This window comes from Siphateles boraxobius, unplaced genomic scaffold, assembly GCF_051911475.1.
Source record: "Siphateles boraxobius isolate OS27281-9 unplaced genomic scaffold, OSU_SipBor_1 31, whole genome shotgun sequence".
Classification (NCBI taxonomy): Eukaryota; Metazoa; Chordata; class Actinopteri; order Cypriniformes; family Leuciscidae; genus Siphateles; species Siphateles boraxobius.
Window position 1 is genome coordinate 1,980,314 of NW_027508931.1, and position 60,948 is coordinate 2,041,261.

A 60,948-nucleotide genomic window follows, 5' to 3' on the forward strand; every position below is an offset into this window, starting at 1 on the left:
ACTACAAACAGCAGAACGCCCCGAGGGGCTGCCATAGTTTCATCGCACGGCTGTTTTTTTTTCTCCCATTGTTTTTCAGTGCGGTAATGAAGATATTTGTTAATGAAGATATGAACAAGCACCAAGACCACCTCCCCCACCCCGTCGACTCTGCAGGTAGATGCCGCAGGGAAGGGAACTGCTGGTTGTAATATCGCCCCCATTGGGTCTGCTGCGGTACTGCAGTGAGCCAGGCCTGCAGGGAAGATTAAAGATGATCATATAACAACAGATCAAAAACAGGAAAATGTTACACCTTTGGGAGGAGGGGGTTTGTTAAAAAGCTCGCTGCACTACTCAAACCTGTTGGCGCTTCTGTTCTGGATGTGATAACGTCCATCAAAAAACACCCCGGGTTCTAAGCGCAAACAAATTTACCCGCACAAACACATGCACACACACACACACACACACACACACACACACACACACACACACACACACACACACACACACACACACACACACACACACACACACACACACACAGAATCAGAATCCATAGGGACATTTCCTAGGGGTGAGAGACAGACTGGAAATAATGGACAGGGAGGAAGTAAAGAAAGATGAGATTGCAGTTGAGCTTTAATAATTAGGGATGACATTGCTAATAACTACACAATGAACCCTGTGCTGATGTGCTGGTGATCTGTCTGTGTAACTCTGTTATCTGGGGTGCACACTTACAGAAAAGAGAAAATTACTGAAGAAGATGAGCGCAAAAATTATCTATAAAGCCTGAGAGTAAGTGTCATTTCTGCTAAGCAGTTTTTCATGTCACATGTGTCTTAATATATGGCATAAAACATTCAACTCACAATTTTTAAAGATTGAAATCATATTAAAAAAATTGCACAATATCTCAATTAACTGAACAAAGAGACAAATAATGGCAACATGGCTGTTTTGAAAACTGGCTGTTTACAAAAGAAGAGAGTTTGTCTGCTTTTTTATTTTGGTCTTGAGTTTTTTCTGGGTCCTCAATATCACTTTCCATCAATCTGGTCTTTTGAAATATCCCATAATAAAGTAACAAATTTTTTTTTTTAAATGACATCTGGATATTATAATTATTTTTTAGCAGCAAAAAAAACAAACATTTTAAACAATTAAAACATTCTATCCTGTTTGATAAAATTACATAATATGCTATGTTAATATCAAAACCTCAAAAGATTAAACGTTGAACCGGACACCCCATGTAAACTAACTCACAATCCTTCACTGAGCAGTGGCTAACATTACCGCTTAATTTCCATCCAGTTAATTTTTTGTCAGTGTGCACAAAATCAAATTATAATTGAAAGTCAAAGTGCATAAGTTTGACCAGAGCATATTTCTGCAAGTCTGATAAAGCATTTCATAGTTAACTGGCCGCACAAACATATGTTTTGAAAGGTCCAAAATGTACTTCATGAAAAGAACAACCTATAAACCATAAACAGATGCTTTCTCTCTCTTCACATGCACTCAGATGGGTAGAATTAGCAGGGAGGAGCACCTGTATTCTGCTTCTTAACAAGACCACATAATGCACAGAAACAATTTGCTTACCCAACTACAATTGGCCTGTCTTCAAATTAAGTTCTTAGGAGGCCAACGTCAAGAGAAGAGCAGAGCCAGAAGTAACCAAGAGACATGCAGCCCAATTACAACCCATATTCCACTTCAAGGACAGCAAGCCATTACTCAGCCTAAAGGGCACTGCGACTAATTCAGTGTAAGGACCCAAATTAGTGAGATCAAGACGCTGATTCATGAAATCAAGTGGTTAAGAGTCTCAACACAGAGGTAAATGAAAGTTCCATAGACTAAACCCTGTCCCAAAACACCACTGTCCAACTAGTCTGTTCTTCTAAGCCTTAGAGAGACATATCAGAGGATATCTTTGTCACAGCTTTATCTAAGTTGAATCATGTGAGCTTTGTGAAATCCACCTATACCGTCGCCTCTGGCAGCATAAATATATGTATCTATATAGACACAGTGTGTGTGCGTGCACCCAAGACTAAGACAGAATTGCACAAACTCCTTCATCGTTTAAACGTTGCGCTGATGCTGGAACAGGGCATGAATTATTCAGCGAGATGTCTCCTTCTTCAAACAGACAAACAGAACAGGATAATGTCTCCACAAAGCAAATGGTAAACATGACAATCAAAACAACAGAATTAATTAGGTAATTAGGGAAACAAAATAAATGTGAAATAATGATAAACTCTTCAGAGACAACAGCTGCAGCTCCGCAACTGTATGCAGATATGCAGATTTGGAAGTTGCTAATGCATAATTAGATCCCACTGTCAAGTTTGGTGGATGGTATCCAGTTTGTTCTTAAACTGCAGGGATTTAAAGAGCTCTCCGGGTCTTTGTGTTGAGATGAGATTCGAGAGATGTATTTACATAGACTTTACGGCAAAGAGGCCTTCCTCTTTCAACTCTTTAAACTGCTTTAAAGCACAAATGAATCAGATATGCGGATGCACAAGCAGTGACAGATTGTCTGCGAACGGCAGATCCAATCAAGTGGGTTATATGAGCGGCAGGTCAATCAGGACTTCTTATCAGACAGTCTCTCAACGTATCGCTAGTGCTGCATTTGCGCTTACAGTTATTCAAAAATGAAAATTAGATTAGGCTCTTCACTGTGATGCGACTGCACTCCACCGGCTTGATTCGAGCACAGCCTCTGAGTAGCTTCTTCAATACAGCTCACTCCAAAAGCTCAGGGTTGAAGTCATAAGCACTGCATCAATTCGGTCAATAACTCAAAAGCGCACACCAAAGAAAAAACAAGGAAGCCGCATTAACCTTGGAGAGAATTGTTTGCTCCATGACTTTGAAAAGGTCAGAGTAAAGCCTTTCAGCTCGGGCAATTAAAAGGATTCGACTCAATGCCATAAGTACAGCGGGCATGGAAAGCGCACGTCTTCCTCCCTCTTTGCGCTTGACAGCCCAGTCTTAGGGCTTAGGTGAATATGAAGTATCCATTTCAAGCAGTATTTAAGTCCCATTTCCAATTTGCAGCCCTTGAGGAGCGGTTCAGTGCAGGCGGGTGAGGCCGAAACCTAATGACGGCTTCTCCAAGGGCTTATTGAGAATGATGAATACTCAGAACGGGGAGGATTGCTCCGTGTGAATTCATGAATTTGAAACAGATTATTTAAACGGGGATCAAATTAAATTCTTGCTCTCGCACCCGATGTGGACACATTAGTTCAAGGGCAAAGACTGCAGACCAAAGCCTTCATAAAGTATCGCTCTGAGAAGAAGAAACAAAACAGAAAATGTATCAAATCACTAATGTTTGAAGGATTTAGGGTCGACGATGCATAAGGATAAATCTCTTAAAAATATAGCTTAAAAGACGTGCATAGATCCTAGAAAACCAATTACATTGGTTTTATATCAAAGATGTTTAAGAAAAGTTTCCATTTTTAAAAGAGAAAAATTAAGGATTTTCACTAAATCTTTAATATAGTATAGACATCCAACTTAATTTGCAAAAAAGTTTACAAATATTATTCATTCATAAATGCACTGTAAAAAAATTGTATGATCAATAAGTTCAATAAGACAACATATGTTTTTACATTGCTTAACTCATCAAAATAAGTTAAGCAATTTTCAACTTTTCTTATATAAGTTTTACAAGATTCAACTTATTTTCTTAAGTCAATTTAATGTAATTTAAGTTGAAATGACTTAAACATCCAAGTTGATTGTACTTAAAAATTCAAGGCAGCAACCTTTTTTTTCAGTGTATCATTTCGGGGAGTCACCAAGAAATTGAATATTGTTATAAACTGGACAATAGGCACCCGAGTTTGCAAAAATAAGAAGTAAAACATGAGAGGTGGGAACAAGCATGTCAGTAAAGGAGAGCGGAGAATAATCTACATAACAAATTGGGCGCTTTGAAGGAGCCTACAGCTTTGAAGAATAAATTAAAGTGCCAATGAAGATCACTTAGAGCCAATCATCAAGGAGCCTTAATTTAGATCCTCGGTGTGAGATACAAGGAAGCAAATCATATCACTAATAAATGAACATGCGATACAAAAAGATTCGAGATAACTGGGACGTTAAAATAATTCCCAGAGAACATGTGAATGTCTTCCTCAAATGGAATAGTCAATGAGGCAGAGCTGTCCTGCAGGAATGCTACTGTTTAGCTCAGCTCTCCATTAGAGCACATGCCAGTTGATTTGAAAATCTCATTAATGTCTTTACAGAGAAATAGAGATACAGAGAAAAAGAGAGAGAGCACAGCAGGGATGAAACGTAACTTTCCCCCCTTCTTTTCAAACCCATCAAAATCCCTCCCCGAATTCTCCACTATCTGAGCTTGTACTGAGCGTCTACTGGGCTCCTACACACTCTCTCATCTGTGCTTCTCTGTAGCTGCGGTAATTGGGCTCGTCTCATTGTTATTCAAAACCCCATAGAACCAATTAGCAATGGACCTCATGACCTGTCAGTTGCTATGTAATGCCACAAGCTAAAAGACTCTAAAGTGAGGAAGCTGGGAGCAAAAGGTCAAGAAATTTCTTTTAGTTTCCTGATTAATAATCCTGTCAGGGATATCAGAGTCATTAAAAGGAAACGCTAGTTCCTGCTACAGCTTTTTACTGCTCCTTCGCTCATTCTGCCCCCTTTCTATTAAACCTTAATGATGGCCGGGGCACCGCAGCCCCACTGTCTTGTTTGATAAATGTACAGTTAACAGGATAATGAGGATTCTTGATCTTCTGGCAATCTGCGACAGAGAGAACCTCTGACCCCCTCCAAAGAACCCAGGAGAGAAATGGACGGATGACGGGAGGGGAGGGGGATTTGTGAGCTGGCCAGATGGGCGGAGAGAGAGAGAGCAAGAGTACCAGAATTGTGTGGAAAAAAAATAGAGTGTGAAGCTGTGCAGTGAGCTTGATTTCTGAGTGACTTAAAGATGAAGTGTGTCATTTCTACACCCCTAGCGTCACTAAATGTAATTGGAAAAAAATGTTTTCCAGAATGCTTCCATCAACTTCCATTGGTTAGATTAAGCGATAGTCTTGCTCTAAACTTGCAGAATTGACTCAACAGCTATGTTTCCATCCAAAATTGGGAATTTAACTTTAGCGCAAAATTGGAATATCACATAAAAACTTTGCAAATAAAGCACTGTTTCCATCCAGTGAGTCGAAGAGACCAAAATTGTAAATTCTTGATAAACTTGAGCCAAATGTGACTAAGAAAAATTGATGTTGCTGCAGGAGGAGAAGCCACTGTGGGTCTTTTTTTTTGTATATAATAAATTACTTGTGCCTCAGAGTGTGCAGAGGAAATGCAATAAACATGGTCATGTTATCTTGCTTTTGGAGGCGGATGCCTGCTGTTTGGGAACACAGTCGTGTAAGACAGTTCTGGGAGGTAATTATACCGAACCACTTTGACAACAGACTTTGGCTAAGGTATTTCAGAATGACCAAAACAACATTTCAGATGCTGTACATCGAGATCGGTCCACTGGTTAGTCCAGTTATGCTGTCCCATCATGCAAAGTCACATGATTTTTTAAATGTGCATCAAGGATTTTATTCAGTAAATGTTTTTCAATCTAGTTTATGCACGTCTTCTTCTCAGATAAACAAAAAAAAAAAACTTCATCCATATATTTTAAAAATACATATATTTGGTTTTTAAAGCACATTTTTAGAATTTATGTGCATCTTGGTATACCCATCCAGAATTGTTTTTAATGCGATATCCCAAAATTCACATAAAATTGGATGGAAACATGGCTAATGTTGCTGCATCCGGCTGGTGTAATTTTTGGTCAATATTGGATATCTAGTGTACAAGCAAATATTGGATATTTGATTGTGCATGTTTTTGCTATTATCTAAAGCTCATTTTAAGCAAATATTAAAAAACAAAACTTACAATTAAATAAAACTGCCAAATCTCAAAATGAATATCCAAATTTCACACTGTATTATAATGTTGTGATGCCTTAATTAACTTTTATTGTTTAACAAAAATAAAGCATTTTCAATACAAGTATGGAATTTTATTAATGTTGACCATAATTTAATTTTTGGCTTTACCATATTGGTGCAAAATTATTATACACTACCATTAAATGCAGTATACATGGAACAGGTCAGACAGAAAGGAAATCACATGACACATGACACTGATTTACTGACTGGCCATTTATGTAATCGTGTGTCAATACAATGGCCTTTCACTGTGAGGCTTATTCAATCAGAATACCTTCACAAAAAATAAAATAAAAGTGGTGTGAATGACATCTCCATGATAGAGTTCATGATGAGCATAGGTTTAATGAAAACAGAGGTAGCACAGGTGGAATATTGCTGCTCGCTCCGGACCCCTCACCAATAAGGACCTTTCCTGGGGTCTTTGCTAACATAGGCCCTGTTTACAGCAGCAGCATGCACATATTAAAATGATAAATCTCTTTCATTATATGATGTCTGCTGGAGATATGTTCCCTTGTAATCTTAAGCCTGATCTTCAGACAGCTCAATAATTCATATTTCCTGATATAAAAGACTAGCCCAAGTCTCTCTTTTATTATACCGCTGTCTGATAACTGACAAAGAAAACAGAAGGCAGCCTGAGTTACATTGCCGGATATTGGAGTGGCAATTGTCTGAAGGGTTAGATTCATCTAAAAATGACTTTCGTTTTCAATAGTCACAGAGTGATAATGGTCAATGTGCACATTTAGGTAGGCCACATGGGGAATAAAGCAACATGGGCCTGAAGCCTGAATTCATAAAATACAAAGTGAGAGTCCTGATATTGCCTCCAGCCATAATGGTCCTGTAGCAGTAAAATAGAGAACAAGGTTTCTGTTTCCTTTTGCTCTATATTTGTACTATATCTTTTAATCAGGGGAGTTTCACATGAGAAACCTTCAGTAGAATCTGCTTTTCCTAAAACGACACAATCTTAAACATCGGCCATAACAGATGCCATTGCAGAAGCAGTAAATCAAGATTAAAGGTACTCTTTGTAACTTCTGGCCCTCTAGAGGTCAAAAAACAAAACTGCCAGCGAGAACGTTGTTTTTATTGTGCTTCGCTCTGCGTGACCGTGCGGATGAATATGGATCTTTCTCATAACAACAACAAAAAACAAGATAGATTATAGTACTGCTCATAAAACATTCACTACTACACTTAAGAGATCCAGTTTAGATGGAAAGGATCTCAAGCTGACTAGCTGAAGACATTACTGTAGCTATACCCATTAATGGAGACAGTACTTATTAAATTAAATTTAAATTCCAGCGCAGTGCTACAGCAACCATATGAAATGACACTTTACAATAGATAATGCTTTACAATGAACTCAGAGAACTACATTTGACAATTTATCTGTTCAATAAAATACCTTACTAACCTGTTCAGTAATAAAAACACCATCTCCACTTCACTTTAACAAAATCCCTCAGTTCTTAAGATCTCCGAAAAGCCAAGCGAATGTTGATTTTTATTTTATTACGTGCTCTATCGCATTCTTTATTTGCCAGCAGACTGTTCAGTTCACGGGTGATTCACCGGAGTTTCGAGATTTAGCACCATACACACAACAAAGTAGCTGGAGCAACTTTTCTCCATTTACAGATTTGATATGACGAGACACGCACAGGCGAGTGATGTATGTACACAATTACCTGCGAAAACCGTCCAAACAGGTCTAAAATATAAACACTTATAATAGGCTTACCATAGTGAATCAGGGTAAGGCAAAAACAGGTTTTGGAGGAAGGATTGATGATTTATTGACTTTATTGAGAAAAAAAAAGTTACATACCTTTAAGAACCGCCCCCACAGAAGTAGGAACATCTGTTTTATTCACTCAATTCCAGTTATTCTTTCTGTGTTTTTTATTTGGCACAATAAACCAATGAACCTGCCCAGACAGACAGTAAATAGTTTAAAGGGAAATTATTTCGACCAAAAATATTTCATTGGCATCAGAGCCAGACTGACTCACTGGAATGAAGCAATGTGGAAATGCTTCACTGAATTCACTGCGCTAAACCTAGTGTATTTGCAGTGGAGAATATATAACATAATTAAATGCAAGTAGAAAGATTTCACTTGAAAAATATAACACAAATCTCCATCAAGGTAATTCACTGAAGATTAAGAGGCGTTGTCGCACTTACACAAATGTGGCAAACCCACACACTGTGTTTCATGGAACCAATTCAAAGAACTGTCTTTTTCTGGCGAAGACATAAACAGAGAACTATGCATGTACGATTAAATATCCGAAATCATCTGATTTAATAAAAAATTGTTTAAAAAAGTAATATTCACAAGTTACCAATATGGTATTGAAATTTTGTTCACCCCTAACTACTTAGTTCTTCTTAAATCCAAGAATGGGCATAGGCCATAATTATCATTTACGCAATTTCTGGTGTTGTCCTAATAAGGGCTGAAACATCTGTGGATCTCTTCTGCGTACCAGAACGCATCGTTCATGCAGCAGGTAAAGAGCCTTTTATAAGCTCACACTTGTTTCGTGAAAAGCTTGGACGTGAGGTTTTGTTAGCATTCTTGGTGTGTAAAGTGTTTGTTTTTGATCGGACCTCTCCTGAGCAATGGCTGATGTTCCTGTGTAGAGTGCGGTTCGACAGTGCATTAAGCCAAAGAAAAAGCCCCCTCTCCAAGTTGTTGGATGGACTCGCGGCCCATCATAAATCCTTTTACAACAAACTCCGTAAACCTCTTTGGTGCCTAAATATTTATGGATGCCTGTGGTTCCCCCTGAGGGCTGTTTCGTGTCAGAAGCTCAACCCAGCTCTAATGCACCTGGATCCGCTCCAGGCCCCTTATCTGAGGCTTGTGGTGAAGACTTCGATCCAGCGAGGTTAGGGTGGTCTGCCGTTAGCCACTAGTATCTTCCTTATGGAGCCAGATAGGGAACACACACGTGGCGATGAGCAATAAATTAAAGGGTTACAGTGTGGGATTCGCCATGCAGCTGTTCCCTTTCTCCGCCACAGCAGTCCTAGCCAATCCTCGGTCCTCTCCGCCACTCAGCTGGGCTCTAGTGACCTGGCAAACACAACCCACGCTGAGCAAACTCTATGGACCAAACAAACAAACAGGCTGTTCCTTGTAAAGGTTCCGCAGTCACTGCCAAGGAAAGCAGAGTAGCCTGGGGGTCAATGTTTTCAGGACTGCACCGGAGGAAACATCACAGCTCTAAAAGGGCTTGGTGAAAGCCAGATGATTTCACGCTTGGACTGAATTCTCCCCAGCCCTGCCGCGATGCGAGCCGTGCAAGGCCGTCACACAAGATACAGAGATCAAATGCAACACTGGAAAGAGATATTTTGTGGCATATAAGATACACAGCATTTGGAAGAATATAAATGAAATTACTATGGCAGTCAAATTTATTCAATTAAACATTACAAATGTTTCATTCTGTTCCGTGTGATTAATAAAACTCATTTGAAATTTCGGGGGAGAAAGTCAAACATGGGGTATTTTTACCTTAAAATTGATGGATTATTTATTTAACTTATTGTAATATATTTATTCTTGTTTTAGTTAAAGATCAAAGCCAGAATGGATATTCAACAACTACAGTCATTTGCACTTTATATGTAGTAAATTAGTCATCATCAAAGCTCAATGAGTACAATAATCTCCTGTAGGGGATTTACGGTACAAATGACAGACTGTCAGCAAGTAGCACATATTACTTAGCTTTAAACAAATGAAAATATATCCATAAAATGTGGGGGAAATGTTGTTTTTTCAATAGTACACTCTAAAAATATCTGTAAAAATTGGGCACAATGTACTGTATTAATATGACGGAATTTTCCTTTTTTTTTCCTCAGGTGTTCGATCTGTATTTTGAATCTTGAACCTCATTGCGTTGTGTTTTAGTGTTAATGGAAATTACTGGATAATGTACAGGTAATAAGCTGCCCATACTTTTTCTGTTATTGTACGGATTTTTTTTTTTTTTTTTTACATTGTAGTTTTACTATGAGAGTAATTCACACAAATGACACTCAAAATCAGATGTGTTAAACACATGATTTCACTAATTAAAATTATGTAGTATTAGGCAGTTATTTCCACATATCCAAAGGCTACAGAGTGATGGAAAACACTGCAATATGTATTGTATTAACCAGTGGTCTTTTCATCTAAGATCAATGACTGGAAACAAAACCTACTCGCTGACACCGAGAACACCTAAAACAACAAGTCGTAAAGCTCGCTGGCCCACAAGTGGATGGAGTTTATGGAACACATTCTTGAGAGCATATGGGGCAAAGCACTGCTCGTTTCTCCAAAAGGGTGTGGGTGTGAACCGAGCAACACTTCCCTTCCTGCACTACACGTTCAGCAGTCCCGTGAATCCTCTTGCCTCCTCCCAGTGCGGTGATTACTGCCGTTTACCCTCTTTAATATGTGTAATTCTCATTTTCTCTGACTGGTGAGTAAGAGGCCTCGAGGGAAAAGCGCACTCTGTGGCAGACTGCCAAAGCCCTCCTTTAGAAAAGACTCCCCGCACACCCCCGTGCGTAGTCAGAACAGGCATGACAGTAAGTGACTGGCTGGATATGTTATTATGATAATTGCACTTTTTTTCTGGGCATCGCTGATAACTTGATTACACGACGGCTATTGTTATGGCTTTCACACATCCCTCAAAATGACATTTACAAAAAGGTTGAGGCCCTGACAGGCTAAATGGCTTTAGTTTGCAACAGGAAGAGAGACCAAAGGTCACAATGGGCATCGCATGCTGAATACTTATGCAATTTACACAGCACGACAGCCCGTCCGGTAGAGCTGCCAAAACATACCGTTGACAGACACTAAGTATAGATGTACACGGCGCATCTGTATTTGATCCATGCAGAGAGGGGCTTCTTACTCTCTTTTCAAAGGGATAGTTGAATAAACCGCTGATTGCTTCTTTCATACAAAGAGTTTTTCCATCTCCCTCTCTAAGCTGTTATGGGAAGCATGTGTTCTGAACAATAATGGTCAAACTGACCAACCACTCAGTGGGAGAATATTCACATAACCACTCTGTGGTAAGAACCAATGAACTGGATTTGCACGCTGGGCTGGCCTGGAAAAGATTGCTTTCAAATGAATTGTGAAATCATCAGCTCAAATGGTTTGGCTAAACATTGAGAGAGCGAGAGAGAGCGCGAGAGAGAGAGAGAGAGAGAGAGAGAGAGAGAGAGAGACACTCTAATAAGGCAACACAACAGTAGCTTGACTCATTCTGAACTACATCCAAAACCACATTGTCACTTTACAGCAATACACCATTGGCACGAGCGTTCCTTTAAAATGGAATCAAATCACAGCGTGGGTTTTTTAAAACAAATACGAGCGAAAGTTGATCGAAATGCCAAAAAGTGGCGGTCCCATCTTTCCTCCTTCTCATGGTCTTTACTTTTCATCCAAGGTTTACATTACTGTATACGCTGCACAGAAAGGCCAGCGTCAACGCACAGCAGATTGATGATAGAACCGCCAAGAATGTTGGCCTTACCGCCATTGGTAATGTTTCACTGGAGTTCCCTTAATAAAGGGGTGAAATAATTTCCACCAAAAGCGGTTGGAGGTGATGACAGTTCAGATTAATGCATTCTGTAACGCCGCCAGAATAACAACTGCTCCCGCATGCATCATGAAAAAGCAGCAAGTTTGGCAGGAGACGAGAGCTGCCAGGTCCACAAACTCATGCATATTAGGGTCTGTGAACATCTGCCAGCACAAATAATTTACTGCTCTCCACACTCCTTCCAATCCCTCCTTCACCCCCCTCCTCTCACTAACGGGTGCTAGAACCCCCTTTGACAAGCCTGTTCCAAGTTGCGAGAAAAAAACGCCTGTCACATGCACTCACAAGGATGCATGCAAATAGCTAAACATATGGGTGCTTGATGTGAAGAAATTTTGAGATGTATGCCGTTATTGATGCTGTACACATAAAGAAACCTAAAATATTTTGTGTGTAAACCTGAGTGAGTTAATGGGTGTAAACAGAACCAAATATCCTGTACACGCAAGAGCGCAAGCACTGACATATGCTCTCACAACAGGGCTGCGTTGATGAAGGATGACTGGAAATACCTAGTTCTCCTTAGCAGCAGGAGAAGAGACGATAACATACACCAGGGCATGATATATATATATATATATATATATATATATATATATATATATATATATATATATATATATTCAAGCTCATAAGTTATAACCATTCACTGGCCAAAATTAACTATACTATAATATATAAAACTATACTATAATATATTTCTATAGTATAGTGTCTTAATAAATTAAAAATAAATAAAATAAATATATATAATTATCTAACACACACACACACACACACACACACACACACACACACACACACACACACACACACACACACACACACACACACACACAATATATATATATATATATATATATATATATATATATATATATATATTATATGTGCAATGACATTCATAGATTTTTAAGTGTAACTCAAATGTCCGAAACTTTCTGTGGCCTAGCAGAACTAATGGCTTTGTGCCCACCGAAGAATCTGCAGAAGCCCAACGAGACCTATCTATCCGGCGAGCTGAGGAGAGACAGATAAAACAAACTTTGCAGGCGACCAGGCAGACTCTGTGTTCCAGTCCAAAGGTATCAGATGATTAAACATCTTGGGGGGACTTATTATTATTCAAAACGTTCTTGGCTAACAGACGCCGAATAAATAATTAATGCCCTCTACCCAAATACCTGCCACTTCATTCAGATCACACATAAGCTCTGTGGTACAGTGGGCAGAAGCGCTCACAGACAAAAGCAGAGACATGCCAGTGATCTTTCATGCCCATCTTATGTCCGACCACAACAGATCGCGTTTTAATAAAGGGCCCTTCCAGAGCTTGTGTTCCCTCTAATCCAGACGGTTCAGGGATGGGTTGAGGCCTAACACTAGTCCGTTCTTGCTCAAGGGCACCTCTGTTTCTCTATTTCTCCAGCATGGCTAAGCTAGCAGCCGTTATTGGAAACATCTGGACACTCCAATCCTGCGCTTAACGGTAGGGGATTTTACAACAATAAATTCAGCAGATGTTGCGGGGCAAGAGTAAATATTTGTAAAGACATCAGTGATTTTCCAACATGCTCCTCTGGTGATCCGCAGGGGAGGGCACATTCCGGATTATGCTCTCTTGCTAACATACCTCCCGTCCAGGGCTAAACTGTTCGATAAATCCTCACCCTACTTCAACTCTCCAGCTACAGCTTTTAAACGCATCCACAATCTGTAAAACTCAAAGGAACATATATATACATACAGTGTTGGGGGTTAGTATCTTTTAATAGTAGGCCTAATGCGTTATTGCATAACTCCCTAAAAAGTAACTAACTGTGTTACTTTTTATGGAAAGTAATGTGTTACGTTACTTTTACGTTATTTTTTTCTGATCTGTGGAGGGCTTGCTTGTTTGTTTGCTCTTATTACAAAACGTTTTTTGGCAAATGTATCGGCCCTTACACAACCAAAGTGAAATGAATAAGCCTCGGGCTGGAGGAAATGCAAATTCACGCCTGTATAGTAGAGGGCGCAGCTCTCAAACCAAACTTTCAGCCTTACTGTCTTTCTGGACTGCAGAAGAATAGGGCGCAGAGTTCTATGGCTGCGTCCGAAATCACAGGCCCAGTCCCAAATCGTAGTATGTTGAAATGTTCCAAAGATACCCAGATGGTCTACTATTTCTAGTCAGAATCCGAAGTGCAGATCGATGCACACTCTGACGGCTAATATTGCCCACAACCCATTGTGCGTTGGACGAGGATTCGGTTAGAACTACAAACACGAGTGAAACACTCTTTTGCTACACACTCAAAGTCTGTACTTTTTCTTCACAAAAAAAGGAAAAACTTTTAGGTCGTAGTGTAAGTAGGCGAATTGGGACTGGGCCACATACTTTCTTGAGTAGGTACTTACCTTGAATTAGTAATTACTTCACGACCGCGAAAAAGGATGTTCTACATACTATAAATGTGTGTTATATGAATGTAATCTGGAAATGCTACATTCGCCATGCTATCATTATCATGTGACCTTCCAGCGTCAATTACATTGCTTCACTGACATTCATAGTTCCTCTCCCGTGTCCATTGGATGCACACTTCAGAATCTCACCAGAAGAAGTAGGTCATCCGGGTACTTTTTGCCTACTCTTTTATGAGTACTGTGAATTCGGACATACTACTTTAGTCACATACTGTTTTTCACCTATACAGTAGGGAGGTATGCGATTCCGGATACAGCCAATAATTTTTGCTTATTAGTATAGTCGAAGTGGATCATCGAAGGTCAGCAGCAAAGACATTGGTTAATAAAGTGAGATTAAACACAAAGTATATTTGTACTTCACATATTAAAATATTGCCGGTTTGCGTAATATTCTGAGTTTGCATTTTACTGTTTTACATTTTGAAGAATATATAAAAATATATATATGTGTGTGTGTGTGTTAAACACATGTTAAAATATTTAATTTAATGGTATATAATGTTTTCGGAGAGAATCCTGCAGATGTTTGCAATTCCTCCAAAACCACATACTTATTAATTTGTTCTTACGCTTAAAAAGTAGATCGCAGCTGTAACCCCCGTGGAAATCTGTGGGAAAGGAACTCTGCTAACTCGCACACTGTTATCCACATTACACTTAGTCAAAGTACTAACCCTACCTCCCCTGAGCGGCCACAGGCTGTGGGTCAATTCCAGGCCACCTCCAGCCAAACCCACAGGGAGTGGAGCCTGTCAATGTGCAAACCGACAGTGCTGAGGTTTGTGGTTTACAGGGGGGTCACAGTACTGACTCTGGCTCCACTCTTCACTGCACCTCAAATATCCACACATGCACTGAAAACTCAACGGTACATGAACAACAACGGTCAGGCTATAAGCACTAATCTATTTTGGGCAACTATACATTCATTTATGTAATATTAAGGTATTGGTAGTGCTATGCATATGTATATATCACGTCTGAAAACATGTCTCAATGTTATGAGGCAAAACTATTTCGTTTTTAAATAAAACTTTTTGTTTAATTGTCTCTCATTTACCATGTATCTAATTGACATAGACACATTCTTTAGAGCACCTACAATTCATTTTCAATTCATTCAATTCAAGGTTTTGAGGCTGCCATCTGCTGGGGTGATAGAAACTGACTCACTGAAAAACACTGATGTCTCACTGCGATACAAGCCTGCTCTCTGCTGTTGAGAAGGAGTACAGCAGATCAAAAAAAATATTATAACACACACACACACACACACGAATAACTGTTCACTAAAAGGGGAGCCAAAAATAGTCATTCTATTGCATCACTGTGGAAACCTCATTTTGTAACCTTTATTTTAAGGATTGTAAATTATTATTATATGTATAAAGTATAAAGACCCATTTACAGTAACCCAGATGAATATATATATATATATATATATATATATATATATATATATATATATATATATATACAGTATGCATTATATGTAATAGTATATATACATAGTGAAGTTACTAATGTTAATGAATTGAAACTTAATGTAAAGTATTAGCTAAATTAAATGGTGGATTTAATCTGTTCTACTCACCTCAATTAATGAAACTGTTTGATATTATAGATATTGTCAACAAGATCAGACAGCAAATCTAACTAAAGAATGTCTCTGTAATGGTCTGTTTAAAATTTCTCTTCTCTTCTCTATGAGTTTATGGAATGAAGCAAATTCATCCTCACATGAACACGCAAACACACACACACACACACACACACACACACACACACACACACACACACACACACACACACACACACACACACACACACACACACACACACACACACACACACACACACACACACACACACACACACACACACACACACACACACACACACTACATGAATTCACAAGCATCCTATTTTTAAGGCAATTCTTCCTTGCATTTTCAGGTGGATAATCATCTTCTCAAGCTAATTTCTTTCCCCCCCTAAAGTCACTCATCAGTGAATCTGCATTTCAATCCACCAAAAAATTTATAGCACAAAGGCTCAATCAAAGTTTCAGGATCACAGGAGGATCAGAATGATGAAAAGTTGTAGAGGATCCGAGATGAAAGGGGCAGACGAGGGCGCTTGTAAAGGTGACATTAGAGGCTGTTTTTAGTTTGTATGCAGTCTAATGAGGAGCAAAAGACAAAGAGAGACACAGAGAGAGAGCACTGTCAAGCATATTTTTTCCTCTTCAAACACTCAGAACCGCCCATACAGAGCTTTTACACACCCCTTTGAATTTCAAAAAGCCCAATTCATTCTTCATTCTCCCAAAGAGGTGAGCTGGTTTATTTATAGTCTCAGTCTTCATTAAAACATCCTGATGATGCTTCATACAGCCTGTTCTTTTATACCATTATCAATGTCATCCTTTCAATATTACACAACAGCATGTGGTAAAAATTATTCGGTTAGGTTTTGCTTTGAAGTGCTATACTACGCAAACTATGAATCTCCAAAGCACAGCTTATAGAGGATAACTGCTCTACAACTCTGACGTCTCATAAAAGAGTCTCAGACGTAGACTAACATGCATTTCGTAATTGCTCCGTGATCTATTGCTACTTGAGTGACAGCCAAATCACATTTTAATCCCTTTAAAGGGGCAGGTTCTAGTCTATCCTCATACTTAGCATTTTAAAACAGTTCTAGTCAATGAATAAAGACAATGATGTTCCGCAAGACCCACAGCAACCCTTTCAATCTCAAAAACAGCGTTTCCAACCTTCCAAACAGAGCATGGCTTCTATTAAACACACAGACGCCTTTCAAAACATGTCTACAACACTTAAGAAAGAGGATGTGATGCAAGATGGGAGTTAGCAAATATATGGGGAATCTTTGGCTGTCCACATCTCAACACTCATCCACTGCAACACTCCCATAGGAAACAAATGGCAGGCTAGACTTTTTCACTCTCTGAAGCGATCGAAAATAATTTTCAGTAAGGATTACCAAATGTGGCAGAAACAAATGAACACAGATGTAGTTTTCCATTTAACAGCCTGTTTATATCTTGCAGATTCCTCCCTCCGGAGAAGAGGGGTTTGATCTTTGGAGTTGTAATAGATGGCGGAGACCACAGCCCCTGTCTGCGGCCAAGCATTTTCCAATACAAATGATCAGTCAAGCACATAAACACACTAATGAACCTCAGACACACACACACACTAATTTATTGTACGTATAAACTGTGGTCTAAAACTGTGACCATGATGCTTGCTTGTTTTCTCATTTTCTTCATTACAAAATTATATCATCGGCATACAATTTGAGTGAACCCAATTGCACAATGACAACAGGATTGTGGTCTCACTTATCCTACAATTTCTAAGGCACTTCTAAGAATTGAACCTGTGCCTGTAGAGCCCTAGTCTTCAACCATTAGGTCACCGCTCACCACCCCATGTCACAGAAAGCTGAGTTACAGCTTCCTGAATAATGCAGGAATCCCCATTCTTGTGTTTTATTAAGTACTTTTTTTGAGCCGACACCAAGATATATCATGTAGAGCTAAATTACCATCATGACTAAAATGAGAGCATCTTATATCCTTTTCTATGATGTCATCATACATGTAATTCTTTTTGAGGAATTCAACTGTAGAGACGTTGATTTTGATTTAGCTGTATTAAGGTCTAAAAGGGGTTTTGTGGTGTAAACGATGTGCTTAATAATACTTTTATGAAATGTCGTGAAACATGAAACAAGACGACAAGACATTTCAAGGACTTTTCCCCTTTTCCCCCAATTTTTTTTATTGTCTCAATTGTGGACCAAATTGTCCACTTGCTAGTCAAAACTAGGCAGTATAGGGGGAAGAGCTTATTCTAGATCTGAATGTGTCCTTAAGTGCAAGACAATGTCATAAAAAATGTTTCCTGGAAGAGAAAGACTGCACATTTTAAATCAACTTTCCCACATTTAGCAGGCATTTTTTTTCCAAAATTATATGTAAAAAAACGATCTCTTGCTCTTGACAGTTTCTAACAAGATCTCTAAGGATTTGACAGATGATTTGCATTATGTGGTGTATATAATGAGAGAGATGTGGGGGAGAGTCAGATAGGGGCTCATACCTGACAACAGCCTGATGGCATGAAAACAGAGTCATCTCTCACAATGAGGACTGGAATACATCATCAACATTTCTGTCAGCAGAGAATATAACCCAGTGATGCTATAAATACATCCCATATGCCCTGTGGTTGCGACGTTCCAGTGTTCCACACACTAATGTGGGGGTAAGGGGTGAAGAGCGCTCTTCTCTTCTCCCATTACAGTAGTGCTGTAACAGATAGGGAATGTCAGCGCCTTGTGAGATGTGTGAATGTGGGATGTCTTCTCCTCCAGGCATGTGTAATTCGTGCTCGGCTGAGACAGAAGCGGAGAGAATGAGAACAGGGCCTTGATCCATTGGTGGTTAACCGTAGCTTAATGAGGGGGAAAAACAGTGACGCAACCTTCAACTCAGATGTCACAAAGCTCTAAGAAGCACTTGAATGGCCACAGCAGGACTAATTTTAACACGGTTTGCATGATCAGAGACAGACGTACTGACACCATGACTGAAGAATCTTAGAGAGAGATTTGATACCACTGTGAAACACTATACGCTCAATACAGACAGTTTAAAGAGGCAAATGGTTTTCCCCGATACTGCTTTCCTGGACATTACTTGATAAGGGTTGTATTAAAACCATCCCTAAATTAAAATGCTGGACTAAGTTCTTAATTGTATATATATATATATTTTTTTTTTTTATTTTTTTTTTTTTTATAAAGCCTCCCATGTGGTGAAAATCCAGCTTTTAATGTTGTTTATGTCTATGTGGTGTTTTTATTATGCTTTAAGACAACACCATTGCCGAGTATTTTCTCCTTAAAACTGCAGTGAACCAAAGTCTCAAAAACAGGTTTGAAAATCGCTGGCGTTTCTGACGTCTCAAACTACCTTGTAACCAATCACGTCAATGTGTGATTGTCATAAATGTGGATCTCTGAGCTGGTGTGAGTGAGTGGAGGCGGGGATAATTTGCATATTCATAGAACCACGTATACTAAATGTGGCAAGGGTGTAGTTACATTCAAGCTATTTTAAGGCATGGCTATTTTTCAAGGAAAAAATATTTAAATATGTAATTTTGGTGATCAAAGGTGTGTTTTAGGGGTTACAATTATTGACTACAGGGGGACTTTAATAATTTATATAATTCCCCCAAATTCCCATTACTGTTTTTTTTTGTGTCATTTCCAATTTTTTTAAATGTTGATTCCCATAAGTAGGCCTACATGGTTTCCATAGCATAGCTTAAATTTCATTTGTCTAAATTAACTTGTGAATTTTAATGACCATCAACTATTACTATGATGTATATACATTTTAAATAATAGAAATAACTTTTTTTGCCTTACAGCAATGAGAATGAGTTTTTAGCAACAGGTGTGGAGCAGGGAAAACACCTGAAGAGCACGGAAAAGGTGAAGCCAGTACCCAACTTGAGCTAAACTGCTTCATATTAGTTCAGTTAGCTACACAAAAACAAAAACGCATGGGTACACTACAGCAAGACCAAGAATGCTATAATGGCCAAAAGATGAACATGATGAAATTGCATCATAAAAAAAAAAGGTTGGTTCTGACCAGTTGGATTCTGAACACTTCTTGTTTTCCAAAAGGATCTGACCAGTGCATTAAAATCAGCATTACTTACAGTGGTCAGAGTCGCTCAGGGGAAGAGGTGTGCCCGTCAGAAGTCAGTATTTGTTAGCAGATTGTTAAAAGCGATCACTACGATGTGATTTCTAAGCACACAGTAATATGAGACAAACCAAGTGGGCATCTGGTTCTGGTTAGTACTTTGGAAATGATTTTTTGGAAAAATTTCCAAGCACATTGAGAAGTATTCACTGTAATTACTGAGAACAGCTTAGGCAGATCAGACCACAAATGACAAAACATGAAACCAATGTTGTGGTTCGCTCCTCTATTAAATATGAGACACAATAATAGCTGGGAAGGGAAGTAGGTCTCAAGAGAACAAATTGAGGTGGATGGAGGGGGGTTTAGTTTTTATGTGGGGCGGGGCAGGGTTCTTTCAAAGTTAATGGGGTATTATGTTCCTTTCCTGTTCAAAATCTTCAGACTTCAGGAGAATAAAACGTTAATGCAGTGCCAAAAAGCTCTTCTCAATGTCATGAGCTTTGATAAACTGAAGCTACAATATGAACAGCCAAGCCAAGAAACTGAATGAAACCACAATGACCACAGTCAGTTCATAGAAGAAGAAGAAGAAAAAAAGCAGGTCTGTGCAAGCGTGAGGCTCAGCCAAACCTCAGTGTAGACAATAAATCGTATTAGCACAAATAAAAGTCTTGATGGATGACTGCGTTGAGGTCAATGTTTAACAACAAGTCTCTCATTTTTTCTGTTGAGTGCTAAAATCAAAACCATATGTTGAGTATTTGTGGAGTCTGTATATTAGGGTTTATTGTAAGGTCTCTTCTTGGAAAAAATGCACAACTGAGAAAATCGTTTTTTTTTCCGCCAAGACCAAGGGATAGATTTCATTAAGTACAAAAATCTTTCCATTTTACAGATGTCCATTCTTTCGCCTGATTAATTCAAAACAGTTAGTAGCACTTAGTAATATGATTTTTCAGGACATAAGAGATTGCTATGGAAGCTTGTTTCCTCCACTGAATAAAAATTTAAAAAGGTAATTGCAACTTTTTAAGAATTGTGAGATATAATCTTGCAGTCGCACTTACAAGTTATAGGCCCGGTTTCACAGACAGGGCTTAGATTAACCCAGGATTAGGGCATTTAAATTGCTTTAAACGTGCCTTAAACATTACTGGTGCACATCTTGAGACAAAACAATGGCAGTGTCATATTTTAAGATATGGCAGTGCAAGTTGCTTTCATGTTAAACTACAGGCTTAAGCCTTGTCAGTGAAACCAGGGGATAAACTGCATGGTATAAACTCACAATTGTGAGTTATAAAGTCTGAATTTTTCTATACACACACACACACATCAGAACTGTGAGTTAACTTAATCTCCCTGTTTTACAGATGAGGTTTAAGCCTAGGTCCAGACAAAAGTGCACGTTTGAGCTGTTTAACAATGAAAGCAACTTGCACTGACATATCCTGTCATTTTGTTTTGTCTTGTTTTGTCTCAAAATGCACACCAGTGAATTTTCTTTTCAAGAGTGCATTTGTAAAATCTACTTAAAATGTCCAAATTAAACTAAAACCTAATCCTGGTTTAATCTAAGCCCTGTCTGTGAAACCAGGCCTATTGCGAGTTTATATCTAACAGTTCTGAGGAAAAGAATTGCAAAATGTAAACTCGCAATTACGCTTTTAAAAAAATCTGAATTGTGAGATAAAGAGTCAAAGTTACATTTTGTATTCTGTGGTGTAAGGATGCAAATAAACAAAAGACTTTTGCTTTCCTGTCCCAACCCCCTCCAAGGGCCATTTAAAATAAAAGCAAAGAGGTGCGATAGTGATCAAGGCCTGTGGGCCAGGTGTGTGTGTGTGCATCAGTGGTCTGCTAACTGTCACACCTTTAGTATGGCAGGGGAAGCTGTAATCTGCTGATTGATCAGTTTTAATGTCTCACATTTTGGTTTCAGTCACTTGGTCAAGGAAGGGCTAAAAGAAGATTGGAACTGTTGCTCTGGCCCTTCTTTTCTCTGGGCTTTTCTCTCTTTTCTCTTTGTTTTGGGGGGTTTTGCTCTTCCTCTCTACCTGAGCTACGCCTTTCTCTTTCTCTCTATACTTTCTATCTCTCAGGTAACATTTTACATACATGCTGGGTACAATTAATGGTAGGCTATATGATTTTATCATCTCATATTGTGTAATTATTTGAAGAGTAACCATAACCAGATTTTGTCATTAGACCTGTCATTTGTCATTACAAATGATGCACTGACTAGCTTTTATTCAGTATTAATTAAGTTCCACAACTCTCCCATATATTTTTGCTATTCTAACTGTGCTTATTTCCTTTGTTGGTATAAGTAGCAGTGGGTGGTAATAGACAAGAAATGTAAATTTTTTCACAATCATACTGATAACGTTTCTATAATCATTAGCAATCCTGCGGCCTGAACTAATGTTACACTAATGGAACTAATGAAACAACCCTTACGGTTGAAACAAGCTTCCATATTACTCACCAGTCTACATTCATTCTCACAGCAAAATATTTACCCTAGAGAACACAAAATCCCCTAGCATCGCCATCAAAAGGCAACTGTGTGTTCAGAACACAAGAGGGCAGTCTAAGCACTGTGGGCGGCTTTGTAAAATGTCTGACTGTTCCATCATTACAGGGATAGTTCGCTCAAAAAAATTTAATTCTGTCATAATTTGCTCAGTTGTTCTAAACTGGCATGAGTTTCTTTTTTCTGTTGAGTTTGTTCTGAAAAATGTTGGCATCCAAACAGTTGCTGCATAAAATAAAAATATTTGTATTAAATAAAAATACAATGAAAGTCAATAGAGTGCCGAAGTTATGACGTCACTTTGTAGGCCAAAACGCGGAAGTGAGTTCCCTCCGGTTCCCTCGCCCTCAAGTCTATGGATTTTTTGAATGGGTTTTTGCTTAATCGCCTGAAATAAGGTCTGTGGTTAACAAAGCCTCTAAATATTTTCACGTTTTGATCTATGACTTAAAACACACCAGTTATAACCTGATGGTGGTTTTTTAAACTTTATTGTGTCTGCTTGTGTTTTTTTAAACTTTGTATAGGCTTCAACATGTATACATTTTGGATTAACTTGTAAAGATTATCTTGATAGACAAAACTTTTAAGGGTCACAACTCTTTGTTGAACACAGATCTTATTTTTTACGATTTTCCAAAAGAAAATACATAGCTTTTCGATCGAGGGAACCCATGCGCCGCTAACTTCCGAGTTGTCCTTCAAAGTGACGTCATAACTTCGGCACTCTATGGGGGCCGACAACTGTTTGGATGCCAATATTCTTCAAAATATCTACTTTTATGTTCTGCAGAAGAAATAAACTCATACAGGTTCTTAACAACTTGAGGGTGAGTAAGTGATGGCAGGATTTAAATTTTTGGGTGAACTATCCCTTTAATGAACTACGCAATATTAACATTCTAACTACTATTGACTAACAAGAAACTCTGATTAACGAATAAGTAATGGCACTCAGTTGAATGCGGTATTCCACTTTTAGCTAATCAATAACTAGGCTACTATTTTTTTTCATACCTCCCGGAGGACTACTAAGAACTACTATACGGTTCATTATTAATGTGAACAAGTCAAGGCATAATGTATAATTCATTCTAAAGTGAAGATCGTGGTACCCCACTAGTAATTACTCGAGTATTAGCATATCAAATCTTTCAGAATTAATTACTAATTATTTGGAACAGTGAGATAACGTGAAAAGCATGATAACTCTCTAAAATGATTTAAGTCATTGCGAACATTTGAGATTTTGTAAGGTCCTTTTACAATAATCCTTATTTTCGAGCCCTGACAGGTGAGTTAAACGATCATGCATGCGTTGGCGGTAATAGATGGACATTGTGTAAAAATGCGGAGTGTCAAAATAAAGACGATTTTTTTTTACGCGTTGCATTGATACATCGTATCATTAGTCATTTGATCGATGTATCAATCCATTTATATCTTTGTATTTTTGTTGCACCCCTAATAAATCACCCCAAACAGATATACACAAATTTACACAAGTAAAACTTCAAAAAGGCCTTAAAAAAAGAAAACAAAATATGAGTTGTATCTATATTTCATATAGATATATTTCAACATGTTTAATATTTAGTTTAATTTTGTTACAAAGAGCAACAGTTAATTTGCACAAGACATTGATTAATGAAAGGGGGACATAAATAAACCTAAATTACACCAAATTTGATTCTCTGTTTTCTGTTAAAGATCTAGCGATTAACGTCATGTCTACACCGGACACTCGGTTTAGGGATACTAGGTTTAAGGTGAGGGTTATGGTGTGTTTGGCCATTCTAGCTTCACCGAATAGGTCCAGAAAGCTGGACCTCAATGGATTTACAATGGTCCCTTCGTCGTGTCCATTGTAGACACAGTGTAATGTATATATTTACTCTACATATCAAAAGTTAAGGTTAATTTTTTTTTTACAGAAATAAATGAACACTTTTATTCAGTAACAATATATTAAAGGTAGGGTAGGAAATTTTCAGAGAGGCTAGCAATAGCGAGCTGGCTTTGAAAGCATAAGATCCCACCCTCCATTCAGCACTCTACAAAGCCACCCTCCTCCAAAATATGAACGCGTACAGCAGGGAGCAAAGCGTCATGAGCAAAGTGTCACACTGCTGCTTCGGTTACGGTGCTCTGTGACTGACGTCTGTCTAACTCTGCATAACATGAAACGTGCAGTTGACGTGTGATGTCTGTACGAGCAAGGTGCACGGAGGTATAGAAATACATACATTGACAGGCAGATATGACATTGGACCATTGCATTCAAACCGAATGCAATGATTGGATGAACATTTTATGGTCCTACGCCTTCCACAGACAATATATAGAATGTTATTTCTGTTCATCAAAGAATCATGAAAAACATGTAACACGGTTTCCACAAAAAACATTAAGCAGCACTACTGTTTTCAACATTGACAATAATAAGAAATGTTTCTTCAAATCAGCATATAAGAATGATTTCTGAAGGGTCATGAGACAATGAAGACTAGAGTAATAATGATGCTGATAATTCAGCTGTTCCATTACAGAAAAATGATGACATTTAAATAGAAAGCAGTTATTTTAAATTGTAAAATTTCACAATTGATCAAAAAAAGGCAGCCATGGTTAACATATGAGACTTCTTTCAAAAACATTACAAAAATCTTACCAACCCCAAACTTTTGAACAATAGTGTCTATACATATAGGCATATGCACAATGAATGCTCAACACACACTCAGCACTCTCTCATCTTGGCAATCTGAAGCAGAGCCACTCTGGCCTCTTCATCCATGAAACCCTGCAAAAGAAGACCTCAGCTATTAGAACATAAACACTGCTTTTTCATGAGTTTAGTTTTGAAAGCACATTAGATAATAAGAAAATATACATCATAAAATAATAAAATGTTACCTGTGCTGCACTGAGCAACCGTGTGCGGTATATTGATAGCACATGTCTGTAATGCTTTTCCGAGTTCTGGCAAAAAAAGTGAGAGAACAAGTTCATAATGCATTGGTTTTCACATCAGTTACAAAAGAAAAATGATTAATGCTTAAATTGCTTGAACCCCGATTCTTTGCACTTGACATGTGTTGCACATTTCTAAATTAAATGCATAATTTAGAAATGTACAATACATGTCAAAGTGCTGGATTGCAGTAAAAGCATTGGGGGCGAGTACTTTATTGAAATTTAAGATGTCTCCTGAGAGTGATTACTCTGTGGGAGTGCAAAAAGGCTTTTGTGAAGTTACCAGCACGGTGTACCCTGTAAGAGCAGTGGAAATGACAAATCAGTTTCATCTTTCCTTACTACTCCCAGTTCTCTCCAACAGCAACAGGCCTGACTCATGGTCCATTTCCAGTGGTAAAACATAACAAAAGTATATTTACACAAGAACATTAACTTTTCTTAAGCATTTCCATTTAATGTAACTTTATGCTTTTACTCCATATCTCGGAGTCATATATTGTACTTTTTACTCCACTACACTTGTTTGACAACATTAAGGCCCACGTACACTTCATTTTTTGTGTTCTGCTCCATCTCACAGTTGAGTGCACAAGCCTTTCAAAGTATACTCCTTTGTCTGTGAGTGTAAAAAGAAGCGTTCTGCGTATGCACACTATCCAGTGGACTTTGTTTTCAAGTGCTCAAGTCACTCGCACGTGCTGTTGTACACAAACCGTCCGCATGGACACAAAAATTGGGCTGCACACAAATGTTCGCGGACCCTCCTGATGACGAAAATTAAGTCATGTGGACAGTGCACGGGCCGTCGCAAAACACTACCAGCCGAAGTATACTTTGGGCTTTAGTTACTACAGTGTTTACTTTTCAGTGTACAATTTTTCATACCATTTCTACCCGGTGAAAACCAAGCATCTAAAAATGTGGTGATTTAATAAAATGAACGTTTATGATAAATTGAAAGATTAAGTGTTCCCTTTATGGTTTGGGAAAATTCTTGGGAAAATTAAACCCCGAATGAGTGCCGACTGAAAGAACCACTTATCTACCCTCTCCCTGGATGTATTATGTAATAAAATGTGTTGTTAAGTGAATTGGTTGCCTTGTTTATTTTGCACAATCAAACTTCTTTCTTGGGTTGAATTGAGCAGTTGTTGGTATTTATTGACATTTATTTGCTGTGCGCGCTTGTGCGTATGTCTTAATATAAAAATATAAATATGACCATAAAAGCATGAACATTTTTTGAATGCATTCATAGTGTAAATGTATTCTATATTATAGGAGGTTTATATTATGGGAGTTATGGAAACAATCCACCAAAAGTAACTAAGAATCCTATCAAAATCCAATTTGCACTAAAAGCACTGACCTCTCAAGTCTAACAAAGCTTAAACAAATCAGGCTCTCAAAAGCGGCCCTAAAGAACAGGGTGAGCTGTGAGTAACTAACCTCTAGCTGCTGTTGTAGGCTGTAGACCTGAGCCTGGAGGGAGCTGTCTGATGGTGATGGTTCACAGGAGCCGACGGGTTCTGATATGTTGACCTGAGCCAACCTCTGTCCCTCATGCTTCACTGATGACTGAGATAGAGAACACATGTAATTCGATTTTTACAATTTCTTTAGGCTATTTGCTGATATTAGAGATATTTCATGCTCATTTCCCATATTTTATAGTTTGATTACCTTCGCTGCCCTCTAATGCTCACTTGAAGTTGATCTTTTAAAAACATTAACATTAATTACACTTAAATAAAATGTTATCTATGGCAAATCTCAAAGGAATATAATTTTTATACTGTGTACATTATAAAGTTGTGATGCCTAAATGTACTTGTAGCATTTAAAATGACTAATTTTTGTTTTTAGTTTTTATTTCTTAATTTATTTAGACAAAAACATATAGAATTTGAATATCGGCCATTTATCAATTGATCAATTTTACTATTGGTGCATTCCAAACCATTTAAACAATATGCAAAATGTTTATTAATAGAATCTGCATTGATATCTGGATTTTGGGACATTCTCAATGCATTGATGATCTGTGAAAAAAAAACTGGTCATGAATATAATAAATATACAAGCAATAATCATTAACCTTGACAACTTGATCTGGTGATGTCCTCCCCTGGTCCTCAGTTGTGGTACTTTTGCTTTCTATTTCACTTGGCTGCACGTTTTCCGCTGCAATTCTAGTGATTTCACATTCTGCTCTGTCACTCCCCGTAGAAGAAGATACTTGGTTATGCTGTACTTCACTTGCGCATGGGTGCCTGTTTTCTTCTCTCTGAACACCCTCCTCTTTTGTGACTGAGATGCTCACACTGGCCTGGTTTTGTCTCTTCTCCATCTCTTCAAGGGCTAGTTTGAGTCGTTCCACCTCGTTCTCCTTTTCCTCCAGTAAGACGACAGGAGCAAACTTGGACTTCAGAGCCTCCTGGATTGTGTCCAACTCTGTCTTTTGCTCTTGAAGTTCCCTCAGCAGGCTCTGGTTCTCTTCCTGGGCGCGCTGGTACTTCGTTAGAGCCCCATCAGCTTTGGTTTCAGCCTGTTGCAGTGAATTGTTCAGTGAGCTAGTTATGACTGTGTGCTCACTCTTGCTGATGTAGTTCTCCAGATTTACGGTTGGTTCGCTGGTCTCCGTGATGAGGTCAGTCATGGTGCTCTTCGCATGTGTCGGGCACCATTCTGATGGGGTCTGAGCTTCTTTACACAACTTTTCAGCCTGCTGTGTCTCCATTCCTGCTAACCTTGTCTTCAGTGTGTTTATTTGCTCTTCTCTGCTGAGCAGCTCCTGGGAAAGCCGGCTGAGTTCCTGCATCAAGGAGCCCTGGTTCTGCTTCTGCTGCTCTACCTCCCTCCTGTTCTGGCTTAGCTCCTTCTGTGTTCTCCCCAGTTCGGCTACGGCTGCCTCCCTCTGACCTTTGACTTCTTGAAGCTGGACTCTCAGCTCTTCCACCAAGTGCTCCCTGACGGCTACTAGATGAGCTTGCATCTGTCTCACTCGGGATTCTGAGCCGGCCATCCTTCTTTGCACCTCACCCAAGGCCTCCTCCAGCTCCCATGACCGGTTATGGGACGCATGCAGAGCTTGTTCGCTGCTCCTCCTCAGACCTTCGTATTCCTGACAACTCAGAGCCAGTGCCGTGTCCAGCCTGTGCACCTCCGCCTCTGCTACTTCTTGCCTCCTCCGTGCATCTCGTAGTTCTCTCCTAAGGGCCTCCACCTCACCGGGCAATAACTCCATCGGAGTAGATCTCACTGGCACAGGAGCTGACTGTGCAGGCCTGACCTGAATAATTGACAAAGGGAATGTTGAAGTAAGAAATACTCTTTCGTTTATCTATTTTAGATCAACTGCTGTAATGTTTCAGCTTGATAAAAATGGGATATAAATTAAGTCTGATATCAAGTGAAGATAAAACCCTTTAATCTCTATATTCTGTCAGAAAAAAAGTGTTCACATTATACAAATTATATTACTTGGTTGACTGCATTATTTATAATATAATAAAATAATGGAAAGTCGGCGGAAAGGGTTATAATGGGGCGGCGGAAATGGTTATAATGGGGGGAAAAAATCTATCTTTAATTGTATGAAGCTTTCTGTTAATGCTTTGAAAAAGTTTAAATACATTTTAAAAAATAATAAAAAAATAATAATAATGGAAAGTTTAATTTAACTGCCCGATTAAAGGACTATGAGCAAGATATCAAGGTCACATAAATAATTTATTTTTACCAAAACACTTAAAAACGATTGATTCATCGATTGATTGATTGATTGATTGATCGAATGACTGATTGATTGATTGATATTGTGTTTTGAAGACCCTAATGTAAAATTTAATATAAATTGCTGATAAAAGGATAAACTGTCTGTGAGCAAGATATCAAGGTTACATACTTCAAAAATAAGGAGTTAACTAAACCTAAAAATACTTAATGACACTGTCATAATGCAAACTCTTCCGACACAGATCAGGTTAGTCAGGTTAGGCAGGATACCTGTGTAGAATCCAGATTATGAGCTTGTTTGGCACCTTTTCCTTCAGGGAGAAGAAAATATGTTTAAAATATCAGAGTCCAGACCTGGAAAGCTTTTGTGATATGACTGATTGCAATCCTGATGATCTGCCATTATATATAAACACATTCCAAGTTACCTTCAGTGGAGTGACTGCCATGTTCCTTCTGTAATTCAGACACAACCCATTATTGATGACATTCACAACTGACCACAATCAGCTACAGGAGAGCAAAATGACTGCCTGATAGCACAGACTTTAAATGTCAATCAAATGAAATCAAATGCCATCCTCTAAAGAAACTCACTGTAAGTGGCTCTGACAAAACTTTCTCCGTCTTTACTGATCCTGCTTTGGTCCAGGGTTTAGCCTGTGCATTCAGAAAGAAAAACAAAATTCTTTCAATTCTTATCAAAAATCTCCGATGACATGGTCTTTAGATAGAAAGAAATCTATATTTCGTTAATAAATTCTCTAACAATTCTTTAATAATAAATGCATCTCCCTCCAGTAAATTATTGAAACATATCCTGAAGGTTGGATCTATAATAGATGTGTTAGAAGTAAGAACTATAGATTTACACATGTATGGCTAAAATCTTCGCATGAGAATGAGAATCAGTATTCATCTCCATCGACAGCTGCAGAAGCACATTGAATTTCATGCAATTGATTTCCATCATAGCACACCATCATCATTCTCAAGTGACTGCAGATTAGAATGGCTCTAATTAAAGTGCACTGCGATTAGCATTTAAGACTCTGGATGGCAGAAAGATCAATAAATAGATGGAGTTCACTTGAGTGCAGCAAATGTATGACCTTATTTGTCTGCTGTTACTGCCTTTCCTGTCTTGGATTACAAATACTTGAACTTGACTGTGAATCCGAATGAAAATGTGTCAAATAGTTAAATTGTCAGCAGGAAGTCAATGTTACCTGTTGGATCTTCTGTGAAACATTGGCAGTCTCTTTGGCTGAAAACCAAATGGGGGGAGGAGAGATGTTATAGCACATGATGTTTCTGTTCCTAATGCACATTTCAGACAAGCGTTTTAATATGCCATGAATGTGCCTTGATTTACATGGCAATCACTTTATTAACTAATTGTTGCAGTTTAATTGTTGCATTTAACTTTAATCTGGTGATATGGCAGATATTACATGAAAAGCATTTTTCTGGGACCCACATGATCTTCTAATAATAAGTGGCTGATTTGCTTGGAATAAGCCTCTCTCTTTAAATCAGACAGTTCTTGGAAAAGGAATACAGACCGGTCAACTCTAGAAATTGATGCTTTTAGTCTTAGAATCTGAGAAGTCTATGTGAGCACAGCTGGATCTATATCTTTCAGACACTTCTCTTAAATTACAAGACATTACCCAGTAATGACAGTGTGATGGTTGATATGGGATCTACATTTAAAACTCGACTGACCTGCTGCCTGCGTGAGCAGGTTCAGCAATTTCTACATGTAATGATAACAAGACTGTCCCTTTGCACTACCTTGCTGGGAAAAAGCACTGCTTGTCACAAGATTACATGGTGTTATATTACCTTTAGTGGTTGTTTCCAAGGCATGTTTTACAAGAGTGATCAAGTCTTGATTCTGACTTAGTCTGGCATAGTGGTAAGCATCATGGCCATAAATGTCCACTGCAGAAACATCTGCCTTAGTCTTCAGGAGAATCTCCACCACTTCTTTACAGGAGTTCTCACAAGCTAATATAAGCGCAGTCCTAGACAGAAAACACAAATACAGAACAACAAGTCAGAAAAACAGAAGGTAGAAATAATTAGTGATCAGTTGGTATGGCACAACTCAAGGTCAAACAAACCTAATGATTATTTCTGCAAAGTTTACCCAAAAATGAAAATTCGGTCAGTAATTACTCACCCTCATGTTGTTCCAACCCCGTAAGACCTTCGTTCATCTTCGGAACTCAAAATAAGTTATTTTTGATTAAATCTGAGAGCTGGATCACTCCTCCATAGGCTTCTAAGGAATTGAAGCTTGTTCCCCGAAAAGTTATCACACTACATGAACTGACTAGAGGCCCACAGAGAAGGAAATGAATAGTTGAAAAAAAGTAGTTATTTTTGTTTGTTTTTGCGCACAGAAAGTATTCTCGTTGCATGATGAATTTAAGATTGAGCCGCTGTAGTCACTTGGACTATTTTAATGACGTCTTTAATAACTTTTCGGGGCTGGCAAGTTTCAATCCCTTAGAAGTCTATGGATGAGTGATCCAGCTCTCAGATTGAATCAAAAATATCTTAATTCGTGTTCTGAAGATGAACGAAGGTCTTACGGGGTTGGAACAACATGTTGGTGAGTAAATACTGACAGAATTTTCATTTTTGGGTGAACTATCCCTTTAAAAGGTATCTTTACTTGAATGAGCTTTTTCTAAGACTAATCAAAAGCAGTTAATTTGTTATACTGAACTATATATTATTTATCAAATAATTTTAAAGCTTTTCAACATTTAATTAATCTCATGAGCTGAATTGACTTTGGCAGCCCTAAAAATGTTAAAATATTGATTTAAATTTCTATAAACTTTCTATATCATTGAATGCTGATAAATAACAAATAAAGGTATATACTGTTGCTTCACTAGTTCTGAGAATGAATGCAACATAAGTATGTTATGCACTTCAGCGTTGTTCCTATTGCTGCTTTCTGCAGTGTGCACATGCAAATGTGTGCCACTTCAATGGAAAGAAAACAGGTGACTTCCTTGTGGAAGACAGATTTTCTTGCAATTTGATTCACATTAGTAAACAAAATTAAACTGAATATAAATATATTTGATTTTAAAATGTAATCTTCCTCTTCTGGCTGATACTTTGCTTATACATATTTGATTTTTGCAAACTCTTTGTGGATCATCATTATTAATGCAAAAAAGAAAATAAGATAATTTTTAAATGCTTTCCCTTACTTGCTTTGCTTGTCTCGAAGAACAGTGCGTGCTCCATATTGCACAAGCAACTGGCATGCTCTTGAATGGCTCATCTTAGCAGCAAGCAACAAAGGTGATCTTCCATCCTGAAAAAGGTACATATTTTCATGTATTGCAACATGTTGTCAAAATCAATATAAAATTTTCTATCTCACTTTTTCACATCGCTTCTTATATGTACACTACACAGTGTGCGAAAAGAATTGTTCTTTCAAAACCATTTTACTTACTGCATCAGTCGCATCAATAGATGCACCGCTGTCAAGGAGCATTTTGATGGCGCCTTTACAGCCTACATTTGCTAAAAAACAATAACATGACACAAGACGTTATCATTTTCCAAACAACTCTGATAGCTAGACATTATATCGGTCCTTGATGCATCCTCTAGCAGCAGTTTGTAAAAGTTGATGTCAGCATTTGATGTAAAATAGTGTCTTGTAAGGTCGGAAATTTCACTAAAATAATAATAATGCCCACAAAATTCAAGATATTAATTGCCTTACATGAGTTCTTGTATTTTGTGTATATAACATAATAGTTAATCAATTTTACACAAGCAAAAGTGCCATTTTCTCAAATATCAGCACAATTACAAATATGACATTCATTTTATACATTTTATTCATTTTTAGACACAACATTGTAAAATTTTGACCGCTTTTGCTCTATTTTGCAACAAATATAGTTCCAAACATAGCAGAAATGCAAGGTCTCCCAGCAACACACAGCAAGGTTTCGGTTCATAAAGGGATAGTTCACCCAAAAATAAAAATTCTGTCATAAATTACTCGCCCTCAAGTTTTTCCAAACCTTTATGTGTTTCTTTCTTCTGTTGAACACACAAAAAAGTTTTTTTTAAAGAATGTTGGTAACCAGACAGTTAACAGTATCCATTGACTTCCATAGTAGGAAAAAAAAATACTATGGAAGTCAGTGGCCACTGTGAACTGTTTGGTTACCAACATTCTTTAAATGAAACATTGTTGTCGATTAGTCAGTGAAACAAAAGCAAATGTAGAATTATAAATTATTGGGGGGAAAAATTACAAACATTTTAAATAGAATTTATTTTTATTTTTTTAAATTGCGCACTTTCCCACGAGGCTATCGGCACGGACTTTAAATGGAATATTAATAAAATTAATATAAATATAATTTTAAAAAAGAAAAATCCAGACACCTGCATCATGCAAAGCTGTACGGCCCTGCAGGTCTGCGCTGTCAGCAGGACATTTACACTGTTGGAAAAGAAAATATTTAACATGCATATGGGCAATATCAATATCATACATTCTAAAAAAATGAAATGTGTTTTCAAATCTTCAATGATTTATTTTATAGCTTAAGTTCATTTACATATTCATCTGCTCAACAAACTAATAAAACTGAAAAAGAATGAAAGACATTGAAAAGAATGTAAATTGCACAAATGCCTCTCGGCACACGCTCGTCGTAAATGCAAATATATATTTAGAATTTGGCTCAATCAAAAGTTTATTATTTTAATGCTTTAAATTGTTCATGGTTTTAATTAATTTGCTTCTGCACTACTTTAATGCAATTGACTGCCAGTTGAAACTCATTTGCATTAATTTCCTTCAGAAAATCCACATTTCCACACCAGATAACACACCTCGCATTCTTAATGGTGCGTTTGTGAGCAAAACAATGTTTGCTATATAATACAAAAAAGTGGAGTAAATTACTCCAGCCCTGCCTTAAGCACACAGTTTCATGTGGAGATCAAAAGCAAAGGAAAGTCCAGAGAAAGGAAAAAAACGAAATAAACAAGGGCTTTAAACATAAAACAGGGCATTGAGCGGTCTTTGGCAGAGCAATCGCTAAAGGGGCTGGTTATACATCAACACTGTGACATTCCAATGCGGTTTCTCTTTAGTCTTTCTTCCTGTGATTGTTAGTGGACAGTACCTGCAGAAGCCTCTGCACACACATGGAATGACCGCCTGCAGCAGACAGATGCAAAGCTGTTTTACCTGCAGAGAGGAACAACATACATACAGTGAGGTTTAAAAGTCAGAAACATTGTTTGCTTTAATGGCAGCAGCACTTGAGCTGCTTGAATTACATAAGTTTGAGTTCAAACTGATCATGTTCTTCATGATTCTGGTCATCTGTGTGAAGGAATCTCATGATCAATTTCACAAATTTGCTTATTTAATTGTTTGTTTAGTGACTTACAAATAGTGCAGAATACTATTAATTTTACATCATAACGCTTCTCTGCTTTACATTTTCCAAAATCGAATCCTTTCTGTTTATTGCAAGGTTTAAATAGATTTTGAATCCCAGTTTTTCAATGTGATCTCAGACCAGGGCTGACCAATTATGTCAAAAATCATAATCATGATTATTTTTAGTCAATATTGTAATTACGATTATTTAACACAATTATGACCAAAACCTAATATGAGTAATTTATTTAACGATCGCGATATATATCAAGTAGGCCTAAATATTTGTTGGAAATAAGGTTGCTATGACATCTTAATTTCAGATACCAGCGAAATTTCTCAATTCCAATTTCGATACCACAGAAGAATACTACCCTAACTAGTATTCACTAGTTTGCCTGCCCGTTCAGCCTTAAAGGGTAATAGTAAACTAACTTGGCTTGGTGTCCTTGGAGGAGGCTCGAACCCGAGGCTCGGCTTGAGCTCCGTGTTGCCCCCACCCCCCACCCCACACCCCACCCCACCCCACACCCCACCCCACCCCACATTTACTATAGTATTAGTATAACTAAACTATTAGTATAAGTTTAAAAAGAAAAGTCGTCACAAATTTATGAAAAATATGTAAACAGTCAGTAATACAATAAAAACAAAAAAGCAAGTTATGACAAATAGGACAAATACAAATCTCATAATGTCTTGTTTTGCTAAATTAAGCTTGTCTTTAGGCTAACGCACGAACAACCGCACAACATTTAAACAAAATGTATTGGTTGATTATCCACAGCAGGAGGGTCGGGTCTTCAGATAGAGGAATGAATTATGACTTAAATGGTTCATGAATTGTGATTACTTCAGAAAGTCTTACCGGCAGCATCTACAGCCTTCAAGTTGACACCGTTATCCAGTAAAACATTTAGACTGTTTATGAGGCCTTTGCTAGCAGCAACATGAAACCTTAAAAAAAATACAAGTACGTTTATTACATATAAGCATGACTATCATCAATAATATTGTTCATTAATTTCAATGTCAATAATTTTATTTTACAACATGAATAAAGTATATTTAATGCAGATATTTGCACAGGTTAAAATATAGCCTATTATAATTTTAATGGAGATCAAAATATGCATTTACAACATATGTGAGCTTACCAGTGATTTACCAGTGATTATGATTATGTATTAAGAGCCAAGAAACGTGAAAAGAAACTTGCAACAACATAGCAGCAAAGGCCTGTTTCAACAGAAAATAGACACAACCACTCCTTGAGCTATAGTCACAAAGCAGGCATGATACATCTGAGTTAATTAGATCACCAGGACTGTTGAAGCTTGTACATTGAAATAGTTAGAGGACAAAGGAAAGATCAAAAAGATGTAGGAGTGGGTATAAACATGTTTTGTAGCAGAAAATGAAGGAAGAAAAAATCTTTTTAAAATCTATTCGAAAAAGGAATGAAAATAAAATGCACAGGAGCTAAATATAAAAAGATATGACATTTCTTCATTCCATCATGTTTACTGACGAGGTTAAGGCAAGGAAATACATATTCTATTTGACAGAAAAACATTGGAAGGTAGGAAATATTTAACAACAACAGAACATGACTAAAATCCTGTCATGAGGCCAGACACACCTAATACAACCCCCTTTCACAACAGCTGACCGGAAGAGATAAAAGAAGAAACATGGGAAAATTATAGGCTACATTAAGCAGCACACCATATTTAATACCCTCCCATAAACATATTATCACCAGAGCACTGCTGTGCCACACATTTATGATTTGGTTAAACACATTTGATGTTAGAAAGCTTTATGATGACATTTACTCTCTGGAACAACTTCTATGCTTCTCATGTTCCTGTTTCGGAAATTCTTACATGCCTTATTTACAGTTGTGGTCAGAATTATTGGCACTCCTGGTAAATATGATCAAAGATGGTTGTAAAAATAAATCTGCATTTTTTTCACCCTTTTGATCTTTCAAAAGAAGCAAAAAAGAAAAAAAAGAAGCAAAAATCTAAGTAAAAGAATAGAAAGTGTGTGTGGGGGGTTGGGGGGGTCACATTATGAAATAAAGTTTTTCTCCAGAACAAGGCCATAATTATTGACACCCCTAGAATTTTTTATGAGTAAATATCTCTGAAGTATATTCCCATTAATATGTACATATTTAGCACACCAGGGTAACTAGGAAAATGATATTGTCTAGCTATGACTTCTTGTTTCACAGGAATATAAATGTAAGTAAACACAAAGTTTACAAATTCAGTTGTCAGGCATGACAGGAACTTCAAAAGGGTCCTGGTTCTATGGTCAGATTAAACTAAAAAAGTGCTTTTTGGCAGCAAACCGACTGGACAGGTTTGGTGCAAACAGGGATAAAAATGTACCCCATGCCCACGGTTAAATATACTCCTGGATCTTTAATGTTGTGGGCCTTTTTTTTTTTTTGTTTTTTTTTTTTTGCTGGAGGTCCTGGACATCTTGTTCATAAAAATTGTATCATGGATTCTAGCAAACACCAACAGATAAAAAAAAATCAAAACCTGACTGCCTCTGCTAGAAATCTTATATGGGCCGTGGTTGGATCTTCCATCAGGACAATCCAAAACAAACATCAGAATCAACACAAAAATGTGTCACTGAGCACAGTCCCCTGACCTGAACCCTATAGAAAATGAGTGGGCTGAACTGAAGAGGAGAAGCACCAACATGGATCTGGGAATCTGAAGGATCTGGAGAGATTCTGTATGGAGGAATGGTCTCTGATCTCTTGTCAGGTGTTCTCCAAACTCAGGCATTAGGAGAAAACTCAGAGCTTTAAAAACTCAGAGCTTTAAAAAACTGCTTAATCAGAAAGTATACTAATCATCTTGAAGGTTCATGTTTCAACATTTATTTTTGTGCTTAGTTTTTCCTTGTTTGCACATACCAGTATTTATCATGAGAAGTGTGCTGCAGGTCCATGGAAAAAAAAATCTCATTACAGATTGTGGAAGCAGTACTATAGCTCTGTCAATTAGGCTATGCAATAAATGAATACAAAACCATCCACAAAGCAAACAGGGCATTCTAGGTAGCTTATCGTCGAGGATAAAATATAAGAAGAGTAAACCAATGCTGTAGAAAGATGTAAACAGCATTAAGGGTGAAATTGCCTCAAAATTTGTTTAGCAGTAAAAACTCAGTGTGAATGTGCCAGTCATCATCAAGGCAATTCTAATGCAGAAGAAGAAAAACAATATAAAAGTGCTACAGAGCTACAGGCTCCCTACTTTTCATTCAGACGCTGCTACTGGAAATAAATTCAACAAAAATCAAGGCATTGCGCACTGCAGAGGAGGATGAGGAAACAAAAAAGTTGGCCTATCAAAATTTCTTCCCTCCTCCCCTGGCTGGACATTGGCACTTTAAAAAAAAAGCTATTTTATGGCAAGAGACAAGTGATGAAATGCATACAGAAGAGGGGTTCAGTATGCACCCCTCTTTCATAGAGGCGTTCAGATTCCACTTTAAAACATAGTGCAGGAATGAGCTCAGTAGTGCACATTAGGACAGCAACTCACTGTAAAATGAGTTGTCTTTGCAAAAATGTTGTCAGTCAGTTTTTCTTTTAGCATAAACAGAGAATAAAATATAGAGTATATTTAGGTGGACGATTATTCTCAGTAAAATTCAAGTAAAGACAATTTTAAAAATCTGCTATTTGTACATTGGACACTTTTTTTAGCATCACAGAAGCATCATGTTGAAAGTGGCACTTACGCAGAACGGCCCTCTGAGTCTAGTTTGGTGGGGTTGGTTCCTTTCTTGAGTGTGGCTGTGAGTTTCTCTATATCTTCATTCTCTGCCGCCTTCATAAGACGCTCATCATACTTTCCCCATTCTGTACTCTGAGACAGAGGCAAATATCAGACATCGGAAAACGCAATATTCATACCATCAACTTCACAACCTAGTCTCTTACAGCTCTACAGAGCCATCACTGAACTGCCATCACTTTTATCATTGTCTGGTTTGGCTCTGCTACTGCATACATACTTTCTTTATTTCCATGTTCACTATAGTTCAGTACAGCTCTAGCAATTGCCATTAAACCCTTAATTTGTATTAAGCAAAATTCATTAAGTTAATTTATTTATTCATTATTTGTTTATTTCCTCCTGAAATAACAGAGTTGCTGTGCAAAAAATAAAATAATGACTCTGCTATAGGTGCTGAACAGTGATTTAGTGAACATGTTCACTATATTGTGAACTTGAAATACAACAGGCAGAAAGTGTATGAACCATTCAGCATCCAGGACTAGAACCATCATTTTTATAATGTAATTTAAGGCGAGCTGATGCTGAATTCTTGATTTTGATTGGCTCACAGACGTTCTAAACCATCAATTATTTTTCAATAACAGCACTATTAAGTAGTTTCGGATCTGTTGACCGCATTGCAATTGCATTTCCCTAAGTTAATGATTAATATATAGCCTTACAGTCTATCACAGCAATGGAACCAGAAACAAAGAAATTGGTCAATCAACTAGTATGAAATTATAAAGAATATCTGTGTATACAGAATATAGCCTATATATTCTTTGTTTAAATTTGCAACAACCCAGTAAACAATCTCTGCTTGTCTCAATCGCTCAAGCGCAAAGTAGGTGTAGCCTACAGTGTCAACCACGGTGAAATTCAGCGATAAAATCGTCTAAAGATACAATCGCGTTCAGACTTATTACTTCTTATCACTTTAGCCATAAACATAACAATTCATTCCTGGAGTTCAGCAAAACAATATCCAACTTACAACCACGCAGACTGACCACCCACTGTCCCATTCTATTACACACACACACACACACACACACACACACACAGTTTCGGGACATGTTATGGGCTTGGTCCAAAGTATTGACAAGCTATTCGAAAGAGTAAAATTTGTTTTTAGTCAATATGTTTACCTCGTTTTTCTTAAGTCGTTGTTTAAAACTTTTCATAGTTCCAGTATAAGAGTAACTAAGCCCAGTGCACTTGTCCAGTTGTCCAAATGTGCGTCTCTTGTCAAAGTTTGCCTGTAAACTTTATTCCACCCCTTGGTTACAAGGTTCAGGCTCCATTGAGACCTGACGCACTCCCATGAACCAATCGTCAGGAAAAATGTGTAACAATGAGCCAATCGGCGTGGACAGGGAGTCTCCGTATGAAAGTCATCTGCGGAAAAGCTGATTCACATGATTTGGTGGGCTGCAGATTCCACACACTGTAGATGCCTTCAAAAGCAGCTCGACAATGAGTGTTTGTTTTTGATACAGCTTCGAGTACTGTCAGCAGGCTTGTCCTGTTTGCACACTTGTAAACACAGTTGCGTCATCGGTGGTTGGTTGAAATGTGCGTATTTGAAATCATCATTTGACTTTAAAATTAACAAGTATTTATTATTAACTGATATTGCACCTTTTGTAGAAACTGAATTGATTTTCGTGTAGCCTATTTAGCTGGCAAATTGTATCATTTTACATGTTTATGAGATTATTATATCATATGTGCAATGTTATCAGACAAGTATCTGGTTCAAAAAAGTTTGGCAAAACAGAAAATGACAAAAATACCAAAAATGTATAGTAGGCAAAACAAGCCTTTGGCTATAGTAGCTATTCTCAACAATAGTATCTCTAAAATCCTATTGTACTATGTTTTAAAGTTTGGACATTACTCTCGCAAAATAAAGGGCAACTATTTTCCAGTTCAAGCGTTATAAATGAAAATATTAATTATTTTTTATAGCGCCACCTAGTGTCTGAAGAAAATGTGTCTTCGTACGTTTGATTTGCAGTTGGTCCTTGATTTACAGTCTCTGAAGCATAAAGAGTTTTAGGGCAGAAAAATAATGAAGAAAAAGATAAATAATTCGGTATTTGCTTTGGACCCCTAATTATGACCCTAAGCGTTTTACAGCTTCTTTTGAATCACATTTGATGTTATGAATCACATCCTTTTTGTGGGATCATGTAACAGAACTCTAAACATAAACAAAAGGAGACTCATTTCTTTGTTATAGTTCAATAATAACGATGCTGATGCTACTTCTAATGTATATAAAGGGCATCAAACAGGGTTGTTCTTTCTTGAGGGGTAAAGTCTGCCATTTTATGATGTTTGAATGGCTCTAGCTCAAGTCTGGGAACTCGCCAAATCCAGTAGACAAACCAGTTTCAAACATGAGCCTCTTGAAAGACCTCATTCATTCTGCTTTTAAAATATGTAACAGCAGCCTCCCAGATACATTGTATTCATGGCCGTGTGCCAAAAGGATTTTAAAAAAAATTGTAGTTATACAAGTGTTTTAACTGTCATTGCTGCAATATGTTAGATGAAGCTGAGCTACACTTTAGACAGTGGTGATTTGTGGTTTCTAAACTTTTGCAGTCTGCTGAAAAATTATATACAATTCATCTGTACAGTGAACATGCTCTTTAAATTTCACAGTATATTTAAGACCACATACTCAACTTACAACTGCAAATCCCCTAAATCTATATTTATTATCTTGAATCAAGCAAAGAAGTAAAAATAAAAACTTGAACTTTGCCATTTTAAACAAACTATACATTTTAAAATTTGACCCTAGGTCAACAGCATCTGCTTTCATGTGGCCACATACCATTGAATTGCTTTCGCTACCTAGCCTTTACTGTTCTTAACATCAAGATATGATTCCGCTTCAAAGCTATTTAACTCTTCTATGAAAATTGGCGAGAGTTTATCTGAAGTTGAATAATGAAACTGAGCCACAGTGTGGGAAGGACAATTTATTGACTGACATGTTTAAAAAAAAAAAAAATGCAGCATTTCAACTATACATGACCAGGTTCTGTTTATCAATATTACATAAACCAAAAATATGGATCTATAAAATTAGAACAATTACCAGCAGCTTTTTAAAGAGATTTAATTTAATTCCATATCTGGAATACCAGACATTATCCTTAGAGTCCTGTACCAATATCGACTGATGTTGTGAGCACTAAAATCTTCCACAAGATTGATGAATGGATTTTAAATAATGAAAATAAAATGATGATCAGAACGTAGCACCAAACATCCTCGCTGGCTTTGCCCTCAGACAGCTTTGCGATGATATTCCGGAGGTGCAACCTCATAATCACTTGCACAGAACAGACACGACGAATTCTTCACCAAATACCTAAAGCAAGCATAAAATGTTTCACGTTTGAGTCAGTTACTGCCTGCAAGTAAAAAATATTAAAATCAATTTCTACTTACTTTAAAAAATCTTGCAGGTAGGTGAGAAGCAGGGCTAGACTCTTCTCATCCAGAGGTGTGTAGGCCAGCATTGCTCCAATTCTCACTGTCAAAGGACACAAAAGAGGCCATATCAACAAATGCTACAATTAAATGTTTAAAAAAAAAAAAAAAAAAATACTGGGAAGAATAAATATGCCATTACCAATAATGTAATTAAAACATTTCTCTGTGATATGGCTCTTTGAGAACTCAATTACATGTTCTTTGCTGTATTTCCATGATTACATTAACCTTTGAGGATGAATTTATGAGCATGGCCATGGATTAATAGCTTTCAAAGCTCATATTCAACAGGTTAATTTGCTTTTAAATGGTACAATTAGGTTTCAAAACACAATTAGCATTTAAAGTTGGCATGAAATGGAAGTTGCAATAGTCTTTTTTTCCATATTGTGACATACAGTAAAAATAAGTGAAAACGGCTTCCCGACCAATAAAAAAGTAGAGTGGGACTTGATTTTGTCTACTTGGAATTGATTGGATGGGTGTGGTTTGCCATAGCTGTGATCTCATGTGAGTGACAGGTTTTCCCGCCCTCATGACATCATCAGAGAAGAGATGTTGTTGCAAGAGGAAGTTATTTTGATTAAAGATTACGAGGGCACATGAATTTAAAAACAAAATTAATAAATACTGCAATTTTCCATAAAAAAATAAGAATTGTCAATTTTGATTTCATGGTGACTTAAGTTCATACCAAAAAGCCTCAGCAGGTGCGGCGCCCCGTAAATCTGAGACATGGACGTATCTGGATGGTTTGCTAGGATCTCTGCATACTGCGGCCTCTCAAACTTGTAGAGGAGCTGAGTGCCCAACATGACATTGAAGTACTCACGGATTCCAGCAACCACCTCATTCACGGCAAATTCCCTGAGTAAACATCAAGTGTGTATGAGTATCTCTCTCTACATCCTGTTTTTATGAATTTCTACAACAGGGTGAATTTAATGAACTGGATGATTTGCACAACAAATTCATATTACAACAACGCTTTCAATAAAATGGATAAGTTGTCTTACTTGTTATCACAGTTTCCTCTTGATTTCTTGTAATTTGCATAGTCCTCCAGGACAGCATCCACATTCTTTTTTGCAGGCAAGTGAAAAAGCTAAACAAAAAATAAATAAAAACCACATAAATATTATCACAGTGCATATTATCTTTCATTTTATGACCTATTTTGAGCAGATATCAAGGCAAAATCCAGCAAATGTGCCGTTGGTAAAACTTCAAATACCTAACTATATTTTTCCTCTTCTTTGTTTAGTTGCTGCTCTAGACAGCATTCTGTAGTTTAAAGGTGCAGCAAGCAATTTCTGAGAAACGCTGTTGAAAGTGGATCGGACCGAACACCACAACACACTTGTAGCCAAGATAGAGAGTTGAAGAAAGACTGTGGAAAAATAAATAGCTGAGATACATTACAAACGAGAAAAGTACAGAGGAATATCACTGGAAAAAGAAGGGTCATGATCAGGCATGAGCTTTAGGAGTCACATTAATATTAGAAAAGCTTTGCAGCGCTATAGACCGAAGCAGGGAGGTCTGAAAATGGACATCGAGGTTGTGTTTCTGCTCCATATATATGTTTTGCTAATTTTCACAGAACCAAGATATGCTGCTGTTGTAATGTTAGCTATAGCAACAGGACAGTTTTGACTGTCATTGTTTGTTTTGAGCTGGTGTGTTGCTGCCAACTAACAAGTAACTCCTGCTTGTATTTACTCTTGAGTACTAGGGGTTGCACAGACTAGTCGATTTTAATGTTCTGTGATGACGCTTTAAGCTTGACGGCAACTAGTCACTCATCATGGCCAATAGAGGGCGCGCAACAAGATTTAATTGCCAAATTCTTTTAAGTCCACTTTTACAGTTTGTTTCCAAAAGTAAAAATGACAAATAAATGCTTAGTCTGAGAGCGCTCCACAAGAAATGTTTGATTATACCGTCTAGATGCTCAAAAATGATACGGTGAATGCACGTTTTAAACATCTTATTGTACACGCAAGTTTATCGCCGTTCTAAACTAATGCACTGCTGCATTGTAACACAGACACATACAGATAGAAGCTCGCACATCACGTGAAGATCACACGCGCACAGATACATTCAGTAGCGCAGAAATGTAGTCAATACTGTTCTGTGATTCATCAATAAAATAGTTTAGAAACTACAAAGTTCTAGCATATATTCCTCAGTAACTAAAACCTACAGCTTCACTATGTCGAGAGACTATCCCAGGTAGAATTAATTCACATTCAATCACTCTCACACTAATGCATTCATATAAATGTAATCTTTACTGTGCTACTATATCTGTATCTGATTTAGAACGAGCAGAAATCTGTGAGAAATATAACAACCCAAAAGAACTGATACAAATTAAGCTGTTATGTAGGAGCAAAAGCCTTGTGGGAAGCGCTGTGTTAAATGCCATTGCTGTGCACAAGGCAACCCGTGTTCGAGTCTCAGCTCGAGGTTCAGGCTTATTTGTTCATTAATGAGATCATCAGCAACTAGTCGATGTCGACTCGACTTAAATCATAAATGTCGACTTTAAAAAAAATCTGAATTCGTTCAACCCCATTTTTTTTCGCTTCAGCTATGATAAAGAAACCTCCACTCTTTCATTGCATGTCCGTTCGTGCAGGGATTTGTTTGGGCTAATTTCAACACTGTTTCTCATAAATTGCTTACTGCACCTATAATCATTATGCAATGTACCTGAATGATTGAAGAGCACTGCAGGAGGATTAGGGTGAGCATGGGATGACATTTGTAGTTACCTGCTTCTGTCTAGTGATCAGGTCCCAGTCATCTACCAGCCACGGTTTTAACTCTTCAGGAATTTTTACCTTTACTTCTACTCTGTTAATGAAAGTCTCCTCCTGCACACAAAACCAGTTTGGGTGTCAAAAACAGCCTTACTCTTTACTTATGTAAAAACACCAGTTCAAAGAGACTCTTTAACATTGGCCTATTTGTTTTAAACAGACTTTGAACTGACATACACTCTCCACAGTTGGGTCAACACGTGCCCTCTTCTTGCGTGGGGGGTGAGGCATGTCCCCAGTGCTAGTGCCCTCTCCAGACCCTGGCGCTGAGAAGTTAACAAGGTAGAGGTTTTTTTTTATCTTTATTTTTTTGTTTATCAGTAACAATAAATAATTAATGGCCATACATTTGATAATTTCCTGAATAGTATTGCATCTGCAACTATTACACTTCTTACAAATACTAATGGGAGAACAGCGTGACAGATTTGTAAGCCATCTGAGAAACTCTTTCAATGGCTTTTTAATTACATTAACACAATGAAACAGCTTCGACAGGTCAAAATACATCCGTATATGCATAGGGAAATGGAACTTACTCTTTTGCTTGTTCTTCTTTGTTTTTCTAGTGAAATAGAAAGCCCATGGTTAGATATGCACCAGTAAGCATAAGTTTGCAGTTCTGATAGATCATTTTAAAAATTCTAGATGAACTGTTGAAGTGCCCATAAATGCACTTTGCTTCTTGCCTCAAGCAAAGTAATACTCACACATCTACATTTTTTTGCTGCACAGCAGCGATTTTCTTGCTCGGTGCGACACCCCTCATCCTTCCCTCAACATAATGGTCTCTGGAAAACAGTATGTTCTGCAATAAATCTTTCGTGCAGATTGTATAAACAATGAAAAAAAGGATATGGACGTGTTATGTGCATTAAATTGGCTTTAAATTAATTTCTTTGAAAGATATGTCTATGTTAGCAGACACTTGTTTCCAAACTTAATTACTCACTGGTTTGCCTTCTGAAGCTCTTTCTGTTTTTGCAGGTTACTGTCCACATATTTGAGCACACGGCTTTCAGGAACCCATTCGTCCCAACTAGAAACACATTAAACACACATTTTTAGAATTAACTGACCAAACAGTTTAAAAAAAATAGCATGGTCATTGGTGGAAATTACAAAAACATAGGGATGTTAAAGGTGTCCTAACAAGCACTGAATTTTGTAATACTCAAACTTACTTCTTATTCCATCCACTGTAATGAATAAAGTATTTCACTTGTTTGTCCTTGATATTGATTTTTACACACTGTGAAGAGAGAGATAAAATATGTTTATACTTCCAAATGATCTTTCAGAGGAAAACATTTCAAGAGGTATTTGATAACTAACACATTTGAAATAATTTGTAACATTAAAATTACATTCAAACAACACAACCAGGGAAAAGGGATTCCTCATGAGAAAACACACCAGGATAACAAAACATCTTAAAAATAATATTTTGTCATTACTTACTGACCCTCAAGTTGTTCCAAACTTGCATGAGTTTCTTTCTTCTGTTGAACACAAAAGGTGATATTTTAAAGAATGCTGGTAATCAAAAAGTTGACGGCACACATTGACTTCCATAGTAGGAAATAAATGATATGGAAGTCAATGGGTGCCGTCATCTGTCTGTTTACCAACATCCTTCAAAATACCTTCTTTTGTGTTCAACAGAACAAAGAAACTCTTACAGGTTTGGAACAACTTCAGGGTGAGTAAATGATGGCAACATATTCACTTCTAGGTGAACTATCGCTTTAAGCCCTGACATTTTAAAATAATTGTTAAATGGCTACTGTGTCCATTTTTAAGTGCTTTCACTGAATGTATACAACTATCAAAAGCATAACCCTGATCTACAAAACCACTACATCAAACACTTGGACAACATTTACACTAAAAAAAAGGAAAATAATATCAATAAGGCTTTTGAAGGATGCATAATGGCATGAATGATTCAAACATACCTTAGCTTCGTATAGCAATGGCCCATGAAAGCACAGCACTCGTTCACCTGAAATACATCAGAAACATTAACGTGTAATGGCGTCCACTGGTAGGCTAACAAATAAAAGAGAAGCATTTAATTAAAACGTGTATGAGCACAGGAGCAATTCTTTACTACGGTATGTATATTTTGATAAATGCATTAAGAACAAGTCACAACACACATGATACATTTAAAAAGTATATATGCGTTTATTGCAATATTTTCAATTTTAGTTTAATAATTGACGTGACGGCCAAGTATGGTAACCCGATCAGTGATGGTAACCCATACTCGGAGCAGTGAGCATTACAGCCTGATTCAGCTCATCAAAACAAATGTGCCGGTACTTAAAACCTAATTAATTTAATTCAATTAATAAAATTAAGTCGAAACGATTCAACAACACTACAAACATTATGTTAAGAATAACGATAAATAATAATTCCCGCCAGGAGGACTTCAATACTATAACTGGAGCTTCCTGTAAACAAGGCCTGCTGAAAGCTAATGGGCTACATAGACAACAGCTAATGTTTTGTTACTGAAACGCGGGGCGCGTGCATGTATAGAGGGTGTTACACAAAACGGAAAGCATTAACGTGCAATTATGTATGCACTTGATGGCTTATAAACAATTCTGCACATTTTAAAATAGGCCATTAGAAGAGCTCAGCTAAAAAAAAAATGCTTTTCCATACACATCTCGCTGTGCACACGCGCCATTGTGCAGTGGCAGCGGCCGCTTCCTTTGCACGGCTGAATGAGAGGATACACCGAACAACTGGTGACTCCATTAGAGGATACAACGCTATCCTATAGGGTATCTTACCTTCTTGAAATTTAGGTTTAGGGTCCTGTTTAGGCGCCATTCACAGATTAAACAATAAAAATAGCTGGAAAATCAAATCCAGGCATTGCCAGCTCCGATTTAATTCACACAGGGTGAAGTCGTCGCGCTGCGTTTCTATGACGCACTTTTTTGGCGCCCCTGTCAGGTGACTAGAGCATCACAATTTCTTCTTTTTCTTTTTTATTGGCAGCTCGCATTCTTGCATCTCATTTTGTTCGCTGTATTAAAACAGTATTATTATTATTATTTTTTATATTAAGATGTCTTTTCTATAACTTATATTGAAATTTTGCAATGCAAAAAAGAAATGCTTACAGTTGTAATAAAGTACTAGATTATTGATATTTTTATTAGAATTGTGTTTATATGACGCTGTAAAAGACGGGCATGAGTGTCTCAAAGGCATCTCTCAATTACACTATGTATGAGATTAATAATTTTGTTACTAAACAGTTACTAAACATTTCTGATTGTTTGTTATTGTTTGTCCATGTAATGCAGGGATTCCCAAACTTTTTGTCAGACAAACCCATTTGACCTAAATTTTATACTTGGAAACCCCTGATATTTTAAGTACATTTTTAAGTAATTTAACCCATTTCATGAAAAAATTATGAAAACCTCAGTAAGGATTTTTTTCTTCTTATGTTTTTATTGCTCTTAGGGCATGAAAAACAAGAATTGAACTTTTATTGTTTTATTTTTTTTACAAAAATTTTCCAGATAGATTTTCAGATGTCAATTTGAGTGGACAGTGCATTTTTGGTTTTAACTGAGGAGATACTGTATTAAACATAATACAGTAATAACACAGCAATATTGTGTGTATTTAACAATCCAATTAATAAAATGAATCCCATTACTTTTTTGATGTAACCGCAAATTACATTGTAATAACACAAATACATTTATTTACAGCCAAAAAAGTTACTGCAGATGAAATATATTATCAAGAACAACAGTCACAGTACTAGTTTGAATTGTAGCTGAAATATAGCAGGTTATGTATGATGTCCAATTTAATGATTAATCAGAATTCTGTCCCAATCTAAAATCAGTAAATGGAGAAATGAACAATGATATGACTCAGATATTACTTGATTTATGCTACAACCTTTTTTAACCTGCAAGAGACTCTTATGATAAAAGGAATAAATGGACATTCCGGAGGCATTTCTGACTGGCTCTCGACCATCTTGGTTTGTAGAATGGCAATGTATAGGATGATGCATTGTCCACTGTATAGGTTGATGTGCAACTATGCCATCAAAACCCATGAATATAAGAAAATGCTATTAGAATAGCTGACCACTGTAGAGACCTCTATGTGTGCATTAAGGGTTAATAGTTAATAACATGTATATTCACAGTTCTCTGATGTCGGATAATGGTCCCATTGACATGCAGGTGAACAAATAAAATATGAATATGTTTAGTGTTTAATTGTTTATGTTGATTGTTTTTATTTTCAAATAATTTATGCATTTTATTCTGACATTGTATATGATTTAATTAATCATTTTCTTTTCAACAACTCAATCCACCTGCAGATTTTTTTAGAAATAATTTAAGGAAATCCTGGCGTAATGTAATGTGTGATTTTACCAACAGTGTGGTCTTAAAGGATTAGTTCACCCAAACATTATACCATAATTAACCCCCCATTAAGCCATCCTAGGTATATGACTTTCTTATTTCAGCCAAACACAATCGGAGTTATATAAATATCTTGGCTCTTCCAGCTTTATAATGATAGTGAATGGTACCATATATTTATACAAGTATATGGTACACAATAATCTTGTTCAAATCTAAGACATAAATGAGTTGGGTCAAAAGTAATTTAAAAGTAATCAGAAAGTATTCAGAATACATCACCTGAAATGAGTAGCCTATAATCTAGATTACTTACTACAATTTTCGTCATGTAATTTATAATCAGTACGGAAATTGAAATTGTGGTCAGAAGTGTACTGTTTACATCAATAATGATATATTCATATTATATCATCCTTACTCACAACAGGGTCAGGGTTGCTGATGTTTTGCTTATATTTTACAATTTATATTATATAATATTTGTAAAGACAGACTGTTGTTGTTTTAATCGTCATATTTAATCATGCATGCATTTTTGAACTTCTCAGTTTAACAAAGTGTGACATTGTTTAAATTACAGATATCAATCATCAGTTTGAACATTTCTTAAACCATTATTCACTTTTCAGCTTAATCAATATTGTTTTTATTGCAATACATTCAGTGTGGTCTCTAAATAGCACCCAACAATAAATATTATGTTCAACTACACTTAATAATAATATATTATTGGTAATAATAATAATAGGTTAATATTGAATCGTTTTATGATAATGATTTTACTATAATTGTGTCAATTAAACATTAAAAATTAAACATTGCTTCAGCATAAATTAGTCGATATGCAGTTTTAATTTCCATGCATTTGTGCCGCATCTCGGTTTTACACAGGCCTCCTAGATTTCTGAAGAGATCTTTTTAAAAACCAAGGGGCAATATTTGACAGACAATTTTTCAGTTTCTTTCTCAATGCCCTTGTCGTAAGACAATATATAAAAGGATTTAAGGAACTATTAGTATGAGCTAAACAAACAGTAACGGGGAATACATAAGTATGGACAATATAATAAGCCTCATCCCAGTGAATCACGTTCAGCTTGACCAGCACACCCCAAAATGTAATTGCGTGGTTCGGCATCCAGCAAAGAAAGAATGAAAGAACCACAACTGTGATAGATTTGGTAACATGAATCTTGCGATTTGAATGAGTGTTATTCAGATTTCGTTTTCTCACAAATCTCAGAAGCAACAAATAGGACACGGAAATGATCAACATGGGAAGAATAAAAGCAATCATAATTTTTTGTAAATGATAAAATGCTAGCCAGTAGTGTCCGGCGGGAAACTTTAGTAAACAGAGCTTCTCTCCAGCCACGTTTGTCACAGTGGAGAAAATGGATGTTGGCGCGGTGGCGAGTGTAGCAACGACCCACAAAAACGCGCAAACCCATTTGACAGAACATGATGCTGGTGGACGGACACTGTTCTTGGTGGCTGAAGAAACGGAGTAGTATCGAGTGATGCTCATAGCAGTGAGGAAGAAGACGCTGGCGTACATGTTCATCACAGTGACGGATAGTATTATCTTGCACATGGCGTCTCCAAACGGCCAGCTAAAATCCAGAGCGGTATCCACCGCCCAAAACGGTAATGTCAGAACGAACTGGATGTCTGTGACAGCTAAGTTAATGATGAACACATTAATGGTGGTCCTCTGTTTGCAGTGTTTCATCCTCATGATGAGAAGGACGAGCGAATTCCCAACTAAGCCTATTGCGCACACGAGAATGTACACCACGGAGATCATGATCCTCAAGACCGGGCTCCTGTCCGCAGTCACGTCAATGTCCTCCAGGTTTCCAAATACGACATGACCCTGAAGGGTTCGGTTAATCACCCTGCTGCTGCTGTTGAAAGGGTCACCCATAGCCAAGCATCCAATGGATGCTGCGCTCAGCCAGTGTTCAGTACTACTTCAGTTGTGTTGAAGAGGTTCTCTCAGCGGTTTGCTCACCAACCGTGAGTTTCTACTATATATACAGATGTAGCCTACACGTGCATTAGTATTACCCGCCCATGCGGGGCAAAGATTGGCTAGAGACATGTAGCCTATGACAGAGGCTCAGTCACACAGGGTGGGAATGATTGGGGTCTGACCCCCTGGTAACGCGGGAATCGCGAATGCCAAAAGTTATTCATTTTTATAGAAACCGACGTTTGGTTGCAACTTGCAAGCCATTAAACGTAGGCTACATATGAAACCTGGGATGATTAGTCCGAAAGCATGTATTATGTAAACAATAGGTCTACATAATATTCACATGCAGTTCATAGGGGACATAGTAATGTTTTAGCCCCGTATCTACAGCATAATATATATATATATATATATATATATATATATATATATATATATATTAAAATATAGATTAGATTAGATTCCTTTTATTGTCATTGTAAGAGAGTACAACGAAATGCAATTTGCACCAAGTGAGGACGTATCTCAAACAATAAATAAGTTTTTTTTTTAAATAGAAAAATAAAACTATATCAATAACACTTGTACATTTCATTTCCATGCACACATCCAACACTCACACTATCAGCAGGTACACGGCCAGCATATTCTGTAAACATAAAAAAATTACAATTTATTGCACAATCCCAGTTAGCTGGTTGATTTCATGGTAGACTGTTATTACAGTCTGTTTGGGTAGTGGCACAATTATGGAGGTTTTTAGGCAGAGCACTGAGACAGAGATATGTTGAAGTAGTTTGTGAAGACCCCAGCCAGCTCCCTGGCACAGTCTTGAAGGACCCGCTGGTTTACGTATGTTGATATTACGGAGTGCATGTAGTACCTCAGGAGTCTGCAGAACATGTGCCTGGTTGTTGGTAGCCGGAGCTGGTGTCCTAGCAGTCTCTGCCTCCACCACCTCATGGCGGCTGAAGAAGTGATTGAGCTCTCCAGGTAAGATAGTGCTGTTGTTGGTCGATGAGTTGTACTGTTGTGAGTCACCGGACCTGAAAGCCATGTTGTGGGCCCTAAGCAGGAGTCAAACATCTTTATCCATCCATGGCTTGTTGTTTGGAAAGATACGGATTATTTTTGTGGTGTTAATAGTATCTATACAATTTTTTATATAAAACAGCACAGAGGAGATGTAGGTGTCCATGTTATCATCCTCAAATATGGACCAGTCAGTGCATTCAAAGCAGTCCTGAAGTTGTTCAGATGCACCCTCAGTCCACACTCGGATCACTTTAACAGCTGGCTTCACAGTACTGATGTGCGGTCAAGCACGGATCACCCTATGGGCATTATGGGCCATTATGGGGAAGGAAAAAAAACGTATTTATTTACATTTCCGATAACGGAGCGTATTTCTGCACTAAGTGCCTGTCTTTTTAGCAAAAGGACGCCCATCCCTAAATCGCTACAGTGGTATAGGTCGTAGGGCTTAAGGTGCATAAAAGTAGCTTTTGAAAGCTTTTGGTAGCTTTTCGACCCAGGTTCGAATCCGCCTTTCGCCTATCTCTCTCTTCTCCCTTTTCCCAACACATATGAGATGTAAAACGTAAAGCCTAACAGTTAAGGTCTCTACCGTTATATTTTGCCAACAAACTAAAATCGAAACCGTGATATGGCTTTGTGCCTTTATAAAACAGCACAAAACTTTAATTGGTTATAAACACGATATGTTTGTTTATATGTTGATATGTTTATATCTCTGGAATTGTCGTTTGTGCTGCGTGATTTAAAGAAAAGTGCGCACTTTGCTCACGCGATCAGCATGGTGATCTGGTGTTTTCTCCAAAATAAAAGCTCAAGGGTTTATTTCTTGCAAGTGAAGAAATTAGGACAAAAGTATTGTAATTTTCCTATTACTATAGTCTAATGTATACTTTTGAAATATTAATTTTCATTTATACAGTATATAGGCTATACGGATTTTACGTCATATGAATAATTATATAAATCATTATTACATTATTATAATAATTGTTTGGCATCCTAAAACACCAGTGATAATGTAATAGACTGAGACTATATCATAACTAAAAAGATGTTTGAGCCCTCTTTAATGTCCAGGTACAAATCAATGCCTTTTCTTTGTTTAATGTCCACAGTTAAGTTCATGGGTTGAAGCTGGCTGAAGCTCTTAATTTTGAGCTCTCAAAGTGCATCAGATTGATGAGACAATGACAGCCGAGTGCTCTCTAGGTAGATAGAAGGGCCGACATTTTACAGTCGAATACTCCAGGTCCAGGCAGCAGTGAGTGTCAGTAATTTTAGTGTCTGTGCTCCAGCTTTTATTTTATGCACACAGTCCTCCTCCCCTGCTATAACATTTACATATAACAGATATACAATTTTGACTTTTTTTCCTCGCAATTGCGAGTTCATATCTCCCAATTCTTGTGTTAAATGGTCGTAAGAAAAACTTGTATCTACTCCTCGAAGTCAAAAATGACTGCATTGGAAACTAATGGGATTGGGAAATGAATTTCATCTAGTGGAAGCCTATGGAACTGCGCCCAAAATCTCACTTAAAGCTAATCATTTAGGATATTATTTGCGCTGACCCCGCTCTGTGATTTTTCGTGGCTGAGTTGCTGTTCCCAAATGCTTGCACTCTGTTATAATACCACTAACAGTTGACCTTGGAATATTTAGTAGTGAGGAAATTTCACCAAATGGACTTATTGCATTGGTGGCAACCTATCACAGTACCACGCTTATATTCACTGAGCTCCTGAGAGCGACCCATTCTTTCACAAATGTTTTTTGAAGCAGTCTGGATGCCTAGGTGCTTGATTTTATACAACTGTGGCCATGGAAGTGATTGAAACACCTGAATTCATTTGGCAATATAGTATATTTCATATAAAATTTGAAAATAGCATTTTGTGGATTTTTCATAATAAACTTAAACTTCTGTCACTTTTTTAATTTCACTTAAGTTAAATGTTCATGGAAAAAAGAAAAAGGTTTGAAGAGAAATCATAGATTTAAAATTACAATTTTAAAGACCATGCAAATCCTAACTAGATAAACCTTCTAGCTTGTTTTTGCTCAGACACGGTACAGTGGCTGATTTTAGGTCATGTCCACTCTGTTAGTGTCCACACTATTAAATCAGTGGACACTGAGAGTGAACATATAGTGATTGTGAAAGTAATTTATGTTTCAAGTTAAAGAATAGTGTATTTTAAGTTCTTTGACAATGTTTAACATATTGTTTCCCATCTAAATCCAACACCTCAAACACGTCAATTCCGACACCTTTTAAAGAGCAGATTTCTTTTTCTTAGAACACATTATTAGAACACCCTTTGACTTTATGAATGTACACATAAATGACAGCTTAATGATTTTTATATTTTTGTGCATTTATTTAAAGACTGCATGTAGGCCGATATTTTTCTCTGCACATGTAGTCAGAGTTGCAGAAAATAATAATAGTGCTGCAAATAAGAAGATTATGGTTTATTTATCTTAATCCGGTTTGTTAAAAGTATGCTTGAATGATGTTAGTTCATCTGCGCTACCATGTATTTGTTATATCAATGAAAATATTTGGGGAAAAAAGTTAAAATCAAGTAATGATGCAATCCTTTACATCTTAACTTCGAGTGCATAATAATTAAATGGTTGTTAAATTATTGTCAGGTCACATGAGACATTGTATTTAACGTGACAGAAAAAGACAGTAACACCAATGACACACATCAGGCCAAAGATCATTATTCTTCAACCATAATTAAGTAGATGTGATTAAATCGCTTCATTTGGCATACAATCTAAATGAATAGCTTTGAATAATGTTTATCTATAAATGGGAGTCACCGGTGTCACTGGGGTCATCCATAAGAAAAGTAAAACCAGTGTCAATTTTCATGAAAAATTAATTTTACAAAATGGATGCTTCAAACCACATCTTGTCAATCGTGGTATAACTAAATTAAGTAGTTTAATCCATAACTATTCTAGGTTATTTTTTTAAATATCATTTATATTTGATAGATACAGGCTATTGCATTTTAAATGGGGGATAAACTTGTCATTGACATTAAATTAAAGCATTTTCCCTCTGTACACATGTCGGAAATGCTATATATAGCCATATATGCATATATATAGGCCAACAGAGAAGGAAATGTATAGTTTAAATAAAGTCGTTATTTTTTTAGTTTTTGCGCACAAAAAGTATTCTCGTCGCTTGATAAACTTAAGATTGAGCCACTGTAGTCACTTGGACTATTTTAATGATGTCTTTCATAACTTTTCGAGGCCGGCAAGTTTCAATCCTTTTGAAGCCTATGGAGGAGGGATCCAGCTCTCAGATTTCATCAAAAATGTCTTAAATCGTGTTCCGAAGGTCTTACGGGGTTGGAACAACATGAGGGTGAGTAAATACTGAAATAATTTTCATTTTTGGGTGAACTATTCCTTTAAGGTCTTCAGAAGTCATAACTTCAGGGTCAATGGGGCTCCTGAGAATATTTAATTTCCCTTAAAACCAAAGATTAAGCTAAAAGACACTAGTTTCCAGGGTTCCCAACCAAAATCAAATAGGCCTGTATAGAATTTGTATTGAACTTTTTTCAAAGGAAATAAATTCTACATTTATAATAAAAATGTAAAAGCTTTTCATCATATTTTCAGTGTTCTGACACAATGTCATTCATACTTATGCTTTTAAAAAAATTGCATTTCTTATGTCTACAAAGGTTCAAAGTAAAAATATGATAAATATGGCTGATGCAATGTTTTTAAGAAATAGCTGCTGCAATACAGACCTAAAACCATGATGCTTCAAACTATGGAATAGAAGTTTTTTTTTTAACATTTATATGATTTTGAACATTTATACATTGTGTGTTGCAAAAGCAGAAGTCTATCTCTCTAAATTAAAAACTCTTTAGATGTGTTTGTGACGAACACATCATCTTCACTTGGAAGACTTTTTTAAATGTACGACCGATCCTTTTTTCTTCAGACAAAACTACATTTCATTAATTAGCCTACCTGAGGCGTTTAACAACCACAGGAAATGCATGTTGATTTGTAAGTTTCAGGCATAGTGCAAACATGCAATGTTGGAGAGAGCTAATATTGGTGTAATCTTTGTGAGGTCTCCACAAACACAAAACTTTGTGTTGGGTAATCCAGGCATTTTACAGGATACCAAGCAGGATACCAAGCATGTAACAAATCTCAAAAATGAAATGGATGTCATAAGAGGGTTGGTCAATTGGTCGGGACTCGGAAGGAAAATGGACACATGTGACGCCCATGTTTTTTAACACCATTTCATTTTTGAGATTTGTTACACGCTTGGTATCCCGCTCACAATCGTTATTCATATCACACGCAGCCTCGATGACCCTGTGCATCAAGTCAACCATCTGGCCACTAAAATAATCTTTAAACATACAATCTATCGTAGCTCTTTATCGGCACTCATTAACCGTGCCGACCTCACACGCCGGGATGATACTTGTGCCCCACATCGCCAGAACTCGACGGGCAGTCGTTCTCCGTCAGCTTTTCAGAAGTTTCAGAAGTTTCTAGATCCATGTAACAACCAAATCTTCCTACAACTTCTGATCAATGAGATGTTGTAGTAGCCTACCCCTGCAGTCCGCGTTCTTTACGATTTCCAATCCAACGTCGTTGAAGCAACCGTCTGTAGCGTCGAAATGGGTTTAGCAGGGTTACCGCCAAACACACAGCAGTTAGGAAAAACGACTTGCGTGCGATAACTGAGGCAGGGCTGTGTAGAGTTTATCAGGACTGCGATTGGGGTCGGCGCTCGCCCCCTGGTGTGTACAGGGGTTTGTCATCAGGACGTCGTAAATAATTATGTCCTGCATAAAAAACAAGTCGCCCTAGAGAATTCAGTCGAACATTATTTTACGATAGGCTACTGTTCAGTTTATTTAAAATATAATTTTCATTTAACACCATAGCTTTCTCATTTAAATACAATGCATTGCGTTAAACTGACTTAACTCAATATTGTTATGTTGAAAGTACATGTTTCAGTTAAGTAGACCGAAAATACCATTTGATGCTTGTTCAATTTACTTAAGTAAATGGAGTTAATCCAACACAATACTTTTCAACCATTTGACTTAATCCATTGGAGTTGAGATTACATAATTAGTTTAGTTGTGGTAAAATAATAGAAAACTAGGAATAGGATTTCTCCTTCCCATCATGCTGGATAGGGGGTGTAAATTTGAAATAAAACGTTATTTATGTGTTTTTCAGCTAGATACATTTTTTTAACTTGTTAATGTTCTTTTATGTTTATATTTAAAAGAGTTTCTGATATGTTAGTGTTTTACCATTGTGGTAAAGTGTAGACCATGTGCTTGGGATGAAGACGTGTTAACAGTAATTAAAGTGGTTTTAATAATTATAAAAACAACTACTTTGGGCATGCATTGGATGTGACAAAACCATCTTCTAGCAAATGCCTAACAATAAGAGTCTTTACTGAGTAAAGAATTAGTAAAAGGTTATCTTATTAGATATATTTGTAAAGGTTGTTGAACACAATCACTAAATACACGAAACAATTAAACAATTGGATTAATTGTTTTAATTTTTGTTTGATATTAATTTAGGATAATTGAACTTAATAGTTTTGGACTAAATTAAGAATGTTAACCTGATTCAACTAAATGGCATTGAATGAATCTTATGTAATAAACGTAAGTTTACTTAAATTAACAATGTTTATTAAATGCGACATTACCCAGTTACGTAGAACCTGTTGACATAAAAAGTTAAGTAAATCCACCATATATTTTCCAACAAAATTTTGATTAACGTTACAAGGTCAAAACATATGTCCTGGGCAGTGTTTTGCCTGAACACGTTCATTGAACGATAGTTCATGAACTCGTTCATATTTTGGGCGAACGTGAACTGAACGTAGGCCTACTGTATTACTGCCTGATGAACGTTATTGTGAACGCGTTCATTCTGGTGTCTGTGAACCATAGACTGTAAAAAATAGCTGTGAACGCACGCTCTCTCAGTTTAACTTCGTTCAATAGGGTGCCAGATTTCTATAGAGTCTTCCAGGCGAAAACCCGGATAAAACACACGTAAACAGGCCTTAATATGTAGCGAAAAAAACACCCAATCTGGCAACACAAGCCACCAGTGTCGCACCGTCGCATGCGTCATCAACACAAAAAGCAGCATGTAGTCGACAAAGCAGCGAGGAGGCGTCGTATCGTATGATCAGTTTTAAGACAAGGTCGGTGAGGATGGGAAAAATCTTACATTTCTGTGCAAACTTTGCCCGCCGATAAAATAACCGCTGTCTGTGGTTGTATATGGGTTGTGGCAATAATTAAAAAAAAAAAAAAATAGCTCGCAGCAACATATGGAAAAAAAGAAATATGAACTAGTTCATTTTTTGGAACCGTGAAGTTAGTTCAAAATTGTGAAGTATGAACTATGAACTGAACTAGTTCATTTGAAAATTTGTGAACTGAACTTTGAACTAGTTCATGTAGAAAGTGAACTTTCCCAACACTGGCCCTGAGTGAATTGTTCGTAATAGATGCATAACATGCATTTAGAAAGGACGGGATGGAGTGAAACAAAAGTCTATTTCGGACTCCTCACAGTGTTTATTCATCAACTTAAGGTGGTTTTGGTCTTAAATGTCTTTTTTCCATACACGGTGCATACTTTTGCAGTAAATTATACACGCGTGATTGTTGCATAAAGATTCTGCTTAAATGATATCCTTAACCTTTATAAGGACAGGTAACGTTAGCCCTCAAATGTGTTTGCATTACAATAATGTGTTACAGGTACTCTGACAAACTGACAGAATCTATTTTCATGGTGTAAATGTTTACTATAACTTATGGGAGGATCTGGGGGTGTTTTATGTCAACTTAAACTATTTGTATTATTGATGTTTTTGCATAAAGAAATTCTTCAGCTGTTGGATGTTAAACACCTCGGGGTGAGATCATTTGAATTGTAGGTTTGTCAAAAGAAAAATCATCTGTATTTTAGATGATGTATTTTAGATATGTATTTACACTGTATTTTAGTGTGTCAGATGTATTTGTAGCATTATTCCCTTGCTTCATTGTGTATTAACTCCATATTTATCAGACTATTTGTAGAAATAAGAAAAGTGTATTTATTAAACAAAAAGTATTGTTAGAGCATTGTATCAGAACACAACAGGTATGAAGATATGTTTGGTTTTAACTTTTTATTCTAACTTTAAAGCTAGATTATCCTTTGAAAAGTGTAATACAAACATACAGTATTTGCTTTTAGGGTGTATTTGGAAAACTATACCTTACATATGCTGTGTTTTCACTAATTGTCATTGACCTGACCCGTTGACCGTCCTTGTGTGTTGAACTGTTTGGAATATTGCGGCAGCTATTTCTTAAAAACACTGTATCAGACATATGTATTATATATTTTTTATATTATATTTGCTAGGAAATGAATTGAAATTGAACCTTTGTAGGAATAAGAAAAAGTACATTTTATAAACGAATAGGTATCAAGACATGCCGGAAAGATGATGATTTAAAAGAAACATGATTTGCTTAGTCTTAAACGTGCTCATAAACTGTAAGGACTGTCATTTAATTCTCGTTATGCTATATTTGTTCATGTTTTTCATAAATTCCTATATGAACATGTTAGGCAACGCTCGGAGACTATAGTTTTTGCACACTGTACAAAAACAAAACAAGATGTAAAGAGCGTAATCGAGTAGTATACAAATTGTCAATTACAAACATCCAAAACTGATCACAGATTCTCTAGAATTTTGCTTTTGTGCAATTGTATCTGTAGTTTTGAACTTTAACAGTCTCAAGCTTAAATGAATATGCATCTCTTTGGTCTTTTGAATCTACATGTGTGTTTTGGACACATGTGATTCCAAATGCCTGGATTACCCAACACAAAGTTTTGTGTTTGTGGAGACCTCACAAAGATTACACCAATATTAGCTCTCTCCAACATTGCATGTTTGCACTATGCCTGAAACTTACTAATCAACATGCCTATTTGATTTTGGTTGGGAACCCTGGAAACTAGTGTCTTTTAGCTTAATCTTTGGTTTTAAGGGAAATTAAATATTCTCAGGAGCCCCATTGACCCTGAAGTTATGACTTCTGAAGACCTTAAGAGGAGTACAATTAAATATACACTCAAGACAAACTTTACAGCGTCATGGACCACAGAGACACATCTCGTCTCTGAATGCGCTGCTATTTTCTAAAAGATACAAATTAACCCTTTAGAACCTGATGCTAAAAGAGGGGATTTTCGCATATTTTGTGTTTGACTGTAAAATTATAAAACGATGTGCTATCTTCACGTGTAAGGTGTCATCTTTTCAGAAAAATAAACTGCTTTCAGTAGCCTAACAGTTTTTGAAATTGAAAGCGCTTCCAGACGATTCAGTGTGTGCAGGAAACTGAACAGATCATTCAAACTGATTCGCGAACCGATTTAGACATCTGCTAACTTGTTTGATGAAGTCTTTGAACAGAATCGACTCAAAAGAGTGATTCATATGTGAATTGAGCATCGCTCATGCCCATAAAAAAGATAAAGCGCGCTTGGAATAAACGCATTTAACAACATGTATTGCATTAAAATAAAGTAACGAGAGGAACGTTGCCTAACGTAAGGATGTAAAAATACTGTT

The 60,948-nt window shown here is 37.1% G+C and overlaps 3 protein-coding genes across 3 annotated transcripts; all 3 read right to left on the minus strand.

Annotated features, from left to right (window-relative positions):
- Positions 1-23,997: 23,997 nt before the first annotated feature.
- Positions 23,998-39,972, minus strand: uacaa (uveal autoantigen with coiled-coil domains and ankyrin repeats a). The gene is made up of 16 exons (XM_077248910.1): positions 39,594-39,972; positions 38,402-38,529; positions 35,493-35,581; positions 34,362-34,426; positions 33,613-33,670; positions 32,660-32,730; positions 32,409-32,515; positions 31,018-31,199; positions 30,399-30,436; positions 29,767-29,829; positions 29,598-29,625; positions 29,440-29,480; positions 27,530-28,723; positions 26,881-27,009; positions 25,369-25,434; positions 23,998-25,255 (listed from the first exon to the last, which is right to left on the minus strand). Exons 1-16 carry the CDS (start codon positions 39,627-39,629, stop codon positions 25,193-25,195), a joined length of 2,358 nt encoding a protein of 785 aa, XP_077105025.1. The 5' UTR covers positions 39,630-39,972; the 3' UTR covers positions 23,998-25,192.
- A 1,454-nt stretch (positions 39,973-41,426) lies between these two features.
- morf4l1 (mortality factor 4 like 1) lies at positions 41,427-47,779 on the minus strand. Its single transcript, XM_077248912.1, has 12 exons — positions 47,603-47,779; positions 46,751-46,797; positions 45,977-46,044; positions 45,745-45,831; positions 45,503-45,583; positions 45,332-45,357; positions 44,970-45,058; positions 44,745-44,846; positions 42,978-43,066; positions 42,656-42,828; positions 41,917-42,001; positions 41,427-41,836 (listed from the first exon to the last, which is right to left on the minus strand). Exons 1-12 carry the CDS (start codon positions 47,640-47,642, stop codon positions 41,752-41,754), a joined length of 972 nt encoding a protein of 323 aa, XP_077105027.1. The 5' UTR covers positions 47,643-47,779; the 3' UTR covers positions 41,427-41,751.
- Positions 47,780-50,105: 2,326 nt separating this feature from the next.
- On the minus strand, positions 50,106-56,807 carry rxfp3.3a3 (relaxin family peptide receptor 3.3a3). The gene is made up of 3 exons (XM_077194037.1): positions 56,728-56,807; positions 52,400-52,507; positions 50,106-51,087 (listed from the first exon to the last, which is right to left on the minus strand). The coding sequence occupies exons 1-3, from the start codon at positions 56,805-56,807 to the stop codon at positions 50,106-50,108; spliced, it is 1,170 nt and encodes a 389-aa protein (XP_077050152.1).
- Positions 56,808-60,948: the final 4,141 nt, after the last annotated feature.

What these genes read in the sequence shown, in the direction of transcription:
- uacaa (XM_077248910.1), bottom strand. Translation starts at nt 39,629, where the DNA reads ATGAAAAGTTTTAAACAACGACTTAAGAAAAACGAG. An exon ending in AACGACTTAAGAAAAACGAG is followed by an intron (nt 38,530 to 39,593) that starts GTAAACATATTG and finishes CCTCTGTCTCAG; the next exon opens with AGTACAGAATGGGGAAAGTA. An exon ending in ATAATCTGGATTCTACACAG is followed by an intron (nt 28,724 to 29,439) that starts GTATCCTGCCTA and finishes TCAATTATTCAG; the next exon opens with GTCAGGCCTGCACAGTCAGC.
- morf4l1 (XM_077248912.1), bottom strand. Translation starts at nt 47,642, where the DNA reads ATGGCGCCTAAACAGGACCCTAAACCTAAATTTCAAGAAG. An exon ending in TACAGTGGATGGAATAAGAA is followed by an intron (nt 45,832 to 45,976) that starts GTAAGTTTGAGT and finishes ATGTGTTTCTAG; the next exon opens with TTGGGACGAATGGGTTCCTG. An exon ending in AAAGAAGAACAAGCAAAAGA is followed by an intron (nt 45,059 to 45,331) that starts GTAAGTTCCATT and finishes TTAACTTCTCAG; the next exon opens with CGCCAGGGTCTGGAGAGGGC.
- rxfp3.3a3 (XM_077194037.1), bottom strand. Translation starts at nt 56,807, where the DNA reads ATGGATCTAGAAACTTCTGAAACTTCTGAAAAGCTGACGGAGAACGAC. An exon ending in TCTGGCGATGTGGGGCACAA is followed by an intron (nt 52,508 to 56,727) that starts GTATCATCCCGG and finishes ACCGCACATCAG; the next exon opens with TACTGTGAAGCCAGCTGTTA. An exon ending in TCCATATTTGAGGATGATAA is followed by an intron (nt 51,088 to 52,399) that starts CATGGACACCTA and finishes GGGTCATGTCGT; the next exon opens with ATTTGGAAACCTGGAGGACA.